Genomic DNA, 72,089 nt, shown 5'->3' with positions numbered 1-72,089 from the left:
CCTTAGGCTTTAAATGATCTAGGACAGGATAGGACAGAGCCATTGCAAGGACAGTTCACTGTAAAGTCCATAGGCTCCAATGCATTCTGTAAACTTCACTCTAAAGTCCATAGGCTCCAATGCATTCTGTAAACTTCACTCTAAAGTCCATAGACTCCAATGCATTCTGTAAACTTCACTCTAAAGTCCATAGACTCCAATGCATTCTGTAAACTTCACTCTAAAGTCCATAGACTCCAATGCATTCTGTAAACTTCCGGTTTAGTCCTTTGTCACTCTTGGCCAATAGAAGTCTATGTAGAAGAGCGTTGGAGGACAAAGATCATCAAACCACACAGCTATGTATGCCTTAGTCTTGAGTCCTAGCCTCAAGACATTATGCAAGCTGGCAGTTATTCAGTACAGTCTGGAGCAGTCTGGACTCCCACACAACATCAGATGGGAACTGGCAGCCCATAAAAAAGAAAGAAACAAGTTAAAAGGAGGGAAAACCAATAATACAGCAGATAGCAACACTGCTCTCGAAACCAGACACGCATCACACTAACAACAGAAGCAGATCCCGTGGCAGCCAAGCACCACCACTTTAGTCCACCAGGGGGCAGTACATGTGTGAAATCGCACTGATGGATGGAGGGACGGACGGATGGATGGATGGACAGACGGACGGACGGTTCCCAAACATTTCAGCTCGTGACCCCAAAGAGTAATTACTAATTAGACATTTACCCGGACCCCAAAATAGCAGATCTACAAGCTCACAACACGACTCTTCATGCTGCCTTGTGATCTTGTAGATCGGCTGTTTTCACTACTTCTAAGACATTTGTTATCAAATCATGAAAAAAATGTTTTTTTTTAGTGGTGCAACCACTCCTATAGACAGCTATGTGTGTGAGTCCTTGTGTCCGAGCACGGAAATAGCAGCCATGACAACCAACAGCCAATAGGGAAAAAGATAACAGCCCATAAAAAAAGAAAGAAACAAGTTAAAAGGAGGGAAAACCAATAATACAGCAGATAGCAACACTGCTCTCCACAGCCAGGAACTACATTTTTGATCTAAATTGAGTTTTTACAAAAAAATAACTTATTGGTATCCAATTTAACTCCTGTGAGTTTAAATTTGTCTTGTTTTAGAGGGAAAAAAGCGTTACTACAGAACCAAGGTAGAGTGTAGGAACTACATTTTGGGGGTCAAGGGTCAAATCAATAATAAATGAGGTCAAATCCCGATGGGAACCGCAAGGTTCGATCCCTGTGGGCTCCCCCAGAGTTAGTGTGGAAGTGTCCTTGAGCAAGACTCTGAACCCCTGATTGCTCCCGATGTGCAGATCAGTGCCTTGCATGGTTTCCTCCACCATCGGTGTGTGAATGTGTGAATTAATGGGTGAATGTAATGCACGTCTAAAGTGATTTGGATAAAAAGCGCAAGCGAGTTTCCGCCATATAAAATCCAACCGTCAGCTGCTTGTGACGGAATTCTCCGCCATTATAAGCTTTTATAAAGATATAAAACAGGATTGCTGTAATCTTTTTTTCTTCTTCTTTTTGTTTCCTGGCCTCTCCTTCTTCAGCACTCCTTGACCGCTTTGGCGCATGCACGCTGCCCGTTCACTTCCCGTTTACGTGGCGACTGAAGTGGCCCATGACTCTAAATCCACGAAGCTCTCCGTGGTTTTGACAAAGCCTTGATGTTTGGAGGTCTTTTCTGTTCGTCCGCCGATCGCCATTTGGAACATTGGGCGTTTTCTAGAGCAAGGATGGCCTCGTTTTAGCTCGTTAGCATTAGCGCTAATAATGTAGCATCTAAAATGGACCGCAAAACCGGATTACTAACAACAAGTGCAAACAAAACAAAGGGACTCATAAAATGTGCCGCGACCCACACATGGGTCCCGACTCCCGACCCACTGTTTGGGAAACGGTGCCTTATATAGTTAAGTCTGAGTCAGGGTGACATGAGCGTGACAACGCGGTCCTCCCATTTAAATCAGGGCTGCCCAAAAGGTAGATCGTGATCTACCAGTAGATCACAAAGGCTGTGCAGGTATAGATCACATGACATGCCCTTAAAGAATATTTCATTAAAAGAAAAATAAATATATATAGGCCTATATATATATAGCATACATTTTAGTTTTAAGATGTTGATATTGATTTTCTATTCATCTTTAGGGCCCCAAATCACACCTTAGAAATCATGAGTGTATTTCAAACAGAAAGTGTTTTTTGACAGCAGAAATTGCCCGTCATAATTTCACCCCCCTCCCTATCTAATTATTGGACAGTATTAGGATGTTGATATTAATTTTAGGATATTCATCTTTAGGTCCCCAAATCACACCTTAGAAAGTGTCTATTTAAGACGGGGTAGTTATATTTTGACAGCAGAAACTGCCTGCCATAATTTTCCATCTAAGTACTGTATGTATTGGACAGTATTAAAGAGTGTTGCTGTGCACAAAAACGTTGGTAGCATTACAAATTAAAAACAAAACCCCTACCCTATTCCATTTCTTCCCCCTCTATTTCCCATCCCAAGTGCATTTGTCTTATATGTAACGACAGCTCCGCTATATTCCAAAGCCTACATTAAATTACATTAAATTAAACAATTAAAACAATTTTCAGCAATGGTATTGTTGAGCTGGTCATTTTGAAAGTAGCTCTCACGTCAGAAATGTGTGGGCACCCCTGCCTTAGGGGTACCCGATAAATAAAAAAGAATACCAAAGATAAAAAAGAGGTGACAGACCATCAGCGGCTTACATATCGTTACCCCCTCACTAGAGAAACAATTGGCTAGAAATCAGACATGTTGTGGAGATGGGGACTTGAGCACCATCATGGATGGCAAAATTACTTTTATTGCCAACGCTGACTGTCTGCAAAAATAAGAACTAGAGAATGTTGAGACTGTTGACTACTTGAGAAAGTTGAGGGGTTTCAGTGTTGCCTTCTTATTATTGTATTGAGTCACTTTTAACTTTTGCAATCATGATTTGTTGGTTTGGCAACCTCAGCATGGTAAAATGGTTCTACTTAGCCAAAAGACCATTGGCACTACCTTGAACGATCATTTCAGAGCCACTCAGAGGGCAAAGGCCATTCTGGCGGACACTCAACACCCTCTTGCCATCAGGGAGGAGGTACACTTTTCCTACAAGAGCCAAACGATATTTGAGATCATTTTGTGCCCTCGGCTGTTGGGTTTTTGAACAGGCTTCGGAAATTGCACACCACATTGTTATGACGACATCTACCATGTATATGTTATATGTATTTTCTTTCGTGATGTGCATTGGTTTTGTTCACTGCTGTTGGAATCCAAATTGCCACACAGGGACAGTTGAGCCTTAAATATCCCTCTCCAGTCCAATCCCAGTTTGAACCTGGCTCCTCACAGCATCACAACGAAGTCTCAACGAGAAAGATACCGAAGCCCTAACTGCTCCCCGGGCGCCGTTCCATGGCCACCCCTGCTCTCAATAGTTGCGATGGGTTAAACAAGGACAGGGGATGTGTGCATATGGACATGGCCAATGAAACATTCCCCGACCCGAATATGCAAAGCTTAATTTAACAACTATCCCAAGAGGTCAAAATGTAAAGTCACAGCTGTTAACATTACCTAGCAATGACTCAAACGTGTCATAAGAGACCGTGCTCCAACTTGTCCAAACAGAAATAGTTCTTATTTCCAGTCTCGTGCTTTTTTTTCACTTTTAAGACACAAATAACATTATGAAATGGCTGTAGATGATATATTTCCCGCAGTTGTTGTCTGGATTTCAACTGGCATGTGGGAGTACAGCATTAACAAAGACACAATTCATTATCTTTATTGAAATGCTGTACATATTTATCTGAGAGAATCCATTGGCCCATAAAGACTCCCTGCCCTCTAGGCACAGACTGGCCATCAGGACGTTTGGGAATGTTCCCGGTGGGTCAGCCCTGTCTCGTTTTTTTTATTTTAGATTTTTCGTCAGCCAACATTTCCTTAAACATGTGGTGCATCTCTCACACACACACACACACACACACACACACACACACACACACACACACACACACACACACAGACACGCAATGTGGACTGTGAACCCCCTTCCTAATCGAACTTCCCTAGCACAATCACATGGTAGGACTGCATAACCTAATTAAAATGAGAAATGCAGTGTTGCTATAGTTGTAGTTACGTTACAACTGGTGACCAAGGTTCTGACTCCAGTGATCACGGTTTTTCAATTTCAGTGAGCTCAAGTTAGTTTCCTTGCATTGTGCATGTTACAGTATTTACAATTAATTTATTCTGCACTGCAAAATAATCAGCCAAAATGAATAATGGAAACATTATTCATTTTGGTTGATTCTTTTGCAGTGGTTGAAAAAGTACTCACATTATTTTCTTAAGTAAAAGTACCAAAACGGGCCCAGGCCGTAGCGTAACGGTCTGGGCACCGGACTGGTGATCCAGTCGCGGTGTGCCGCGGGTTCGACTCCCGGACCCGACACGGCCTTTACCGCATGTCATCCCCCCATCTCTCTCCCGTTTCCTGTCAGCCTACTTTCTATCCCTTAAAAAATCAATAAAGGCGTAAGCCGCAAAAAAATATCTTATAAAAATAAAAATAAAAAGTACCAAAACGGCAATGTAGATCTACTCCGTTACAAGTAAAAGTTCGGAATTGAAAATGTACTTGAGTGAAAGTATAAAAATATTGGCATCAAAATGTACTTAAAGTAGCTAAAGTAAAAGTACTCATATTGCAGAACGTCCCATTTCACAGGTCAAAATGTGCATGTACAAAATCATTTGAAAATAGCAGAATAGATCGTAAGCTATCAAATGGCCGAAATATATAGAGTTGAAGCGGTTAATGTATGTTTTCTAATCTAAATTAAAATTAAAGTATTGTCCCGAATATAAGACTTGATTGATGAATGGATTAATGTATTAACAGATTGGAGAATTACAGTACATTTCAAGCACAACTTAATACAAAACTGTTAACTGTGGACGACACCATAAAGTATTACACAGAGACGACTCTGATTATAAGACGATCCCCAGTTTTCAAGACTCATTTGTGGAAAAATAACATTGAAAGTTAAAAAAGGACTCAGATTATAATACGACGCTGTTTTTTTTAGGATATTTCCATTGGAAAAAAAACGTATATTCAGGCCAATAGGGTAATAACTAAAGTTTTAAAATAATTGTAGTGGAGTAAAAGTAAAAGTTTTGGCTCTCAGATGTAGTGGAGTAGAAGGAAAAGTATTGGAAAATTGGACTTTACTCAAGTAAAGTACATATACCTCAAAAGTGTCCTTTAGTATAGTACTTGAGTAAATGTACTTTACACCACTGTTATTTTGTCACTTTTTTTGTTTACAGAAGCCGTCATGTTCACAATCACCTGCTATCACATGACAATGGAATGTGAAACATGTACACTCAACATTGCAAGCAATGTTTCCAATAAAAACAATGACAGTGTATAAACATTGACAGTTAGAACTTAGAAGTGGGCTTTTTTTAAGATATTTTATTATTTATTTTTGTATAGAGGGATAAGGTATATAGTAGGCTGACAAGAAATGGGGAGATGGGGGCGGGGGGGATAGGGGTGACACACGGTAAAGGCTGTCGGGGCCTAGAAAAGTGGACTTGAACCTTGTGAGGTGTTCCCAAGGGAGCTCTGCCCCGTCGAGACTCGAGGTACAAACCGATAACAGTGGGAATCGGTTTTGATCACCGCAATGGAAACAAGCAGGATCCTTTTTTGAGTGGTGCAACCACTCCAAGGAACAGCAATGTGTACAAAATGGACTCCAAAATGAACCTTGTGTCCACCTTAGGTGGTGTTGGTTAATGAGCACCAGTATAATGAGTACCAGTAGGGGCGCTGTTGTGCAGAAACAGAGAGAGGGATAGTGCTGCACTGTTGCCTGCTAATGAGAGAGAGAGAGAGAGAGAGAGAGAGAGAGAGAGGGAGGGAGGTGGGGGGGGGGGGGGGGTTGCACCACTCAGTTCACACGGGTGTGATTTTTTTTAAAGGCGTCCAAAGCAGTGTTGTTTTTGTCGACTAAAACTAAGACAAAGAATGTTCGTCGACAACCTTTTTTCACTGAGGAAAACTAAATGGAAACTAAATAAAAACTATACTATGATGACTAAAACTAAGACTAAATAAACAATTTCGTCAATAAATAAAAACTAGACTAAAATGTTAGGAAGAGATTTTACAATTAGTTGCATGCTGAAAATAGCCTATCTACAAGCTTGTAGATCGACTATTTTCAGCAAGTGAAAAAAAACGGCATCAACGGCATCAAGGCCCGCCAAATATACATTTTGTTCGACTAAATCAACTGTAGATTTAGTCGACTAAAATCTTATGATATTTAGTCGACTAAAAGTAGACTAACACTAAAACATTCCAGGTGACTAAAATGTGACTAAAACTAAATGAAAACTATTCAAGAGACTATGACTAGGCCCAGGCGGTGGCTTAACCGTCTGGGCACCCGACTGGTAATCCAGTCGCAGTGTGCTGCGGGTTAGACTCCCGAGCCCGACACGGCCTTTACTGCATGTCTTCCCCCATCTCTCTCCCGTTTCCTCTCAGCCTACTGTCTGTCCCTTCAAAAAACCAATAAAAGGCGTAAGGCGCAAAGAAATATCTTTAAAAAATAAGAGACTATGACTAAAACTAAAATAGAAATTTGCTGTCAAAAACAACACCGGTCCAAAGGCGTCCATGGCACTCTAGGACATCAGGGATAGGGCGTCATAAGGCGCCCTGTGGCACCGAGTGAGTTTGTCCGACTGTGCCCTGTGCCGTTTGCATTACCGACTAACAAAGCCTTATTACACAATCAATAAAGATATCAATACATCCAATCGTTAATTCCGTCATCGGCAGCATGGTAAGCGACAGGCATCTGCCATCCTCTGCATCAGGAACGGATGCCAAAAGCACCAAACCAAAGCGTCAAAATATGACGAGTTGGACATGAGAATGCGTTGCCAGTACACTACTGTAGTTTGGTCCCAGATCAGATGGTATATACATGACTTATGACTCAAACGATGGGCAAGGTCTCTGCCCGACGAGGACCCCAGTTTACTGCCACAATAAAATTAATGTTAGATTTTTCACAAAAAAAAGTATGAAACGTGTGAACAAGTGTGCACAAGAAACTGGTGCCGATCGGAAACCAGCGGAAGACAAGCGAAGACGCACACTGGCCGACCTCGTATAGACGTCTAGCCTCCTGCATAGCCACGCTGTGAAACATGTACCGTACATGTATATTGAAGGCAGCTGTATTCTAAATGTCCAGACTGAAGGGAATAAGGGATACAAATGAAGACGGTGGTGGGACTGAGTTTTGTTTTCCGCAAAAAAAGATACCTCGTCGATGAACCCGATGAGTCCTAAACCCAGGTTCTGCATCTGAAACCAGAGGGCCATGCACAGTGGCAGGCTGGGCAGAACGACGGACATCCACATGAACACATTAATGGGACAAAAAAACGCTACTTAACATACATTCGTACAACGTAGGACCTGGGATCAATGAAGAAGTATTTGGCTCGTGTGACTGCTCAGTCAGCCAGCAACTATCCTTCTGTCCCCTTCCGGCGACCTACTGATCACCGCCATGTGTGCAGACTCTGGCCTGGAGTCTGACGAGGACCACTTTTCCACAGATGAGATGATTAATGTTCCCGCCCGAAGATCCTGAGTGAGATTGATGCTGCCCCACTATCCCATCCACGCCTAATCTTTCATCCTTACAGTAAATATGACACAATGTCCATATGCACGCAAAGCGCCGTGATTAGGAACAGCTTGCCTATACTCGTCCCTTATAATGATTACATCCAAACGCTACACACTCTCAGTCAAACGGACGCCGGCCCTTAATGAAATTAGCCCATCTCACTATCCAGACTCTCCAAGAGATCCGCGGGGGGGTCACTCGGCTAAGTAACCCTCGTTAGGCAAGTTCCATGCAAATGAGATGCAAATCCGGGTAGAACGGAACACTGGTTAATTTGGCCTCCTGACATTCCCAAACAGTCACATGAGGGTTTCTATGCAAATCATATGCAAATGACAGCTGACTGGTCTTTGTCTCTACTGGTTAAAGGGCTTGGACCGACGGACCGGGTTCACGCCTAGTTTTGACTATGCAAATATTTGATCATTCCAAGTGGAACCGATTCTGGAGAAAGCAAATATCCGTTGTGGAGGGTGATGGTTGGAGGGAAGAGTTCACAACAGGTCGCGAGGCCGCCGTCGTCATCACGACAGCCGACGCGTCGCACGCCCACACCGCGTATAGCACGGCCTGGGGCGAGGCAAAACAACAAACCTCAAAACCAAAGAACAAGCGGAAAGTAGCCATTACACTCCAACCATCCCCCTCGTCGCCTGCCCTGAGCCAGGGGCACAGCTGTGTGCGAGGAGAGGAGAGGGGAGCCGGGCCAATTCAATTCCTTGAATCTTCTGCTGAGGCAACCGGAAAATATAATAATGTATATAATTCACTTCTATAAAACCCTAGAGCCTACAGAGGACTGTACATTAATCCCAGAGTATATTAACATACTGTATCCGAAGCCAGAGCTCCCCCTGTATACTGCGAGGAGGTCAAGCCGTGGTGCAGACAGGCCTCTAAAGACAACATGACAGGGGAAAATCACTTTCTCTAATGCTCGATCCATACCGCGACCTGCCGTATGGATTCCTGCAGCCAGGGGCTGCGTATTGATCCTAAACAACCCCCCCCCAATCCCCATCTACAGAAAATAACTAGTTACGACGACTCTGATCATTTGACACAGCACCCTGGCAGAGTAATGCTCTTCATCTTTATTGTTTTTTTTACAAGCGTAGCTTTACTTGAGACATTCTTTTAAGGTAACTTGCTTGGATTTACATCAATGTGTCTTAATTGTAAGACACAAGATCTGTGTGTGTGTGTGTGTGTGTGTGTGTGTGTGTGTGTGTGTGTGTGCCTCTCAGCATCAACAGTAGAAAGAGTCAAGTGAGGACATCACATCCTTGATACTACAGCGAGCTTAATACAAAATAAATAGGAAAAGCAATTCCCGACGGCCATATCTACAACAGACCCTGCCAAAACAGGTCAACTGTTTGGAGTATACTTGGAGGAGTTATCTGCAGGAAATCTTAATAATCAGTGGTATGAAACCTGCTGCTTATGTTTAGTGCTCCACCTAACTACGGTGTGTACTTTTTATTAGGAGTAATTTTCCAGGTAAGTGTTTGTGTATGGTCAGACCAACCAGTCTTTCCAGTGACAGACGGTTTCAATCACAAGTCAGCATATCCATGTTATCCCAGAGAAATATCAGTCTCTGAATGGCTGGGATGTACAGCAACAGAAGAACTTATGTCAGACTTATGGTTTTGTCTTGGCAGGGGCCCTTAACCACTTTTAAATAGTTGTGCCCCAGCCAATGATTTGATGGCCGGGTGGCTGCTCGTGCTCAGTAAAGACTCAATTGAGTTTCAATTGAGACTAAATCGAGTCTCCTACCGGAGAGGCGGAGACTTCGCCGGTCATCTAATTAGTGGCTTAGAAAAAGGATCTGTGAATTTCAAGGCTTCGTGGGATGCGTGATTGATAGAAAATAAGTCGTTTTTTGGGGGGTGAACTACTCCTTTAACTACTTAAAACCCTGCCTATATTGAGTGGAGTTCCCCCAAGGGGTCCATACTAAGCCCCCCACAACAAATCCGTTTGCTTAAAATAGCCAATCTACAAGCACACATTGTGAGCTTGTAGAATAGTACTTTTGAGTAACACACTGACCTACATAACAAGTAGCAGTGCTTTATATGGGCTCTCAGTCTGGTATTCAGGTATCAGTCGGTGTGGTGTGACGATCAGCCTGCTGGTGTTTCCGTAATAAGAGTAAGGACAACAGGCTATCATCATAATCACCTCCATGCAGGTCCTTTTTGAAGGCCACTGCAACACTGAAGGACATTCCGTTCTGTGGTAGCCTACTACCGTCACATGCAACGACTGATGAAATCAAGCAACTACCGTCCCCACTCCCCCTCGCTGCCGTTCTTCATTCATAAACCCAAAAATATACCACAGGCAGCCCATTGGCTGCGGAGCCGCGCCGCGCAAACAGACGCCGCGTCCTCGCCAGCCAATGAGAAGCAAATAGTAAGTCTCTCCTCTGCGTTCCCTACTACTCCTCTCTCTTTAACCCGCACTCGTTTTTTCTCTCCCTGCTACTGGTTGCCGTCTCCCTCCCTGCTGCTTCAGCGTAGAACAGATGCTAAAATAACATTCTGGTCGCCGAGAGCGCATGCAGAGGACGAACCGGTTTTGCAGAGAAAGAAGGTTCTACCGCGAGGCAAACTAATCAGCCTTTACACATAGTTTGAGTAGCAACAGCCTCATTTTTTACACTGGCAGCCAATGTACAAGGACCTACTCTCCATCAATTCTTTCCACTTGAGGCTTTTATGTGTTTCCTAGTCCTAATCCAATCCCGGTTCAAGACGGCTATGTCATTAGGTGGTGGGTGACAAGGAAAAGCACTCTAAAAATGAAACTCCATCGATTGATTGATTAGCTGATTGACAGGTAGATTGACTGATCTTTTAACCCAAGTCCTCTTTGAGAAAGGCTTACGTCAGACCTCATTCGATATTGACCCGATTCAATATTCACTCGTTTTTTTGTTCATGCGCAAATCAGTCTTTCTGGCACGGAGGTGAAAAGGGGGAGCGGAGAACAACAACTGAAACAACATACAGTACATGAATCAATAATAGCATCAATCCAGTGACTTTCCATGAACTTAAGTGTGAGCCACTGTTTATGGGGAACTGGGTTAAATGGTCTAGAGTGGGCTTTTGAGGACCAACACTGCCATCTATGGACCGGTTTCGGACACAGCAGGCTTCTGGCAGATTACATCATCGTGTGGAAGGTGGCGATGAGGTCGTTGAGACACTTGTGACGGAGACAAAGAAAGGCAGCAAAGCGAGGCGTACAAAAAGTGCAACATTCACACTGATGGAATTCAAGGCTAATTTAAGTAAAAAGCCTGATTCCTAGACTTACAATTGAAATGCGTGAAGGACCGGAGACAAAATTCACCTCATCACGGTTACATTTGGTGCCATATAAACAAATTGTAGCGTGGACAAAGCCATTAATGACTAGTTAGTATGCATATGACATAACGAGTAACTTTGATTAGTTACCAATTGCTGAATTTATTTCGCCGTTGGTTTTGCGCCATACTGTACCGTTTGTGTTGGAGATAATGCTTTGGTGGCTTTCAGTGGCTCGGCTCGACTGCTAAACTATTACAGTAACAAAGCACCTAAAAACAAAACAGACACTTGATCACTGACAAAAGCACACAACGTTGCATGAAGGCAATTACACCCTGAAAGCTTCCCTAAGCTGCCAGCGGATTTTCTAAGTGAGATCACATACAGTAAACAGAAAGGATTTAAGTAATATTGTCATCATGAGCCTGGATCAGTCAAGGGGCCGCTAACTAAGTATGTTCTTATTGCTGCCTATTCATAACATCTAGTTTAGAATAGATCAGTCATAGCACTGAGGCTATATGCATCTTCCGAGCACAACAGTTTCTTGTTTTCAGTACAAAATAACCCCTATCCAATCCATGGACTAAAATGGAGTTTTGCACATTACAGCTTCCTAAACACACCAAGTTACTATGAATGCTGTTCTGCCTATCACAACTGAATGATTAATAACCAAGCCTCGAAAAGAGACTCATTTATTTAACTGTAACGTCATACTGTACTTGAAAAAACACTTGAACATAAAAAAAGAGACATGGAGCAGACCATTTATTTTACATCGTTTGTAAAACTCCAATACTTCGGAGCGACCCAATGATTCAACCAGTTTGTGTACCAATATTCACCATTGTTGAGTATGTGGTGCACACTGATGAACCCCAATTTATTATTAATAATTATGCTTGTGTATTGCTGACTGACTGTCTGTCTTATTTGTTCTTGCCATGCCCTGCCTTTCCACTGTACTGCTCAAGTAAGCAGAATGCCTTGGAATTTGTGTAAACAACCCTGTCACCACCACCGATTGTCTGGTGTTCTGTAGGATAACGGTGCCATCTAGTGGTGCATTATGGAACGCCACTGCAATACATTCTAGTCTTTTCATCATGTACAGATGCCACTCAATGTAATTGGAGCCAGTACACAGACTGCGTAAAACCTGTTGCCCTTGACCCGCAACGATTCTCGCAATTTACTTCTCAGCCAAGGAACATTACATGACCTGGCTGACACCAATACAGCGGGGGCTATAGAATAGTTAGAACTTTGTAACAAACTCTGTAAAGAATGTCAGACTGCCGATGTAAATACAAAGGACAACTTTATATATACTTCAATTCGTCAGGCTGTTCAAACGTTCTCACTCACAATTCAAACATAAGTCATAAAACTTCACACAACAGTGGCGTCGGTGTGCATAGCTGTAGTGTTATCTCGAGGCATAGAGGGACAGAGTTATTCCAAATAACACCTTGCTCTCATTGTTGGCCAGTTTAGAAACCATCTCAACAACAAGGAAGTCAGCATTTTATCGGCACGGGGATAAAGGTTACATGTTCAAATTAGGTATCGTATGCCTAAACAAGTAAACAGGCAGAGAAAACTGTTAGAAAACGCTGTAATATGAACTAAAACTACACAGATTAAAACTATTATTTATAGGTTTTTCGGCAAATCCATCTGTAGTCTAGCGGCTCTAGCCCATTTAGACCTGTTGCAACCTATAGGTTGTTATACCTTTCAATGGCTCCGTGTCGGATTAATTGTTGCTATACCTGTAGCAGCTTAATTATTATTATTATTTTCAATTTTGGAATAAGAATGTGAAGGTTAATTGGCCTCAGGTCTAAATAGGCTAGATCAGTGGTTCTCAAACTTTTCAGGCTGCAACCCCTCAAAATAATCCTATTTGAACTGGGGACCCCTCACCACCCTGACAAGGTCTTGAACTGGGGACCCCCCCCCACCACCCTGACAAGGTCTTGAACTGGGGGACCCCCCACCACCCTGACAAGGTCTTGAAACTGGGGACCCCCCCACCACCCTGACAAGTTCTTGGAATTGTAGGAGTTGAGGCATTACATTTTGTTTGACTCTGTTCCACAAATAAACATTCGTATTGTGAAAATAGCTGAACTACAACATGCAAATCAGCCATTTTCAAAATTATTAGAAGTGGCCCCTTACCCACAGTTTGAGAATCACTGGCCTAGATCATCACAGACGAATTTTAAATGGATACAAACAAAAAAAAGAGGGTTACAAAAGTAAAACTAAATTAGCTTTCATTGGTTGAGCTTTGTTTGAGTGACGTCTACCGTGTCACCATGTGTCTCTTGCAAGTGAAAAGGCATGCTTTATACCTAAAATAAAACCATACAAATCAAAAATGTGTCTTTTGCAAGTGAATTACAAATAATAAATATTGAAGTCTCAAAATAAACACGTAATCAACTGAGAGCTGGCCAATCCTGCACAACATGAGAAAAGGCACTTTAAAGGTGTAGAGATTAGTCCACTCGCACAGCATTGCAGTCTGAAGCGAAACAATCTCCCCTCCTGATGACTTGATCATGATAGTTCGTCTAGGTCACGACCTGGCTAAGATATGTATGCACTTCATTTAGGAGAGAATATCTCAATTCTCAACTGTTCTTGGCTATTATGACCCCTGCCAACAACTTAGGAACTGTGAGTAATTCTCTATCCGGGATGAAATACCCGGACATGACCACACCTATTTAAAACAACTGCCATTTAAAACATGGCTCCATCTCCTAAACCGTTGGGAGCTACAACGTTCTGAGGTGCTCAATGGCAGCCCATACATTCAAACAAAGTCCTATCTAATTGTATTAAATGACGTCAAACTCACCAACATTGCAGCTGTACAAAAAGCTTGAATTATCTGCCAAGTGTTTGTTTCATAAAAATCCACCGTAGACATGTTATGAGCTACTTTATGTCAAGAAATTCCTTGCAGGTGATTATTTTTGTTGTAGTGTTGGAGTTTGGAATCTTTCAGTAAAGCAACGTCCTGCTGCCTCCTGCATCATGTGCAAATTCAAAACAGGTGGTACGCAGGGCTGTTGAGTGATTTAATATCCAACGAACGCTTCCAAACTCCAACACTGAAATAAATCACCTGCAGGGAATTTCTTGACAAAAAGTAGCTCATAACATGTCTACGTTGGATTTTTATGAAACACACGAAGAGGATAATTCAAGCTTTTCGTACAGCTGCAATATTGGCGAGTTTGATGTAATTTACCGTAATATAATTAGATAGGACTAAACATAGCATTTTTTGATCGTCATGGAAAATAACAAGAGCCCAAATGTCTTGCAAAACAAGTACGGTATGATCCTGGAAAATAACAAGTAATGATGACACATTAGGTTTTTGGAAGATAATTATTTTCAGAAACTGTTCAGGGTTTTCAGTTGCACAATTATGAGAGCTACATTGTGAAATTATATAATTTTATATTTAGTCAGGGCTGCGCAAATGGTTTGTGCACCTGTTGGAACGACTCTGTTTCGATGTATGTCAATGGAAAGATTGCGGCTAATTTCCACCCTGCCAACAGTTTGACTGCTGATCACGACATTCCCGACCTTTTTGATAAAGACCTACAGGTACTTCCCTGCCGATCACGACATTACCGACTTTTGTTTTCATCATTTCATTTGCCAATTTTGATCACTTTTAAGAGATACGAGGTTTCCGTCGGACAATGTTGGTCACACGTTTGGATCACGTGACCGGAAAAAGAAACAACTGACTCTGGTTTCCTAGATGGGAAATTGAGGTTCCCATTCCTATTCCTATTGTAACGGTGGCGCGCTACGGGTCGCTCTGTGTCCCCTTCTTTGTTGTTGATCGGCACTTTAGAGTATTTCTCGACACGTCGACAAACGATTGGAATATATTCAGGCGGATTTTCGTGAAACGGACCTACATTACATTACATTAGCACCCGGGTGATTCTTCAAAGCTTTGTGAAATGCTCAGCAGTGAAGGTTATTTGACGATTGAAATTCTCTGCCGTGTAAGTATGTGTCAACTTATGGCAAGATGACCGCCATGCGTTTGGTCAGTATTTTGTATTTTGAACATTTTGAGCTGAAGATAGAGCCATGTTTTAAGTAGCGGTTATATTTAAAAGGGCGTGGTCATTTTCAGGTGTTTTGTCCCGGATGGAGAATTTCTCACAGTTCCTAAGTTGTTCGCGGGGGGTCATATTAGCCAAGAACAGTTGAGATATTCTCTCCTAAATGAAGTGCATACAAAACTTCAAAGCCCAGGTCCTCTACCATGATGCAAAAAGTCTCTTTCCAACCACCAGAGGGCACCCTGCCAGCTGGGATCAATACCATCAGGTCACGCATGAGCATGGTGTCAAAGCAGCTGACTCAGGAAGAGCACAGTTACTTACCCCTTTCAGAAGCACTTTCAGACATGCAACAGCTTGCGGCAGGCAGTCAAGTAGGGAAAGGGTTTGGGGGTTGACGGACAAGGCCTGTCAGTGCAAGTCCAAGAGACATGAGAAGACAGAGTCTCTCAATGTTTTCTTTTAGGAAAGAACAACAATGATGTTCTTTGGGTACCAATCCCAGCTCGCCACCGAGATCCTGCTTTGCAAAAGCAGGAACCATTTGGTTCCTTTTTGTACACTCAAAGAGTTATGGGGGTCCGTGGTCTAATATGTACCACACCGGGGATCCTTGAAATTCAAACGTTTGAGAACCAGCGAACCACCACCCTACAGAGGGAATCGCGGGATCTGACTGAACTGTAGCTCCAGGGCAGACAGTCAAAGCAAAACGGAGGAGAAAAGGTCAGTGATGCCCTCGTCCTTGCCCATGCTAAGGAGGTAATCGGAGCCTGCGTGAGGGGGCGTGAGGGTGACAAATGTCTGTTGGTCACTGGAGTGCGGCCGGATGTGCGTGAGGCAGGTAGGGGCCAGGGGGGAGGAAGAGGCGACGCTAAGCGACAGAGGCGAAGATTCCGTCCGTCCAGAGAACTGGCTGGAGAAACCGTCGCTACCGTTATTGCGATGAGAGCGGTTAGCGCCGTCTGGAAAGACAAAGGGAGACAATGAGAGGAGGAGAGGTTGATGAAGGACACCAGAAAAAGGGGAAAGGTGGGATTGAGAATTGTGTACGAGACAAATATTTCTAACCATTTAATCAAAATGAGCATGTGGGATTGTAAAATGTAATTGATTACGACTACCTAAAGCTGAAATAAATTATACTAGTATTACTAGTCCATACCCAGGGATGTGTACACTCAAAGTATTTGTAGACTTTGAATTATGTATGGGCAAGGTGCTTGTTCCTTCCTATGACTTGATCTCTGCCTACAGTGCCTAGCTCCGACAGCCCCCCCCCCCCCCCCCCCACACACACACACAGAGACAGAGTGTGTAGCCAGCGGCTAGAGATAGAGATGATTGATCATCCCATAGCTTGCAGGGCTGTAACCATGGCGACAAGAGATATCTCATAGGCTGAACTGCCAATATCTGGTTATTAGACAAAAACGCTAATAAACACTGAATGGAAAAAACCCTCAGCTCAATGTTTACTTGTTGATGGGCCCTCAAACAGCACAAGGGCTCAAACAGCACAAGGGCGACCTTGAAAGGCACCTTATAAAAAAATGTATTAGGGTGTTCAAGGGCCTAGGTACAAAAGTGAAACTATACAAGTTATGTGAGTGAGTTATAGAAAGGCTAGTTGATCAGTTTTGAATTCATATTTTTTTATACTTATATGTTGAAATAATATGTAGAAAACTTTCCATTTGACCAAAGGACACAGATTGTTACCATGGAAAGTTTGTCAACGCAGGAACGATTTGACCAATACAGAGGGATGCAGCTTTATTTACGAATTACACCACTACACCATAGCGTAATAGATAGCTAAATACTGGACAGGGAGTACATGCCAGAAATAATTTATTGCGTGCCAATTAAACTGAAATTATAGGTGTGCGGAAAAACTGGTATGTTCAATTTGACACTGAGCATTAGGGGCATGTTCTAACTTAACATTTTATAGTGGAGCAACCGTTGCAGAATATCTTCCAGGAATCCAGGACAAATACTGTTTTCTTTAAACTGGCAAATTACAATGCATTCCTCTCTAAGCTATAGATCTATTGATTATTAATGACCACACAGCCCACTGCCCAAAATATCTCCCGTTCCCATAGTGTTCATCACCTGAATGTAAATGTGCAAATCGACGGCTATGCGTAGATGGCCATTGACACTACTTTGTAATACAAGTACATAGGTGGAGTTTGTTGCTTCTCTTGCCTTGTAATGTAGACAAACGGCCAATTGTCCTGTACACCAATCGGTTAATAAAACATTTCATTAATAACAAATGAAAAACAGGAATCCCAACTAAACCCATGCAAATTAAGTGCAAATCACAGAAAATTCCGTGCAAGATATATCTATGCAAATAAAAACTCGAATCACAGCAAACTATCGCAAATTTGTTCTCGTCAGGGAGAGCAAGACCTCCATGCTCACAATGGTCGCATCCATGACAGACCATCACTGTTTATGTCTCGCTAGGGAGCACCTCACAGTCAACATGGAAGAGGAAGTTGAATGAACAGGAACCACCGCTCCCCCAAAACACCAGGTTTTGGGGAGCGGGTTCGGCACCCGTTTCGGCGACCCTGAGCCCACTTTGGACCGGGTCCTTGGAATTATTACACAGAGCAGTCTAATAGAAGAGTTACGATATAGAGGGGGCGGAAACAGAGCGCTCGAGCGCTGTTCATGCCGCCTGAACTGAGACAAGCTGAAGTTGGAAATACATCGTGTTCAACGAGGGCGGCGCAAATAAGAGCTAAGCGTGTGTGCAACACGACAACTGTTTTATTGTACAGTAACAACTAAAGTCTCTTTAACGTTTGTTGTAAGATTACTACAAAACCCATCTAAAATAAAGGGATTTAAGATCATTAAAGCTGGGCTGTTGCCCGAGTCCAATGCATTTCTGCCTACTTCCGGTCCAGGACTGGTCCCAGTTGGTTGTCCCCCATGCTCAATAGAAGTCTATGTAGGAGAGCCGCCATTGGACTGAAGCCCCATGAAGTGAACGCCGAGGCTCCAAGGCTCTGAGAAAACCCAGACAAACTGCTCACCTGGAGACGACACCTTGAAGGATGACGCCGTGTCTTTCGTATTTGGAGACGAATGAGAGAGGCCGTCGTGGAAGCCGCCAGTGTCTAAGGATGTGCAGTCGTCCGAGCAGAGGTACACCTGGATGGGGCCCTGGGTACTCCTCAGGTGGATCTGGAGGCACTGGAGAGAACAGAACAGATGGACAGAGGACACACGGCTGATGCCTTGTACACCTGAACAGGGCGTCTACTCTGCACGTACCAGGAGGTTAAAGTCTTAGTCTATTTTTTTTTAAAGGACAACTTCGCCCATGTTCAACCCATCTTCATCATTGGTCCTCACTAATGCGGATGATAAAAAGTTAAAATAAATCTACACGGTATGTTTCATAGCAGGGCTGTGGACATTTCACTTTTTTTTTGACCCGAGATCAGATTGTCAAAATGTCTTCTACATCCTGACAGTTCTTCGATTTTTTTTTAAATAGCAGACCTACAAGCTCGTAGCGTGCCACTCGGTGGCGCGCTATGAGCTTGTAGATCTGCTATTTTTCAATAGCTAAAGCATATGATAATGCTAACACCAAAAGGGGTTCCCAAGTCATTGTATACCATTAACCATAAACATTGGTCCAAATAAGGTCCGGGTTGCAGCTTTAAGCTTTTGAGCAAATGTAAAAGAAAGCAACCGACACTGATAAACAAAACATCATTATCATAAAATAGCAATGTACCTCGTCTGGAACAAACACCTCCAGTTTGGTCTCAGCAGGGGCTTTGATGACAATCATGGTCTGCTCTTTGAAACAGGGGATCTTTTTGAAGTCTTCGTGTGTCATATAGGCAAACGTGAGGGACACGGTCAAGGAATACCACCACACCAGAGCTTTTAACCACTTAACCCATTCAGGCCTGACCTCGAAATTAAAAAAAAAAAGTTTTCTAAATCATGACAATTTTCTGAAAGATTTGAGGCACATTTTAACGATTTTTCAAAAAAAGATTGCAGATCTACAAGCTCATAGCGTGCCACCGAGTGGCGCGCTATGAGCTTGTAGATCTGCTATTTTTCGATAGCTAAAGTTTAACGTAACATTTAAAACACTTCTTGGTTCCCGCTAAGAATGGGTTAAGCCCTGCTGAGGCCCATTCTACCAATTATTCTACCAGTCTTCTGATTTCAAAATCATTTTTCAAACGCTTTCAAGATTATTATTATTTTTTCCAAAAAAAGCAGATGTACAAGCTTGCAACACGAATAGACATGCTGTGAAGCTTGGATGTCTGCTATTAACTGCTGTGTATGTATGTATGTACGTGAGTACAGACAGTTGCAATACTGCCGGGTGACCTAAAGTGGCACTGTTGAGCAGTGTGTCTCCATGTATGTTTAGGACACACACACACACACACACACACACACACACACACACACTTGAACAGGGTAGCCCAAGGCTCTATACTTGGTCCATTCCTTCCTACACCAAATCTCTGGCAAAAATATCTACAAGCTTAAAAAGACAAGGAAGAGGAAAGGATATCTCTGAGTGGATCTGTCCTCGCGTTGCTCCTTGACCTCTCGTGTGCCGCTTTGAATCAGTTCATCAAGTCTCCTCTCCTCGTCGTGGAGCTGCTCGATCTCGCCGCGGAGCCGAGGGTCGACGGTCGAGTACGACACTTCCTGGTCACTGTCCATGTCTAATTGACAACCCCTGCAGAGTAACACACACACACACACACACAAACACACGCACACTAGAACATTGTAGTATACAACCAACAAGCCAAGACTTTTTGGTAGTTTGACGACACTACTGTGTACTATGTGATGTTGTTGGTAGCACCTGGATGGAACAGACTGAAAGTAGCCAAACTTTGTTCCTGTTGAACATGGGAAAAGGAGGTTGTGGCCCCAGACACGGGGCAATCAGTTTAAACACATTTTGGACTGAGGTCGATAAAAAAAAGGCTTCAAAATCCTAATTTTTTTTCTGAAAAACCCATGTTTCTATGTCAGTGGTGCTCAACCTTTTTCATGTCAAGGACCCCCAGAATTATCTCTATTGGGCACGGACCCCCATCTCAAAATATGTAGTTCCAGGGACCCCCAGAAGCAAATATTTTAGTTAAAAATGTTCTCTCTGAAATATATATTCAATGATTTGCACCACATTATAACGATTAAAAAAAAGCAGATCTACAAGCTCATAGCACGCCACCAAGTGGTGCACTATGAGCTTGTAGATCTGCTGTTTTTCAATAGCTAAATTATAACATGTTTAAAACCCCAAAAGGGGTTCCCGCCCAAAATGGGTTAAACACATTTTGACTCAAAAGGACCAAAATGGAAATGCGCTCATCTAGTCAGAGCTCATGTGTAACTTCATCCTTTTGACACAAATATGTCGTACAAATATATGTCAATGCATTTTAGTCAAAAACATAATATCGATATATCATTCAAGTGGACACACGCAATACAAAACAAACTCACAGCCATTGCATGTTATTCTTGGCCTGTTTCTTGAGCAGCTGGACCCCTTCCAGGACATTGGTGATGTCGTAGAGGCGTCGCTTGCTGACACTGAGCTCCCGTGACGCCACGTTGAGGTCCACGGTGCCATTGTGGGACCGGGCCAGCAGCTGCAGGAACCTGTGGGTCATCAGGCCCAAGGAGGTGTCATGCCGCGGTGTCGTAGGCCGACTGACGCCTTGAAACGGCCCGGTGTCGTTGCCTGTGTATACCGGACAAAAATGGTTTAGTGGAAAAACGGGGCATTCTGGTCCGTGTTCTTTTTATTTGTATGCATACATGTATGACCCCTACACACTGCACAATATTTGCTCCGATTATGATGTCGGGGGGGGGGGGACGGGACTTTTTTGGCGGTCGCCGACAAAACCCACAATCTGACGCAAGATCGGGGCTTTGATCACCGAAGTTTTGCTCACTGTGCGTGAAAAGATCTGCGAGGAGATCCGGCGGCGATTCTGCGTTTGATATTTGGCTTGGGACAGACAGACAAACAGGGATGACAGAAATAAAGCTAGCTTATAAACGTGAAATCGTGTTATTGGGGCTAACTTAACCCATTTAGACCCGAGGACGATTCTACAAATACCTTCTAAATCCTGTTTTTAGAAGAAAAAAACATGCATGTTTCTATGTCAGTCGTTCTCAAACATTTTCATGTCAAGGATCCCCAAAGTTATGTATGTAATTGGCCACCGAGCCCCATTTGAAATATGTAGTTCCAGGGACCCCCCCCCCCAGAAGCAAATACTTGAGTTAAAAAAGTTATATCAATATATTGCCCATCTCGTTACAAAAGACTTACTCTTGGCTTGTTTTCGGCGATGGGCTGTTGTTGTGGGGGACGTTGCAGGCATCTTGGAAATCCCGCCAACATCCAATGGCAAGTCAGCTGGATCATCGGCTTCCAACTCCAGCCTCCTCTTTGCCTGAGAAGGCAACAGAACAAAAGGTTAACTGGATTTTCCAGCAGGGAATATAATCATTTAAATGGTTAAAATATGTATTTGAACAAATATAGTTATTAGTAGTATTTAAGTCCCCACTCAATACTGTCATTACTCTTTTACGGGACTATTCCCTGGTCCCCGCCGGGAGGGTACATTGATTTTATAGCTTCACCCAGCTGGTGGCTGTTCAGAACAGATGGCTTTGATGAGTGCATGGCTGTCAGGCCCAAACCACACCAATAATTCGCCATGATGCAACTCCTTGCAACCAAACAGTTGCGAGTAGTTGATTGCAATCTCCAATGGCTGTTGCAAGGAGTTGTATTGGTGATGTTAAAACGGTTTTGTTGCAAGGAGTTGTGACTATTTGCATTGGTGTGGTTTGGGCCTTAGGGGTTAAGTTTCTTGCTCATGGACACTTCGATATGTAGATGGGCGAGCCAAGGCCAAAGGTCAAACCTGTGACCTTTGATTTCGAGACAGCCTCTCTAGTCTCTGCCCCATGAGCTATGGTATCAGGTACGGTCGCTCGCCCCTAAACCATCTCGCCCCTCCATTTTTTTCTGCCGACCACTCTGTGCAGCGGTTTTGTTTTACTGAGAATAAGGTTAGAAATAAGTTTAGGGTTAGGCATAGTTTTACTCAGGTTAAGGTTTGGAATAAGGTTATGTTTAACCGTTTAAGCATAATTTACTTTAGGAATACCAGGCCTTGCCGTTCCGCCGGGTGTACGCCTGGGGCAGGTTGGTAAAGGGGTGACTGGTATGCATCCAAAAACTTGCCATGAAAACTGGTTTGAGAACTTGAGTGTCAAGTGTGTACTAACTAGGCTTTGTTTTTAGGCCATTTCCATTATTTTAATGTTCAGGTCTGGAAGCTGGATGAGAAAAGGCTTAATAACTCTTCACATACAGAATGTGCATAACACGTTATATAATGTCAAATATTTCCTCAATATCAAACATGTGAAGGCTGTTGCGTTATTGATCCAATGCATGTTCAATGCATGTTTTGTTACACATGTACTGCAACTGCACCTACTTTGCCCAGTCAAGTGAGGATCAATTTCCTTGCATGGGCATCTTATTACTATGCAATCATTCAGTTAAAATGTCATTTAGTTTTGCATGATCTACCTATGTGTTATGATTGATAGGTAGCCATTTTGCTACACTGTACACATCCTCACTGTCTGTTAGTGTTGATGTATCTATTTGTAACTAGTGGGTACAAATGCAACCTTCCACTAGACTAGACACTAGAGTGGTGTCATTTGACATTGTACACACTTAACTGTACACAGTGCACTGGTGAGGATTAACGGACGCTGTAAACCTGGGATAGCAAAATAAGCTTGCCTTGCAGAGCTCCCAGTGTGCTTAATGGGAACAGCAAACCCCGTCCCCTCCCCCTCTTTGAGACGGTTAGCTTGACGTTAGCTTCTCTGGCAGCAAAATAAATGTGCATTATTATTGCGATCTAGGCATATTACCGTTTGTCCCGTGTATTAAAGCCCTTCTTACCACCGAGTTCTTCAGATGGCTCATCACCAACAGCTGGTTAGGTTATAATAACTAAAGTGAACGAAAGTTTAAGCTCCGAGTCCCGACCCCGAGTTGTACAAGATGATCTGAACTCAAGTGGGACTGCCGAACAGAACAGCCCGATCTGAAGACTAGCTTTAGCTACTTGCCCAGGCCAGGTAGCCAACTTGGCTACCCCGACAAATAGTCACAAGCTCGATTGTGACACTTTCATGCCCTGGCTGTCAAAATGACAACAATAAGCTCAAATCGATCAGAGACGCCGGGGCGGGTTGCTCTAGATTCTAGAAACTGAACAATACAGCAATTTAACCAGTTTTTGTCTATCTACCATTCTACCATCATTAGTTAGGTATAATAGATTGTAGATTAAGGTGACATTTTAAATATATAAAGTAACTACCGGAGTTTAGCTAGATCCATTATTAATAGTGCCAATTATTATTATTTCCTTCAGTATTTTAATCGTGCATTGCCATCGGTCACCGAGCATTCATATTTCGCTTAATCTGATTCATAATAAATTCATTACACAGTGCTGAAGTTGAATCTGTTACCTGGGTTTGTCCGAGCTCAGCTGTCTGCCCTGTTCTGTTTGTTGGCGCTCCGATGGGGGTCGCGCTCCGGTTGTCCATTGGCTCGGGTAACAAGACGAACAGGTTCGGATCTGGGCCTGGGGTCGATACATTGGTCACATATCCACCAGCGCCGGGGTGGTACTCGGAAAAAGCCGAGACAAATAATTTATTGGTAGTAAAGCCCTGAGCCCCCGCAGGGAGGACTCTCTCTGGGACCGTGGCAGCTCCCCTTCTCATCTTATCCGAATGTCCCGTTTAGCCCTCTGCAATTTAGCTTTTCCCGTAAATTCACCTTGGTTTGGAGCAAAAATAATTACTTTTATCAGGAGTTTAACATCTTACGAGTCGCTTCAGATGCTATTATCAACTGTAGATTATCCAAATAAGGAAGATGCAATGGATTTTGTTGGGCCGCGAGCTCCTTAGATCAGCCGAAAAATGGTTCCAGGAAGCTTACTGCTGGACGCGCGGGGCGCCCTCCCGCGAAACTCAGATTTCGCGGAATATTTTTTAAATCAGATTTGCATATCAGTTGGTATTGGTCAGCGACGCAGCCGGATAAAGGTTTACGTCAGACGTAACTGCTACCAGCCAATGACTGGACTCGCTCAGTAACACTCCTCTTTCCCACAATGCATGATGCTAGATTGGTTTTTATTACAATATTTTTGTTGTAGATAACTTACCTCGCATCACTAGGCCTTTCCACACTGTCTGTCACTGTACTGTCATGAAAGGTGCTATTCTACACAGTTATTAGTATCAGTACTACTAGACAAAAAAACATCAGTTCTTGTAAATTGAATTTATTATGGACACAGGACACCGCAAACATCTATCATCCATTAATTAACAAAAGTCCATAACTAGCGGTAACCCATTTGTTGTCCCATTGAATATATAATAAAAAGTTGCAAAAACAAACAAATGTGATCTGATGATCATCCATTTGGACTTTTTTGGAGCTACAAATTAACATAAGCCATAAAAAAAAGTATTCGTACATGTTCTCAAATTATACATATTTAGTATAAATAACATATTGATATCCATTTGTGTAGAGCTGGACCGAGTCCTTGAAAACTAGTGAATGTGCTAGCATCAACTATCATGTGATCAATTCTCATATACACGTGTGTACTATTTATTTTGGACTCCAAGGAATAATGACATTGAGGTAGTGAAACTCCACTATACAAAATACTGTATAATTCTACCGTTTAGTAATCACAGTGGGTCTTTGTGATGTTATTGATAATTTTGTTCATGCGCAATTTGTTATTTTTCCCCATCTTCTCAATCAAGCCAACAGATTGTGTCGCTATCGCCTGTGGGCAGAAATCTTGTATCAGCATATTAAATCTTTTACATTTTTTTAATAAAGTACTAATGCCCCATGGTCATATATCAGTTACACAAAGTTAGCAAAAAATAACTGATCTACATGCTGTCATGATGCACGGTGAGCTTGTAGATCTTGCATTATTTAAAAAATAAAATCTATGTTTTTTTTTCACCTATAAGGTTATGCCAAAATAGGGATGCCACATTAAGAGGTTGAAGGTGATGTAATATTTGTGGTGTTAAAGGTTAAAGCACTATGATAGTAATCATTGCTATATATATATATATATATATATATATATATATATATATATTCAGCAGCTCTTCAATAAACATAAAATACATTTTCAGGTGGGTTGCAATTTCAGCTAATCAGGATCAAGTACCTAATTATCAACGTTTTGATAATTTCCTTGTGTCATTACTTCCAATTTCACTTGTTTAATCTGTATCCTGCCTTTGGTCTTGATAAATGCCGTTTCTGATTAATAAAGAGCTGGAGAGACATGGAGACTCCCGTTACTGAACTAACTGAAGTGAACATACACTCTAGCATAGCCGCAATTTGCTAGATTAGATTTATTTTATAATGGGATGAATCTAGAGTTGCAATACCCTCCATTGACTCCCTACTTATCCAATTTTCATCTGCGATCTGCTTGTATTAAACGCCGTTAAACTCACCAACATTGCTGCTCTAGGCCAAGCTTGAATTATCCTCTTTCAATCTGCCGAGCTTTTGTGTCATACAAATCCACAGTAGACATGTTATGAGCTACTTTCTGTCAAGAATTTCTGTGCAGGTGATATTTCTTCTAAGTGCTGGAGTTTGGAAGCACTCGTCGTAAGTCACTGAACAGCCCTATGTACCACCTGTTTCGCATTTGCACATAATGCAGGAGGCAGCAGCACGACCCGTTAATAAAAACGAGTGCTTCCAAACTCCAACACTAAGAAGAATCACCTGCACAGAATTTCTTGACAGAAAGTAGCTCATAACATGTCTACGGTCGATTTTTATGAAACAAAAGCTCGGCAGATTGAAAGAGGATAATTCAAGCTTGGCCTAGAGCTGCAATATTGGTGAGTTTAAAGTTGTTAAATACAAGCAGATTGCAGATGAAAATTGGATGAGTAGGGAGTCAATGGAGGGTATTACAACTCTAGATTCATTCCATTATAAAAAAAGCTAGAGTTGCAAATTGCGGCTAACTCTAGCAATGACTACTATCATACATACAATGTTTCCACCTGACACCGACAATATACAATGTGGCCAGTTGGTCAGAATTTTCAATGTTGACTCAAAAGGTCAATAGAGAACCAATTCACATTAATCATCAAACTTAATCTTTTTCCCCTGAAAGGCCACGATCTGCCCCTGCTGTTCCTTCCTCTTCTTACTGGCTTCCCAGGACGGGTGCAGTGCCTGCTGTGGTGCCTGATGGGAAGATCCACCGGGTCCTCTGCGATCCTGTTGCCTGGATTCACCTCCTCTTCCCCGCCCCGTCCCTCGCACAGTGAAGGTCCTGTCCTTGTCTTCTGACTGGAATTGTTTGGCTACAGAGCCACGTTCGCTCTTCTTGAACTCTGGCTTCCCTCTGGCCCCTCCATCCTGCTTTTGGAACGTGGGGCCCCTGGAAAACCTGTCTGGACCCCCACCCCTGTGTCCCCCTCTTCCTCTGCCCCTGGATCTATCCCCACCTCGGCCTCGGCCTCTATCCCGGCTCAGTCCACCCCTGCCGGGCTTGGAACTCGACAGGCTACAGAAAACAGATGTTGCTTTATAGTTCAGCTCAGATTGAGGTTTATCAGTCTGGCCCTCGTCTGAGGTTTGACTTTTCTGATCCGGGGTGGCGTGGACTTTCTTCTTCTTCTTTTTGAATATGCTCACTTTTCCCACAAAGAAGTCATCTTCACTCTCGCCGCTCCCCTCCGACTGCTCACGGAAGCGCTCCTCTGTACTGTCATCAAAGTACTCTTTTTCTTCCTCAACACTTGACTCCAGATCACTCTCGTCCTCCTCTTCATCACCCACTTTGTCCTCTTTGTCATTTTTACTCTGTTTCTCCTCTACATCCTCCTCCTCCTCCTCCTCCTCCTTATCCTTTTTGCTCTGCTGCATTTTAGGAGCAGGCTTGGGATTTTGTTTCTGCTCAGGGGCTTTCGTCGCTGTGGGTTTACCTTGCAGTGTTTCTTTCAAAATGTCCTTTATGTCTGAGTTTTTCGTAGAGGCCGTTTTAACACTCTTTGTAAACGCAACAGTTTTAGGCAGAAATTCAGATCTTATCCGATCTGATGATTCTGTCGTTACCTTTACAGGAGCTGCTGTCTCTGCGCCCGTTTCAGACAACTCCCCAATGGATTCATTCTCATCGCCATCGTCCACTTCCTCCGTCTCTTCCTCATCGTCTGTCTCTTGCTCCTTTTGTTTCAATGCATTTTTCTCCTCTTCCTCCTGGAAAGGGGTCATCTTATGTTTTTGCTGGTCCCTCTTCCTCTCCATGTCGAAGGCTTTGACGGCAGCTTTGATGACATCAATCTTCTTGCTAAACTGAGGGTGAGTGGCGATACGCGCCAAGGCCCGTTGAGCCATGGTGGCATTTATGTCTTTACACACCTTTTCAAAGTTGAACTCACTCCCCAAGGCTTTTTTAGTCACCTGATGATGAGAAAAATCCTCAATTACACCCATCGAAATACAAATGAAATACAAATCAATTAAATATTAATTTAATTAGTGCAGCACACCCAGGGTCACGTCATTTTCCAGTTTGCTCATAAAGAACCCTAAACTTTGTCCCTAGTAGTGGATGTCGATGCAGTAAATATGCTATCCTGTACTATTCGGTCATGTGAAATGTGGCTCTTTCCTGCTTGTGTGACAGAAAAGTTGCAAATCAAGTCCAGTTCTCGAAGACCACAGGGGTTTAAATGGTCAAGATGCAGTCAAACCTACCTGATCTGGTCTGAGGCGTTTCATCTGACGGATCTCCTCCAGTAGCCGGTCAACTCTCCTCTTGTTCTTCTCCAGGTCGGTCTCATTGCCCTTCTTCTTCTTCAGGTCGGCCAAATGACGCAGCAGCTTCCTGATGAGCAGTGCTCTCACCCTCTTCACCTCCGTCCTCATCTTCACCACCTCATTGTTGATGTTCGTGAGTGCCTCCACCTTCTTCGCCTTCTCAATCTGCTTCTTCGACAGCACCGGTTTTGTCTCCATGTTATCACTGCCTTCAGATATCATTTTGGGAGATTCTGCCTCCTCCTCCGACAGCCTCTTTTCTCCCTTCTCATTCACCTCCTGCTCCACCTCCTCTACATGTTCTCCTCCCTCCTCTTGCTTCTCCAACAACTCCTCGTCATTTGTCTCTATAGCGTTGTCCTCTTTCGCCACCTGATTCATTCCATCTTCGTCGTCTTCTCCTCCTCCTCCTCCCTGCACTTCCTTCTCAAACAACCCCTCCTCTTCCTCCCCGTCTTTTTCCATTGAGTTGTCCTCTTTCTTAACCAGCTCCTCTTCATCCTGGGTGGATGGTCCCTCCTCTTCATCCTTGGTGGATGGTCCCGTTTTCTCTGTCATCTCTTCCTTGGCTGACGTCATCTGTAGAAAAACAAACCAGTTTAATGGAAATTAACAGACAACGTTTACTCTAACTTACTGGAGCTGGCCAGTACGGTTTGTCTGAACAATCATCTTGTAGGCCTGGGGTTGTCACCTCAAAATAATCATATTTTAACTGGAGCTCATGCTTTTTCAGGATGACTGAGCCAATAAGATCTATCCATATATGGGTTCTACCACATCGATCTGATATCAGCACTAGGTCAACCCGGACAAAATATAGGGATTGTCATACTAGACATGTCATATCCCAACGTGCTAGTCGGATATGTCATATAGCCCGACGTACTAGTCGAATATCCCCATGTATGGAGACTATTAGCCCCTCTCGGAACCCCCTGGGTCAGCCCAATCTATCGTGCCGAACCGGCTGACCCATGGGGTCCCTGTTCGGAAATGTGTTTTCCCTTGCAAATGATAGAACACAGACATGAATATCGTCGGAAACGTCATCTCTGCGGCGTTTGAGTGATTCTGTTCGTTTGAGTGATTCTGATTCTGAGAGCTATATATACAACGGATACCGCTGCGAATTCTCCTGTGCCGCGGAAGCCGGTAAGTATTTTTAACCGTATTTTGTTTGACTGATTTGGTCGCTTTGATTCTTCTCTTCCTTCCTTGTTTATTTACCGTTTATTGTACCGCCTCCCGCTTCGGGGTTGGCTTGTGCGTGGCTACGTTCCTGCCTCTGATCTGCTCTGTCATAGCCACTAGCTAGCCAGATAGACGGTACAATGAGGTGTCAATAAATAAGGAAGAAAGAGAAGAATCAAAGCGACCGGTCAAACAAAGATTAAAAATACTTAACGGCTTCCGCAGAGATATTTATAGGTACTTATAGCTCTCAGAATCAGTAGCCCTCAAATGAACAGAAGCCCTCAAACGGCGCAGAAACGACGTAACCGATGGTATTTATGTTTATTTATGTTCGCGTACCAGGTGGCAGGGTAGAAGTGGAATAGGACCCCATGGTAACTGGGTCTCAAAAATGTCAGAAACTTCAGTACCATTGGGTTCTGCTTGTGGGGCTAGGTACAATCATGAATCCACGTGTGTGTGTGGGGGGGTGTACTTGTAGCACCTTCAAAAGAACATAAATGCTATAATTACTGTACATGCTTGCTTATAGCCATTACATTAGTAGTACTTTAAGATTATTGTTGCTGTTCTGTAACTTCTGTTCTTAAGTCAAGACAATTCTGCATTGTGCATTATGTACACTGCATGTATGTACATTAGTGCATTAGTGTTGCTACAATGTTGAGTGTTGAGGAACCGTCGACCGAAAGCAAATACTTTTACTCTTGTGTGTGTGCGTACGTGTATGTATGTATGATGTATCGAATAAAACCTTGAATATTTGTGCCATCCATCATGCAAAACAAGCGTGGCTGAGTAGCAAGCATGCAGCAGCCAATATAAACACAATGTTATAACTTATCGGTACATAACATAACACTTTTTGATCTGGAGCTTGGTTAAAGAGCGTTGACAGCAACGGCAGATACCCACACACAACAAAGCGGCTTCATTACCTTTAATATATCCATATTAGAAACTCCAGAAGAGAGAAATAAAATACATTAAGCTACAGCTACGGGCACCGCCATGTTGTTTCCCCCCCTGTGACGACGCGCTCACGGCAGTGCGCGACGCGGTGGCGTCACACACGACGCCCCTAAAAGCCACGCACCGACGCACGGACGGTGTCGTGAAAAGGGGCGGGGCTCTCTCCTCTTGGACTGTGTTTTTATTTATTTCTTTGTTTCATGTATTCATAAAACAACAACAATGGAGGACCACTGAAGGGGGGGAGGGAGGGCCGTGCTCATCAAAAGGGTCGACTATATGACATTTCCCGAGACATTTACCGGCGTGGAATTCATTGTTGGATCAACAGGGGGAGGATGAAGCGGCGCAATGCGGACTGCAGCAAACTCCGACGGCCGTTAAAACGGAGCCGAATCACCGAGGGTATATATAGCAGGTAGGAAGGAACACAACGGTCCTAACGGACGGTTATGTGCTACAACAATGGCGTCGTTGTGTGTTTATGGATATGTATGATGTGGTTACGGTATATATGATGAGTGTATGTGTGTGTGTGTGTGTGTGTGTGTGTGTGTGTGTGTGTGTGTGATGTGTGCACGCATTCATCCACTTGATGGAAAAACATCTAGCGTCCCCATATGTTCTGGGAATATCATACATAATGGGCGTTTAATAAACAATAGACGTTTTGGCAGAAATTCATGGCGCACATTCGGCAAAAAAATAGCCTATCTTAAGTGAGCTTGTATTTGTTTGTATATCGGCTATTTTCGTTATTTGACATGCAACAAAGTAGCCAATGACGCGACGTGAACGAGACCTCTGAATGAACGAGAGAACAGGGGTTTTTAGGCCTCGTATAAGACATTATGTCCAGACTCCAGATGTGTCCTTTCTTCATCAGACAAGCAATTCATTGCTACTAAAACATGAAAATGAGATGTATTCTTTTTTTCCCGGTTAAATTATACACGATGCCACGTGGGAATATTAGCTAATATAGTTTTATTTTTTAATTAATAGGAGTGTGAGCCTCTAACCTGCGAACACCAATAACAATGACAACGGCGACATGGATGAGGCACGCACGTTTTAAAGCCGATGGCGGGGTTGTTGAGCACAGCGTGGGTCGTCCTATAGGTTCAGAATCATTATAAAAAAGCCACCAGACTCTTTATACTATTTTAGGTAAACCGAACCGGGCTGTGTGAAGTACAAAAAGAGAGGGGCAGTACTAGTAGGCTATAGGAATAGGTTACCGAGATTACAGACAGTTGTACATATCAATCAAATCCATTAACAGTGTGTGTGACCCGAATGCGACCCCAATCAGCGGCCGGACAGCAGACAGACATACACACTCAGTCACTCATATTGGAGCGGTTTGGCACTGCTAAAAAAAAAAACTCAGAATCGAACGTGCATTTGCCTGCTGTTTAATCAATGAAAAATCAAGATGTGCAAACAGCTGTGTCAAATTGAACATGTCCAGACATGAAGTTGCTTAAATTTCTGCCTGTGTGTTCATTCATATGCAAATAACATCTTCACTCCGGGTGGCTTCAAGGGTAGTAGTTTCTAAAGGTGAAAGGTTCTCTCACCTATAATAATACTCTTCAACAAACAAATGTAGCAATGGAAATACATACTGTATAATTGCCACAGAAAGGCTGGATTTATATGTGCCTCTTCATTAGTTTGCAGTCTAGTTATTTAATTCTGCCCCTTTAAAATCACCAGGTGTATAGGTGGTAAATACAGTATGATTAATTTTCCATTATTTAAATAATCAGAAAAATATATATTAAAAGAAATGTGCCATTCAATTCACTACATGAAGCATACACAAGCTGCCCTCTTCATGAAAGGCGTAACAGATTAAGCCGTATTAAAAAAATAGGTACAAGCTCACAAGACATCACATTGCAACTTGTGAGCTTTTTTTATTATTATCATTAAAATGACAACGTGCTCAAAATACCAGTTGAAAGTGGTTATTTGTAATAAAAGTAATTATACGGTCATCATAGAATAATGATTGTTCTTGTGTCCACAGTACATTCCTGTACCTGAAGTTTCTGGTGGTGTGGGTGTTGGTGCTGTTGGCTGACTTTGTGCTGGAGTTCAGATTCGAGTACCTGTGGCCCTTCTGGCTTTTCATCAGAAGTGTCTACGACTCCTTCAGATACCAGGGACTGGTATGTGTGTGCATGTGCATGTCTGAGACTGTTTTATATTTATATATATCCCACCACTGTCAATTTCAAACACACATGTGTTTCTTTCTCTTGAGATTGTTGCATGAAATTCATCTTTGTGAGAAGATAAAAGAAGATTCAGCATTATCAACTCAAGTCATCATAGTTGCCACTTTCCAGTATAAAACACATCATGCTGAAAATATAATAATAGTTGTTGGGGTATTTGTGTTCTGTACTTGCACATACGTGAAATGTGTCCTCTGCATTTTCATACCCATCCTAACTATTAGGAGCAGTGTGTGCTAGTTATACATATCTACTGAATGCAGTTTTGCTGCATATTGACTTCTCTGTCTGATTTCCTCTCTTCCACCCAGGCGTTCTCTGTGTTCTTTGTGTGTGTGGCGTTTACATCAGACATCATCTGCCTCCTCTTCATCCCCGTCCAATGGCTGTTCTTCGCTGCCAGTACTTACGTATGGGTCCAGTACGTCTGGCACACAGGTCAGTCCAATGTTTCTCTTATTGGATCCTCTATATAGCTGCCAGTGAAAAATGGCCAATTTCATCTCAAAGACTAATTAGAAATGCCAGAGCCGTTTCCTTATATGAACCGCACACTTGGCAGTCAAATGTTTCTGATTCAGTATCTAAAATGCATTTGTTGCCAGGTTCCAGCAGTGCCAAACCCAGACTGCTGACTTCTTGTTTTGTACTTCTCCACAGAAAGAGGAGTTTGTCTACCCACTGTATCGCTATGGATATTATTTGTATACATCGAAGCCGCCATCCGCTTCAAAGACCTGAAAAACTTTCACGTCGACCTGTGTCGGCCATTCGCAGCTCACTGGTATTGTAACCGTATTTTCCCATATAGTATCATGCAGTATGTATTATTATTATTATTATTTTAATGATACAGTACGTAGATTGCAGAGTTAGTTCAGTCAGATATACTCATGCCATGCTCAAGGGCACATACATGTACTTGAGGGGTTAATACGCTGCATTACTACAGTATGTGGGTGTATATAGTGTTTGCAAGACCCACATGTCATACGCTGATGTATAGATTAAATATGGCCTTCATTTAGCCATGGCACATTATTTATATTGATTAGATTTATTTTGTTGCCAAAGCCTAAATTTAGAAAAACAGAAACGTAGTTTTGAACCAAAGTAAAATGTCATGATCGTGATCTACTTTACTTACTTTATTTGTTTATTTGGACAGGACAATGCATATTAATGGACATCACATGGACGTAGATACACCGGATTTAGCAAAGATGCTAGTTTTCATCCGCAGTCCTCACAAAGAAACACAAAAACTGAAAACAGACAAACAGTGGAATACATTTACATAACATTACATAAGGAACACAGCATAAAAATAAACCTAAAACAAGATCACAAATGGTTGCAGCTTTGGTTTTCAAGCAACCATCTTTTCTACTTAAAGTAGTACCTTGTTTGTTTCATGTAGTGTCTGTCTGTATGCATTGTTTTGTACTTGCCATAATAGTTACTAGGAGATGAGATGGTTAATGCTATCTTGTAGTTAGAGTTGACATGATGTGGTCTGCGTTCCTTCAGTGTAAACATAGGATGCAATAGGTTATCCTCGGCATCAGCAAGGGCGCCAAAAGTACTTTAATAAGGATGAGAATGTGTTGCATAAACACCGGCACAGCTAGAAACAGCTAATCTGTCACAGAGGTGTTCCCGACTTGAAAGGTATAACAACGTGTTCATGTTCCAGGACTATGAAGTTCAGTCTGGTCAATATAGCTATCTAGCTGAACTAACAGCTGACAAACGAGGCTTATTTTTTCATATTTGGTATCCAAGAAACATAACAGAAGTTCACATGGGTTGGAACGTAGACTGTTGTTATTATATCGCTGTACAGTTTGAAGCCAGCTCTTAATACAGATGGCACATGATTCTAACCATGAAGCATGCCCGTCATGGTGCCAGGTTGAAACATTAGCATCTCTCTCTCTCTCTCTCTCTCTGTACCTCGCAGCATCGGCTACCCGGTGGTGACTCTGGGCTTCGGCTTCAAGAGCTACGTCAGCTACAAGATGCGTCTTAGGAAGCAGAAGGAGGTGCAGAAGGAGAACGAGTTCTACATGCAGCTCCTGCAGCAGGCTCTGCCTCCAGAGCAACAGATGCTTCAGAGACTGGAGAGAGAAGCAGAGGAGGGTGAGACACGCACACAGACGTCATGTATACTTGCATAGACACGTGCACACACTAGGGGCGGAAACAACTAGCTACCTGACGATTCGATTCCGATTCAGAGGGCTACAATTCGATTACCAATGCATCGCGATTCAATTCAATTCAATATATAATAATAGTTCACTTGACACGATCATTCTTCTCAAGGATACAAGTTTTGAGTATGGTATTGAGAAATGATCCATGTCTTCTCTGCTTTGAAGCTCGGCTCCATTAGATATATCATGATATACTGCCATCTGCTGGTGGAGAGTTATTTCCTCTCACGCAGATGTAGAAGACACCAAGTTGGTTTTCACTTGTAGTTTTTGCACTGTGTTCCAGCTCAACCTTTGTTTTTTACCTGAGGTTGCACAAAGCAAGCGTCCCTATTGTGGGCATATCATTATAAGCAAACATTCACAAAAATCTACAAGATTACAGCACATCGCATGTGATGTGTTGTTGACATTAGTAATTTAAGCCTTAAAAGAATCATGCTAAAAACGACAGCAGCATAAAAACATGACCGTCAAGCAACACAGCTCCAGCTAATAAAACTATTATAATATTTGTGGTAGATAGATTTGGGTGTGCCAATGTGCAAAGCATTGCCAAAATTGTTCTTGCGCATTGGCACACCCATGGCTCTGGAGTCTGGACACACCTAAATCTATGTTCACTCTTGTTATTAATACTCCACACCTATGTAAATTTAACCACATTCATTATTACTTGTATTAGCTGCAGCTGTGTTGCTTACTAGCCTGCCATGTTGTTTTACCCTTCTATAGGTTTTAACCTGTACGGGAAACCAATCTGCAAAATAAGCCTATGGTGTCTAGGCCTGTCACAGTTACTACATGATTGCATGATCACAATTATTTGAGATAATTGCAGAATCGTTTGTCTCAGATTATTTTCCCAGATTGTGTTTTTGGTCAAAACAAGCTTTATTCAACGGCCCGTAACTAAAGAACCGATTATCGTGGTTACAACATTTATTTTCCGGGGGAAAGAAAAGACGATTGTCCACCATTGTCCACCACCACTGGCAGTGTTAATGAATACATGGCAGTTAAAGTGGTAACCCTTCCTCCTTCTAACCATGCCTCTGCTCTGCCCTCTCCCCCCCCCGTAGCGGCATTAGCTAAAGGGGTCTCGGAGGTGGACGCCACGGCGCCAGCATCGTCCCAAAACGGAGGGCCTCCCGGAAAGAAAAACACAACGACCCCTGTCCCGCTGCCGGAGCTGGAGTACCGGGAGAAAGGCAGGGACAGTAACGGCAGGGAGGGCAAAAAGCAGCACACAGTGGGGATCAATAACAACAGCATTATACACACGCTGGACTCCAAACTGCAGGAGGTGGAGTACATGGAGAACCATGTGGCGGGGGGGAGGCTGAACAACGACCTGGCGGGAGACGCGGCGCACACGCACGCCGACGCCAACACGCACGCTCCCAGAGAGGAGAGCGGGGCGGGAGCGGGGGGGAAGAACTACAAAAATGCTGCCGCCGGCGGAGGAGGAGGAGGAGGGGGAGGGGCAGGTGGCGGCGGCGTCTCTAACTCCTCCCCCCGGAACCACAGCTCCACCAATGGGAGCGTGCCATCCGGCTCCTCGTCCAATAAGAACGAAGGCAAGAAGCAGAAAAACGCCGGGAAGGCTCAGAAAGACCCGGTGGAGAACTGCATCCCCAACAATCAGCTCTGCAAGCCGGACGCACTAGTGCGGTAAGGCGCGGGCAAGCATACACGCACACACACACACACACACGCACGCATGCATGCACACACACTGACGAAATATACATTTATAAGAATTGAAGCATACAATGTATGTAAAAATGTCCTTGGTTAATCATAATATCTTAATAAATCATGGGACATACTGTATAAACTAGAACATGCATGATTAAAAAAGAGGCTATTGTGACACCAATGAAATTGAGAATGAGTTTCTCTTTGTTTTTATTGTCCTTTACATCATTTGGTTTAAAATCATTTAATGGGTGTCTAAACTCAGACTTGAAAAAGAAGTGATAAAGAGTAAATAGAGAGCTAAAAGGACTTTGCACTCGGTTAAGCGCAAAAAACATTTGCTGTATTAGTGTATACATTCAGCTTTCAGTCGTTGTGAATTGATTGTGATGTTTTGTAGTTGTGCGTTAAATCTGGCTTTAGGGATGCATCTCATGGAAAAGACAAAGAAAGAGTACTGTAAAATGTTATTGTGATTTTAAATATATATATTTCCATCTTCCTGTCTCTTGCACACTCACTCCACGCTCTGTCCCTGCTGGCCTCCCCATATATGTTTCAAATTCTGACCCCGTGCCTTCATCTTAACATGCCCACCCACCCACCCTCACTGCATCCTCCTCTCTCCCTCCCTGCTACATCGTCGGTGGCGGTGAAGGCTGGAGCAGGATGTGAAGCGTCTAAAGGCAGACCTTCAGGCCAGCAGACAGCTGGAGTCGGAGCTGCGGAGCCACCTGTCCTCCCTGACCAGCCAGGACCGCAGCCTGCGCTCGGAGCTGGGCCAACTGAGCCAAGAGAACGAGCTCCTGCAGAACAAGTGAGAGGGGAGGGGGGGGGGGGGGGGGGGGGGGAACTATTCTCGAGTTACGTGGATTACAGACACGTACACATGACAGGACACCCACACACAGAGACGTGATGCATTTTCATTGGGATAAAATCAAATGGAACATTCCAATGCTTCCATTCGTACAGTCTAAATTAGTTTAATCTCACCTCCACCGTTTCCTTTCCCGACGCACCGTCTGCAAGGACCTAAATCCGAAAAATGCCACAGTACGAGTTAGAGAGACGATCACTGTTGTTATTGACCACTGCCTGTAATCACGGGCTAAAGCTTTCACCTGTGTAGCCTGGAACTCACCTATGCTTTTTATGGCATAGGCAGCTCCCGGCAGGATCCACCGGGAGAAACTATGTGCAGCTGCGCGACATGAGACTAATTACTTAGAGCGACAGAGAGAGAGAGGTGTACATGTGTGCGTGTGTATGTCAATTTTACAAAGGTGCAGACAATCAGAAATCAGCAGAGAGTGAGCAATGTTTGCGCTACTCTATGCCGAATTGAAGTGAACTCAGACCCAGACTTTTTTTCCCTCCCTGGAAATAAAAACGTCTGGGTTTCCGAGGCTATCACCTGTGTGACTAATACAGTATGTTGCCCCCACACCTCAGGCTCCATGGCGCGGTGCAGGCCAAGCAGAAGGACAAGCAGACCGTCTCCCAGCTGGAGAAGAGGCTCAAGGCCGAGCAGGAGGCTCGCACCCTGGCCGAGAAACAGCTGGCCGACGAGAGGAAGAGGAAGAAGATGGAGGACGCCACCGCCGCCAGGGCTGTGGCTTTGGCTGCCGCTACCAGGTTGGTGGGGGTGTGTGGGAGGGTCATTATTTGTTAACATAAAATGTATATCTCTGGATTTAGGAGTTCTTTTTTTTTTCTTTGGTTCAATATTCTTTTAACCAACACACGGACATAAATGGTGTTCAATAGCACTGATTTATATATATAAAAAAAAGATTGCTAAACAGGTGGATTTAGCTGTTTTGGCAGATGGTTTGCAGATCCAATGGAGTTTTCAATACTTTACATCGGTTCAATATTGTTTTAACCAACACACAGACGTTTAACCAACACAGGGTGTTCAATAGCATTGAGTTATGCAAAAACCTCAAAAATGGAGTTAGGTGGTTTCTTCCGGAAAGCAACAAGTTTACATAAAATCTAAATGTCTGCACTTGCCTCTTGCTTTTTTTCCGTTTCCTCTGTCACCCTCGACAACCTTGACTGTCAGGGGCGAGTGTACCGACTCTCTGCGTGAGCGAATCAGAGACCTGGAGACGGAGTGCAAGAAGCTCAGCATGGACGTGAAGCTGAAGGAGGAACAGATGAGAGATCTGGAGGGAAAGTGTCAGGTGAGATTAGAAACTGAACTGAATTATGTTTGAGGGGTGTAGTGAAGAGTTGGCACAGAATTATTCCTCGGGTCGCATTGGTGAGCTGACACTGATATCATAGTTCACAAGTGATAGTTAAAGGGCACTGGGACCCAGTCAAGGACACTGGGACGCACTGGTATAGCAGAATCTTTCCAGTGAGCTAACACGCACAATAACATCACCCTGCCCCTTCTTTAGTATCATCCTTGTGAAGGAAGTCAAGGAATTTATTTACATGCGAGGCAAATCTCGCACTGGAAGTTCCATGAATACATGGCAGTGAATGGAGTCGGCTGGACAAGCTCGTGAACAAACATTAATTCTGAAATCTTTGTCATATAAATAATCTGTTCAGGAATGTAAAAGAAAACATATCACAGGTTGTTTTCTGATCACTTGCTTTTCGATGTGCACAGCACATCATTTTATTTGAGGATCTAAAAAGCGGCAAGTATAGTTTCAGAGGTATCGCGAGATTTGGCTGCCAGACAGGAAACGGTACTTGGTATGCTCAGAAACGTACTTTTAGCTTTTTAGATACCTCTAAAAAAACATGCGTTCACATTGAAAATCAACACAGCAGACCATAATGTTCTGTTATTTTCCAGAAGCGATTACCTTACAGTGATTCAGAAATGTTGTTTGTTTATGAGTTGATCACCGGGCTCTCAATGACTCGAATGCATTCCACCAAACTTCCGGGTGTAGTTTGGCTCCCATGGTGCGATGAATCTGCCGTCTGGAATTGCATGATAGCAAATATTACATTGGTGTACCTTATTTTCGTATACCTTGAAGGAAGTAGGGAATTTGACCAAGTTCTTTCCAAAATGGCGTGTATGCATAGAGCCCATTGGCCGTGTTCAAAAGACAAGCTGGGAGGGCCTAGCCTGCTAATGCAGCAGCAGAGAACTCCTACAGGTGCGTCATGGCATCTGGTTATGTCTCCCTGGTGAAACTCCTCACTCTCAGGTGAAAACAACGCACATGTTTTGAGAGGAGACTCCCTGTACAAGGGTACGTGGGAATTAACAGAAGATAATTTGATTAGAAATGTAAAAATAATTGATAAGAAAAACTGATAATGAGAAAAGAAAACGTTGTCTAAGAAGAACATGTCTTTCATGGTAATCCTCCTTCCTTCCCTTCCTGCTCGACCTCCTGTCCTCCCTGTACAGGAGCTGCGGAAGTACAAAGAGAACGAGAAAGACACAGAGGTGTTGATGTCGGCGTTGTCGGCCATGCAGGAGAAGACCCAGCACCTAGAGAACAGCCTGAGTGCTGAGACCAGAATCAAGCTGGACCTGTTCTCTGCCCTGGGAGATGCCAAGAGGCAGCTGGAAATAGCACAAGGTACACCAAACCATTGGTTCCCAACCTTTTTATACTGAAGAAAATATTTGGCTCTCCGTGTACTGTCTACCATAATAAATAACATGTATTATTTATTTAGTTAAAATACAGGAGCTTATATACCTGACCTTTTTGTTCCATTCCTAAGCCAATAATGCTGCTGCTCTGACAAAACTCAGTCGAATCACTAATCAGTACAACTGATGTTATTGCTAATGTGATTATTCCGTTCTCAAATCTTCTATTAACGGCTAGGTGTGCTGTCATGCCCATTACAGCATGGCTGGGTACTGGGTAGCCTATTTCAACCAATGGCTTGGTCAGAAGAACTACCTGTAGTAATATAAATATTTCATTCCACTTTTGTCTTTTTATTACCAGCTGCTGTGTAAGCTGTAGCACAGCTGGTCAATGTTCTCTCTGCAGTGCTTTCACGCCCCCTTGCTGTAGTTGAGACCTATGTTTCTCATTGGCTGTACTGACAACCTATCGGCCTGATTGGCTGCCTTGTCTCTAGGCAACCACACACTTTTTGCATCTAGCCGACCTCTCAGCCATGGGTTATAGGGCTGCAGCTGGTGTGTACCACCAGAGAATATGTGACATATTATGTTGAATAATATGTCACATATATTTAATTTGTGCGTCAGCGAGGTCAGAAGGTAACCAGGGGGTGCACGGCCAAAAATGTTTAGGAACCGCTGCCTTAGCCCATGGATGTTAGTGTGTTTATTTAACTCTGCGAGTGTACAAATGTAATCAAATGGGCTTATGAAGGCTGATGTACATTAACGTCTCCCTCCCCCAGGCCAGATACACCAGCGGGAGCAGGAGATCGCCGACCTGAAGCAGAAGATAGCGGAGGTGATGGCCGTCATGCCCAGTCTGTCTTACTCCACAGACGGCGGCAGCCGGAGCCCCATCGTGGCCCCGCACTACTCGTCCAAGTTCATGGACAACAGTCCGTCCTCCTTGGACCCTAACGCTTCAGTCTACCAGCCCCTGAAGAAGTGACTCTGACATACACACGTTTTCTCAGACAGAAGGTTCTTTTTTTTTGGTCTTCTTTTTCGTGACGCTCTCCAGTCAAGTTCAGTTGTTTATTTCCCCCTGACAAATTTGTTGCACTGTAACAGACAACAGTGATAGACAAAAACACACGCAAAGTCCTCATGGCGAAGGTTAATTTGGCCCTGTTTCGCTTCTGTTTTGAGAACCGGGTCGGTTTGGAGTTATTGTTGTGAACAATCCGTACATGAGTCTTTTGTTTCTTCTTTTTTCTGCGTATTGAGATGTTTTTGTATTGTTTGTGTTTGAGGATGTAGCCATTTTAGATGATGTGATCTGTTTGGCGGTCGAATAAACAAAGCGGTGAAGATAAGATAAGGGACACGTTTGTCGGACGTGTGTCTGCAGAGGACCATCATACATCGCTTATGTCTCACTTATACTCCGTCATGACGGTGTCTTGTGAGCTGATCTTGTCAGCAAGCCACACCATCATACCACAGAGTATAAACTGAGCTTTAGTGTCTGTCATACTTTCTTAGTACTCCCCCCCCCCCCCCCCCCCCCCCCCTCTCTCTCTCTCTATCTCTCTATACATTACTACAAACAATTTTGAGTTCCAGACAGATTGGTTTTTCTTCCCTCGCAGCAGGTAAAGTCTTTCTTTAGTAAAGTTCTCTGTAGACGAATGTAATGTTTTTTCAGTTTTTTTAATTTTTCTCACCACTTACATCAATGATTGTTTTTGATGAAGTCGTTTCATCTGAGTGATGGCTGTACTTTGGTATTATGGACAGATCGACATTTCATTTGTTCCTCAGTTTTGTTTTGAACATCGATACGGTATGTCCACGGCTGCTGGAATCACAGACTCCAAACTTTATTTTTTTATAACTAACATTTCAAGGATAAATTACAATTATATAGTCAAAGTTACATAGATTTGACCTGGTACTGCCAAAATGTTAAGTGATCATCTGTTTGCTGCACCAATTTCCTATCCTTCTGGACCAAATTAGAACCTGTTAGGCCATCTTATTAGCCACTGGATTTAAACGATGTCAAGGTAACTGTTTGTTACCCATTTGCAGTTTCACAGTGCCTTGCAATTTCTCTTTTATAAGATGGAAGAGACCATTTACCCTCCGACACTGGGATCTAAAATGTCAACGCTGTGTCTCCAACTTTGATTTGTTCTCATATGGGAAAGGGCGAGCATTGAATCATGATACTATCGTCTCTATTGGATTCACAGTATGGAATTATAAACCCAATTCCATAGTATGTGATCAGTTACCTTGTACATCAGATACTTTGTCATCGATTTGGTCCTGTTATAGCTGATCTGTCACGCTCAAAGACTGTCATTTCAAAAGGGAAAACAACAGCAAATAGATAATGGTACAAGTCACTTATACAGGCTCAAAGAATGCCAAATGCCAACCAAACGGATTGATTGTCATCATGCCCAAGAGTTGGCATATTATTGTTTACAACTATGTACTTTTTTCTTGTCTGTTTTCGTCTGTCATTTCATTTCTTAAGTGCCAAGTGTTGATGTTTTGGTTCGTTCTCCATCCACTCGTACAGTACACAACGTAGTTTAGCATAACGTTTGCGAAAAGAGTATCGTTTTGTCATTAGAGCCTATTAAAATGGTATTTTTTATGTTTAACATGGTTCTGGGATTGGCATTCAGGTGGGTTGATTGTGCTATTTATTTGTTTTGCGCCTCCTTGATATTCCCCATGTTTGGTTGTTCTCCAGACTGTTTGTTTTTTCGTACCAGGGAAGATTTTGTGAATGTGTCGTGTTGGGATGACATTTTCTCCGGAACCATTTGACCATGTGCTCATGTTGCCTATCTGGACAAGTATTTACGTGGATTCGCTATGGCATTGTGATTTTTTTCTTCTGGAGTCGTTTTACAAGTTAGTGTGGAAGAGGATGGAGTAAAGGGTGCTTTCTTTTATCGTTTCATTGTTCCGCCATGTTTTTGTTTCTTTATTCAGAGCAGTGAGGTTGGATGTGTCCTCTCACTTTGAGCATCAAAATTAAAGAGTCTTGCTGGTGGCAGTGTGAGCTGTTTGAACAAGTTTGTTGCGTTATGTCTGGTGATAAGTTCTTTCGGATTTTAACGGGGCCAATTGTATATAATTATCTGTATCTTTTAGCTTTGTCCATTTGTTACGTCTGGTCCAATCTGTCAGGCAGTCAGAAATAACAGATTTTACATCACCCTCTACATGTCAATGACCATTAATGGTCACTAGAGGGCGACAGTAAATCAAATGTCTAAAACAAGGGCAGAGGACATTTGCTATTTAAGTTTCAATTTATTTAGATTTTAGACACATTGCCCCTCCTTGCTAAAATATTACTGCACATCTTTTGCTTAATTCTGAGTTTAAGAATCTGCGACACATTGTGGGCTTGTACATTTTCTGAGTGACAGTTTAAGAGTTACTATACCGTAGTTATACAAACTATGAAAAAAGGCAAACTCAATCTAACCGACAATTCAAAATGAGGGATAGACCTATAAAACAAACATGTAACATAAGCTACAGTAGCCTAAGTCCTTCATTAAACACCACATAAGACACGCAGCAGTTTCACAGATCAAATTAAGATATCAAAGAAGCACTTTAATGTTCATAATTATTTTAATTCGGCATAACATTTGTACATAAATACTGAATGTCGGGACTGGTCGAAAGTAGAATCCCTGACACTCAGTGGGCTTTATTCAAGAGTAAAAAAAAGTTACTGATTAGGAATGCACTTCACATGTATGTCACACGTCACCATTTCAAATGTACAGCATATTCATGAGTCATCGGTAGCCTACAAAGATTTTACTTAAAATAAATCACTTGCATTTCCACCCTAGCCCAATAACGATGTCAAAGGGGAGACTTGATTGTCCTGCTTCGTCCTATTATACAGGCCCAATTCATGAGTCGTCATAGAACACTGTCGAGCGTCACAAACAGCCGATCTAACAGATTGCTATGCAACGTAGATCCACCATTTCCGGTAGGTGACACCAGCGTATGATGAAGTATGAATTGAGCATAAGGCTTGGTGGTAGAGATTGTGTGAAAGCATTAGTTATGCTAGGTCTATCATGTCCACGGAAAGAAAGAAAAACTATAAATTATAACTAAACTTAACATACATATATAAAAAACACAAAAGAAAACACTGATTTAGACGCGGCAGTTACGTCACACATTTAAATGAATACAGTACACAAAAAGAGTAAACGAGACAATATTTTGACATGACAACTCAACAGATGGTAATAATGCTTATGGTATAATAATGCATGCAGATAAGATAAGAGCTTTACGGTCTGTTGTGCTTTGGTATGTGATCGGCAACACATTTTAGGGGAACTTAACCGGTATTTCGCGTGAACTGTATATCGTTCCATTGTCAGAACGACATGTGAAAAGTGTGCCAACGCATGCTCTCGAAACAGAAAACAATTGGAAGTGCCGTTTTTGTCCTCCACAAAACAAAGCGTTTAAATTTTTAATTCACATTAAATACCAGACAACTTCCCCTTTCAAGAGAAAGTCCCACAACAAGGTAGAGAGGCCAAATTCCAAACCAAAACTCAGTCCTACTGTCCTACACCCATTCCCTTATGGAGCTCCCCCGCCAGAAGTCGAAATATTGGGACAGTGAGGGCATTCAAGAGGCGCCAGGCCTTGTACTTCCATAGGGCGACATTGAGAGACCGTTATTAGTCCTGAAGAGTTTGGAACAGTGCCAAAGTCAACTGAGGCGCTGAAATTGGCCGATTACACTTTACCTAACCCCCCCACCATTCTCTTTTTTCCTTTCTCTGGTGCGTCGTTACGTTCAGAAACTGAAGATGGCGTTCCCAGCAGGGCTAACGCTGATGAGAGTATTTCCATTGGCTGCGTCCCAGCCCGTTTCCGACAACCAGTCGTGGGAGGTCACCCCAATGTCCAGGACCTGGGGGTTAGTACGTGACACGGCGAGTCTGAGGAAGAGGGAGAAATGTGATGGTTTTCTTTTCTATTAGCCGAGGACCAGAAGATGACAAATAACTAGGCACAAGTATGATTTCAAAACAAAGGATTAGTATTTACAGAAACAACAGTTCATTAGGTTATGCTATTTTCATTCATGGACGTTAGTGATGTTCTCTGCAGCTATGCAATGATTGCAATGACAACTAAAAATCTATAACTATAATCCAACTATAAATGCAGTCTGTGTGTACGTACATCTGAAATCCATGTAACTTGAGAACCGTTCGCCCCGCAGACTTCAAATTCGACACACGCATTCCACACCCCCAACAGGGAGTGCAGTGGCTGATGTAGAGTCGGTCTGACCCACGGTTGTCAAGAACCGCCCCTAAAAGCCTCTGTGTCCATATATGGAGCTCCGGAGCAACCGTGGCAATGCTAAAAGTAAAGGGACAGTCGCCGCTTTCATATAAGAGTATGGGGGGGGGGGGGGGGTCTTTCATATATGGAGTATACGGGGGTGGGGGGGGCTTTCAAATATGGAGTATACGGTACGAACATGTCCGTAGATGGCTGATGTGCCCCTCACTTCACATGGGTGTGATTCTTTCATTATATAAATTTAGAATACAAAATAAATATAAATGTGAGTGTACATTCCAGAGACTATTTAGCATCTGTATACCTTTGTAATCCCAAGGGGAAATTCAATTTTATTGGGTAGGGCCTAAAATTATGATCATGGGGAATTCTTTTGAGTAGTTTCCTGCCTGATGACTACAAATCAGTGACTACAACATGACGTAAGTTCACATGGCGATTTAGTAACACAGACCAGGCTTTCCTCCGAGGTGGAAAGCCTGGTGACGCGAGGTTACATAACTGGTTCTAGGTGAGGGGTCCAGGGACCCCCAGGACAGGACCGTTACCAAAGCAGTGGCCATAGCTTTTGTTAAGAAGCCATTCTTGCCGCTGTTCCTGCAACTACAGTACCTTGCAATTAACCCTTCGCTAAGTCCCTCCCCAACCCGTCCTTGTCCAATAGGCACGTTAGCAGCGAGCTAGGGCAAGCTGTCCTTCACCATTGAGATGCGTGTTAAATGACAGGATTTCTCCATATAAATAATTGATCATTTCAGTAGCAGGAGCATCAAAATCTAGTCAACAAGGCCTGCAGTAGGCTATGCGATGGACAAATGTGCATGACATTATTTATTTTAAATAAACTAGAAATACGAGGAAATTACGAGAGAAACTGTATCCAACGTCAACTTTAACGAGCACCAGACAGGAGTTTTCATGTTGCACGGTAAGACTACGGTCATTAGTATTATTGCCATCACCTGGGTGGGTCAGTCATGTAACTTTCCAGACGGTAAGCTGTGTATGTGTTCAACAACACAGCCACGCAAAATAACATCGACAGCTATGAGGTTACGAAAGCTTGTCTTGCATAGCAACAGTTGCTAAACTAGACTATTACAAGTCTATATTGGTAGATTCGGTACTAGGCGGAGAGATATCCAATCGTCTGGCAAAGCAAGACTATGTCTATAGTATGTTACTGGGAATCTAAAGAGATGGATTACTGTTGGTGGATTGAGGTTATGTTAGTATGACGGGCTTCTACAGTTAACAAGGCTTTTTATTTATTTATGGATAGCAGTGTACAATTTTACCTGGAGATGACCCATAGCTATTCAAAGCAAAGCTGGAGATACAAGCACAACAGATGGATTATAATTTAGAGCCTGGCTTTAGTTTCAACCATAGTTTCTTCTGGTTGATATCAAAATGCTTTTTTTTATTTAGTCATTCTCATACCATCATCAAGCCATTCATTGTGATCCATTTCATACAATGTTCTGTCTCTAAGCCCACCAGATGGGAACAACAGTGTCCTGCAGTACACAGGAAGCACCAGCATGAGGCCTGCTAAGATCATTTTAGGCAGTGCAATTTGATGAGAATGTTTTGGTGATTGGGAAAATGTGGTTTAAACCGAATCCAAGAGGACTCTGTTTTCAAACACAGTGGAAATCTTCTCTCACCTGGAGAAAGCTTCCTCCAAACCATCTTCTGTTTCCTAGAAGATAAAAAAGAAATGTTATTCTTCGATTGTGTCGAGCTGAACAGAGTTACATTTTTTAGATTGTCGTTATCTCTTGGTGCGTTCCATCTGTTTAGTAGTGGATAATGGAAGATTCAATAAAAAAAATAAAAATACGAAGGCACAAAGCAGGAATTTAACCTTAAAATCACCATCCGTGTAAATACTCATTTCCAACCAACAATCACATGGAAACGTTTATAGAGTGGTTGATGTTGAGTGTGCGTCTTACCGAGGCTGGCGGCTTGTTGTTGTTGTTATTGTTCTCAGAGGGCCTGTGGTTGTCTACTTGAACGTCTACAACATTGCCGTTGGTCTCCAGCATCACATCAACATTGCCGTTGGTCTCCATCACCACATCAACATGGTGAACATGCACGTCAAAGTCCAGCAGGTTCTCCGTGATGACATCTGGGAACCAGCAATGTTCCATCAACTCAAAACCAGCAATGTTCTCTTACATCTCCTTATTTAAAATCACTGGTTGCTAGAGCTGGCCGGTGTTAGCTTTTTCATACCGGTTATCCTCTCCATAATGTTGCCAAATTGCTGCAGTTTTTATTTTTATTTTTTCAGTCTCTACCTCTTGTCAGAACACACACTATGAAATGGATAAGTTATCAATGTACTGTGACCACTGGCTTTGCAGCAGTGTGCTTGTTGACCGAGACAAGCTTGTTCATTTAGAATGTCATTTATCAGCCATTTATCAGATAAATCTTGAGGATTCAAATGTCTTTGCTTTTTTAAACAACATTCCGTGTGAGCATTAGAAAATCTGATCGGTGACTTGTTAACGTTTGGTTCTGAGTGAGCCCGTTGATTTGTACAACCACAGGAGCCACAACCTGCTATAGTGCATCTGATCTGTGTTGTATTATAAAAACACACTACCACACCTAAGAACCCTCCACAGTGGAGGGATAAACGACATCAACAGCCTAACTAAGCTCTCTTTATAAACAAACATAATATTTCATATTGAATATTACTAAAGAAATATAAATGGACTAAGCACTGTCGGTAAGTAAACGAGACATCATCGGCTCCTGTTGTAGCCAATTGTTTTACTTGCCAGCACGTCTCATATTGACCTATGCAGATTCAGCTGATCCACATAAAATCCAACGTGTTTAAGCTTGCTTAACCTTGAAATAGATCCAACTCTACTGGTCGGCTCTGGATGATACATTTTCAGGTACTGTGTGTGTGTGTGTGTGTGTGTGTGTGTGTGTGTGTAAAGAGCAAAGCCAACGAGCAAAGCCAAACAAAATACTGTTCTGTTTCGGTTGCTATAGGCAGTTTGTGTGGAGGAGGAGGTGCCATGTGTATCCTTAAGTGAACATGAACTGTCAACCCCGTTATATTTGTTTCCTTGTAAAAATTAATTGTAATTTGTGGATTCAAATAAAGAACTAAAGTGTGTGTGTGTGTGTGTGTGTGTGTGTGTGTGTGTGTGTGTGTGTGTGTCTCTCTTCACCTGTCCCTTTCAAACTGCCCACGCTGTTGGATCTGGAACTGCTGCTAGCCTCTCCAGCTGAGCCAGACTTCACTCTCTTCTCTTTTTCTGAGAAAAAAACAAAAGGGACATTTATCTCCGTCATCAGAAGAAGATACCACAAGCAGCTGATGTTGTGTCCTGGAGATGTCCTTGGTGTTTGAAACTTGAGTTGGATCGGATGAATCCAGACACAAGCTGGATAGTGGATAGGGGATAGTGTGTGTGTGCGTGCGTGTGGGGGGGAATGGTCGGTGACGTGCATTTACCTACCCTCTTTGGCCCCCTGCCAAAACTCGAACGCCACCCTGAAGGCCTGGGCCACTGTTAAAGTCACTGCCTGAGCCTGGAGAACAGGAGAAACATCATCAGCGAGCGTAAAACAATGTTTGTTACGGGTTCGTGACATTTATCTCCCGGTTTTGCAAATTTTAAGTTGCGCTGGATAAGAGCGTCTAAATGCCTAAATTGTAAATGTATATAGTTCTACCATATACTCATCATCTTTCTTTTATTGTGATCTTAACTTATCTCGCTTTCTCTGCACCTGGAACTGCTGCTGACCCCAGTGACTAATAAATGGCATTCTCATCGTATCTGTAATGTAATCGCTGTTGACAATGTTTGTAGACAATTTGTTTAGGTATTGTAAAGTGACACTGGACATAAACAGATCAGTGGTTCTCAACTGGCTTTGCACAAGGGACCCACGTTTTGCCTTCAATACATAATCGTGCCCCCGCTTATCATCTACTGTGACAAGGTACTATACAGTGTACACAAAGCTATACCATCTACAGTAGAGAATGACGTGATGTTGTCGTGCTGCGTAACACGACATACGCATGCTGTGTAAAGTCTAACTCAAAGAAGAAAAAAAAACAGATACACGAGATAGGAGGGGGGGGGGGGGGGGGATTTTGAAGGCTATGACAGGGTCATAAAATAGTGGCAGTCACACGTGACATCAACATCCACTAAGCAGGTCATGGTCAATGCCATCTCTAATCGCCATTTAGGAAGCCATGGGTGGTGGAGCAAGCCCAATTCATACTTATACTTACACGATTAGGATGTGGAAAATAGCCACTATACAAGTTGTGAACTTGGGCTATTTCATAGTCTATGTTCGGCACACGACAGATAGCACACGACAGAGACAGATAACACAGATTAGGCATGGGGGAGATGGGGAGGAGGGGGTCTTGGAATGTAATCCATGAAGACGGACAGGAGGACGACGAAGGGAAGATGAGAGGAAAAGTTCCCTTCTTCTTGTCTTCTTCAGAAACACAGGGAGTTGACGGATGGGGCTTAGAAGAGTAGCCGCCGTCTAGGGTTTCCAGGGTGGGGGGGGGCCGGGATTTAAAAATCACACCTGTGTAAACTGAGTGGTGCCACTATACATTTTTTTTGTTATAGTTAATGTACTGTGCGCTGTACTGCAACAGTCGAGAAATGACAAAGTTACCGTATGGGGGTCCCGGGAACATCCAAACCCCCAGGAACGTGCCCAGCCCGGGCCCGGCGACCCGCACCGCATGCGGAACGGTTGCGAAATGACCACCCAAAAATAACTGCACTACACACTGCACAGAAGAAATGCAAAGACTTTTGGGGTCCTCCACGTTAGGACAATATGATTTATTGTCGGAGCAATGTGCACGGGTTTGTCTGAGACCATTTTTCTTCACTAGTCTACCGCTAAATTGAATCTAGATGTCACTCGACATATCAGGTAGGTGGATATTTCCCATCGTCTGTATAGGATCAGTAGAATAATTATTGATTCCACTCAATTTATCACACAACGCCAACACCTAATTCCAACAAGCATAATTTGGTGTTCAACAGACACTCTTATACAATATACAGAGCCATGATGTGCAAGAGCAAGCAGAATTGATGGAAGAATCAAGTTGTGTCATTTTCCATTCGGTCAACTCACCACTTTCCTTTTGGAGCACAGGTAGGCGTGGCACTCCAGTGTTCCATTCGAGGTGTTTTGGGCGATGTAGGCAAACACCTTGTCGTGCAGCTTGTCGGCCGTACAGTAGGATATTCTGCAGACAGTCAAACTGAGTTTTAACCATGTATGTCTGAACTACCCATGATCTACTAGTAGAGTGCATTCGCAAATACAATCTGCTCAGAATTACACTTTTCTTTTAAAAGTAAAATATCCTTGAAATTGTAGTGTTTCAGAGAATCACTGATCTAGACCTGTGGTTCTCAACCTTTTCAGGCCGTGACAGCCCCCGCCCCCCAGGAGACCACCCACCACCCTGACAAGCACTTGGAATTGAAGGAGTTGAGGCATTAAATTTCGTTTGACTCAGTTCCACAGAAAAATACTGAGAAAATAGCAGATCTACAAGCTCACACAACACCTACTATTTTAAAAAAAAGGTACAGGCTGATTTGAAGTTTTTTGATTATGTACTGTCCTTTGTGTGTGTATAATTTCACGGTAATCACATGTGTTCACGATTTGTGGCATCTTGTTAGAAACGGACTTTGGAAAGCAATCTTAGCCTATCTCGGGATGGCACAGATCCGTGTTGATCACATGACTATAGAGATAGTGTATACCGATTTGCGTGATGTATGGATAGAATGTGTAAGAGTAATGAAATGTGTTTAGCAAAAATCTGCCTCATGGTGGTGCTATAACAGGCTGTTCTGAAGAATTTGGGGCAGAGGTTTGTCATTGGCATCCATTCCAGGGAGTGTGTGCGCACAGAGTTTGGCATCGGCCGCGCCAACTGTGCCGGAGATTAGCTGTACACAGACAGACTGAGTGCAAAATATACTCTCCCCGTGCCTTCTGCCTGGTGGAGACAATTATTAAGCATAGGCGTGTGTAGGGGTGGGTCCCGAATCTCGGGACCAAGTATGTACCGAACCGAACGTCCCTGGGTACCGGGTACCCATTACAATAATTCAATTTCGGTTCTCTCTATCGGTTCCCACAGACACACGATATTTATTTATTTTCTTCCCTTAATAGATGCGCAGGGAACAGAGCTGATCTACAAGCCTACATTGCGTTGCATTAGCGACGAGTTGTGGGCTTGTGGCTTGCAGAGGCGGAGCCATCTCTCTGCATGGAGTTAGTTGTCGAGGAGTCTAGAGACAGTGACACGCGCTGTGCCTGGCACTGAGGCAACATCTTTATTAAAGTTTCTTAAACGTAATTTTCAAGTGAAGTTTATGGGAGAAAACTTTTAAGAGGGGACAGGAATCTTGCGCCTTGTCTGAGTCTTCACTGCATACGTGCGCAGCACGCTGGCTGCGCAGCATTGAATCAACATGAGACAAGGAGAGAAAGCGTTGGTGCACTCACTTCGAGTGCGCACCCGTGTGTGTGTGTGTGTGTGATCACGGCATAGGGTCCAGATACCCAGTCTAACTTCGAGAGGTGGCGAAAAAACAACAAAAGATAGCCTACTTTGGACAGCCCGTGTGCATGCACATTTCTGTTAGTAGCAAACCACAGCATGCAAGCCGCCTTTGTTATCAATTATCCCCCATTGATGCGCTGCCCCCTCCCCTTCATTAGCGATGCTAATTTACACAGTCAATCGTGTGTGTGTTGCTCTCAGATCTCAGACATGCTTTTATTTGTTATTGGTAATAAGAGAAGTAGCCTACAACACTATTGCCCTGGGTAAATACAGAATCGATATTATATAGATACATTTAAAAGAATCACTATATTATCCACAAATGGCTCAATAAAGGAGAAGATGTTATACTATTCATTATACATGTCTTTAGTATACAGTATACACTCTGCTCTGACATGCCATGCAGACTGTGCACCACATGACTCTCTTTTTATTTTTTTCTAGATTTCTGACTTTGTGTTGCAGTGATGTGTTGCAGTGATGTTTATGTTGTGTAGTCTCTCAGGCATATTTGTTGTCATTGTCAGTAGTAGTAAGAGGTAACTGTAGTATCCACAAATGGCTCAACTGTTAAAGGAAAGGATGTTGGTCTATACTCTATTCATTTGTCTTAAATATAAAAGCTTTGTGGAAAAACAATTGACCTTAAGTTTATACCATTTATTTTTTTACTATATTATCCACAAATGGCTCAACTAAATGAGGAGGAAGAGGATGTTACACTATTTATTCATGTCTTAAATTGACATTGAGCTTTTTTGTTAAACATTTGACCTCTTTTATATCATTTTGGAACCGAAATAGGGAACCGTTAAGAACCAGAATCGATAAGCAGAACCCGAATCGGTACCAGACTCGAAAAAAATCAGATTAGATGATTGACACAGGGGTGAAAAATGGGTTACAAAATCGTGGGATAAAAATTAAAAAAAGCATAGGCTATTTTTGTTTTGCAAATGTTTTGCCTGTAATGACATAGGGAAGACGGATACTGACACAATCACTTTGCCAAAATGCTCCCTCTCTCTCTCACACACCTGTATATGGAGATGTTTTCTATCAGCTTGTTGGTGAGTCTGTCGTGTAGCATTATTCCCTGAGGAGACACCTGGAGGGAAATCTTCTGGGGTTTCTTGCCACTTGCTTTGGCCTACATTGGAATCAGACAGAAGACAAGTCAGCACAACAAACCAGCCATATTCACAAGGGGAGGGAGGAAGGGGGGGTATTTTGCTCTGCAGAATCGATTATTTTCTTAATTATTCTATCGATTACTTAAGAATTATTTTATTGAATATTCAATATTCGTCTAGACGTCTACTTTTTAATACGAAATAGTGAAAACTGCCGAACGAAAAGCTCACAACACATCACATGAGACGTGCTTTGAGCTGGTAGATCGGCTAAATTCACCATTAAAAAACAAGAAAGGAACCTATAGTGACATTTTAATTAATACATTACTAATACATAGATTATAGACATAGTGTGTGTGTGTGTGTGTGTGTGTGTGTGTGTGTGTGTGTGTGTCAAACTATAATTTACTCAATGTCTATCCGTCTGTCTGAAACACTGTCATAGCTCCTCACTGGCTGCACCAGGCAAATAGAGTGGCAAAGTGAGTGACAAAGTGAATTTAACGTTGTTTAAAGTCATTTAATGCAATCAAATAGGACTTTTCTATGAAAAATATATATACTTTTCTGTAGTTTTTGCCACTCAGTAGGCAGTCCTGCATAACTTCCAGGTATGATGATGTCAAACGCATACCCTCTATCGCTCCGACTTTTCACACAGACATTGACCATAATATTATATGGAGGACTTAACAAAGCTCTTTTTTCCCCCCATTTAACAAATGAATAATTACTTTAGTGAATTAAAATTTCCCCATCTACTCACATGGGAAAACAGCGCGCAACCTCACACCACCGCCCCCCTAGCGACACCTGCATCACTGTAGGCCACTGTTCTCAAACATATACTGTATATCTGCTTTGAACGCACCTTCAGTCCCCAAGCCTCTAGCCTGGCTTTAGCCACACTGATAAGTAACATGGATTCACTCTCGCTTCCTCCCCGATATCATAGCGACACGTAACTCGACATCACTTCAAACGCGGGTGAAACAGCACAGGCATTGTGGTGGGGAGGGGGGGGGGTGTGCGTTACAGATGGCCATGACCTGTGACTCCTGTAGTCACTTGCGCGTCAAAGCCAAGGACAATGTCACAATAGCGGCTAGCCTACTGCACCGCATGTCATAAAAAACAAAAACATCGCCTCGATTAACTGTCTGATTAAAAATCCCTATAGGGCTGCGTAAACACCCGCAAACGCCTGCCAGTGTTGTCTGTACTGTGCACACACGGTCCAGGGCGCTGCTGCCATGTGTGTGTGCCATGTGTGTGTGCCACGTGCGTGTGCCACGTGCGTGTGCCACGTGCGTACGTGCATGTCCAAGCCACAGAGACGTATTTATGCCGAGTCCCAGGAATACACAGACGCCCCCCCCCCCCCCCCCCAATTCTCTGCACACCACTTGCCTAATAATATTAACTTTGTGCCCTTCCCAAGCTCACCCCTCCCAAACGGATTCTATACATCGCATTACCCACATTGTACCCAATATTCATATATTCTAACGGGTATATAAAATTGATTACCAGCCCCCCCCCCCCCCCCCCAACCTCACCGTGGCCACAATCCTCTTGACTGCGGCTGCCGATAGCTCCTCCCCCTTTGGCTGGTCCACCAGGGTCATGCCGAGGTGACGCAGGTTGAAGGTCATGCCCCCGAGGATGCTCTCCCTGGTGTCCGTCCAGTTCTCCGGAAGCTCTGGAGAGAAAAACGTACCGGGCTTGTTTGTTTGGTTCTTTTCCAGGAACAGCGTGTTTATTTCCATCCCCGCCGAGAGAGATACACAGGAAGGCAACTACAGTGTAAACAAGTGTACATTAAGCTTTTAGTGGGGTTCTGCTGCTGTTCGTGCTGACGCATGGCTTGGCAACAACAGCGTATCTAGGCCAGAGGTGGACGTAAAGTCAATATTTTCGCTCCGAGTAAAACTTGTAGCTTGCCAATGAAACAAGAAAAATAAAAGGGGGGGAGCTGGGTTGTGTGGACTCTGGCATGATAGTGTCTTGTGAAGAAGTGTTTAGGACAACAGTATGAACTGCTCAAGTCTCTGCCATTCAGAACAGATTTTACACATTTTCCATTCTTTTTTACTTTCTTCAACCGTGTGTATGTGTAATATATATATTACATATATATTATATTCCTATATTATAGGCAAACACATCGGTATCGGCCGAGTCTAGTTATTTTTTAGATTAATCAGATCGATTGATCAGTCTGTCTTTACAGGTAAACAAGCCCAAGTAACAGCTTGAACAGATCTACAAGCTCAAAATATTAAAAGGTATTTAGGTTATACAGAACAGAAGGGGGGGGGGGGGCTTTACAGAGTAGAAGCAGCCATATCTTCAAAATCGGGAATGAACCCATAAATGTGCCAACGGTCAGGTTCTAGATAAGAACAAGTACTTGAGGGAACAGTTGCTGCCTGAGCCTGCATGGTGTCTTATCAAAGAGTGTGTGTGTGTGTGTGTGTGTGTGTGTGTGTGTGTGTGTGTGTGTGTGTGTGTGTGTGTGTGTGTGTGTGTGTGTGTGTGTGTGTGTCAGACTGAAGTGACCAATGTTTGCTGTGAATAAGTTCATGTGTTGCCTATATTCTGTACATTTAGGGCTTGTTTGGACTCAAGCACTGAGACACGTGATGTTTCGAGTGCGTAGTATATCAGAAGCAACTGAAAATATTTGTGCCCTTGATAATGTATTTTATAAATAAAGACTCAAATAAAGAAATCGAAATGTGTGTGTGTGTGTGTGTGTGTGTGTGTGTGTGTGTGTGATCAAAGTGTGCATGGAGAGAGGGCCTGGCCCTGACCCCCAGTGTGTTTACACAGAAGATTCCCACAGCAATGTGGAGGAGGGCCGCCAACTCACAACCAGCATTGCCAAGTCTGCTTATTATACGAGACTTTGGGCTCGTTTTTCTGGCTTATTTTTAAGTTTATAGTTGTTATTTTGGGCTTGCTTCCAAAATGCAGTTTAAACCAGTGGTTCTCAAACATTCATGTCAAGGACCCCCCCCAAATTAATATGTCCCCGAGCTAAAAGTATTTTTGTGACCGCTAAATCAGGATTTGTATTAAATGGGGGTTGTTTTCAATCAAAATATTTCACTCTATTCAAAATAGTAGCAGAACTACAAGCTCAATATGCATCGCATGCTATCAAATAGCTGATTGTGTAGGTTTAAAGTGCTCATATAGCCTGGTTGATCTTTTGGGCTAATTTTCATATGCCTAGATGCTCATTTCTTTCTCTTTCTGAATCTGGCAACACTGCTCAGAACCTCAGTTTCCTAGAAATGCTCCTAGTTGAACTCTTCTGGGAGGAAGGCGCTGCATACCACATATAATGTTAGCCATCTCATCTCACGTGCACACATGCCCAGTAAACCTCTGAAGCACTTGAACCCTATAGCATCCCATCTTGTCCCGTTAGTCCGAACATGCAAAATGGCCAATGTGAGCATGTAGATCAGCTATATTTTTGGCCAATATATTAGGGCGGCCTAGCCCTAGACTGTAGTAATAGACAACTGGGGGACTGGGACTCTGGTCAAACCTGATTTACACTTTGTTGTACGACGTCGACGGTGGTGCGTGGCGAAAACAGCCGACCTACAAGCTCACGACACATCTCGTGAGATTGTAGATCTGCAACTTTCACCTATGGAGACATGCCCAAAATAGGGACGGGCAGAATAATTATTCATTATACAATATTGTTATTATGGTTGCTTATCCAACCATTATATTTTACCATCACTTACAGGCCAATAAATTATGATCATTGATATTTGGCAGCTTGAAAGAGCCTAGATGTCTCCACTAGGAGATATTGTTTTGGTACACAGCCCATCTTGTTATGGTTCGGCTTGTCCTTGTAGCAGCTAGTAGAACTATGAGAGCTGCGCTCTTTGGCTCAACTGCCGTACCAGTATGTACACTCACTGACCCGAGTGCTATTGTATTTCTCCCCCATGATGTCATGTACATTAAAGCGTAAGCATCACCACCTAGAATAAAGTCTCGACTCGTAGGACCTCATCAGTTAAGAGTTTCACGACAGACGCCAGCTTTGAAAGCGTTTACTGCAACGCAGGGTCCAGGGACAGCCGTACTGGAACATGTGGCCTTGTTTTGGCCTGGTTGTGAAACACAGGCATGCAGATGCAGGTACGTACCATGCAGCCAGGTACCATGCACTGCTGACCCAGTTAAATACAAAGGGCCGGAGGTTCAAAGGTCGGCTCTCCTGACACGTGAGGGAGACAGCTGTGTGCATGCAAGTGACCTGAGAGACCAAGTGCAATCCAGATGAACTGGTTGGAACAGGTCCATCAGCTCCTGTACTTCCAAGAGAAGATTAATTATAGTAATAAAAATATCGATAAGTTCTAAGAGCAAGAGAATAGTGATATAGACAGTTAACCCAATATATGCCTTATTGGTGCTTTATTGTATAATGGTGCCACTGCCAATCTTCCAAAAAAAGATATCATCAATGATCAGGAGCAAGAAAAGTGATCGGGACACCCTTATTAAAAATTATAAATTAATCAAGATATAATTTAGACCACAAGTACAAGATCACAAATCAATCTAAAAGAAAGCACAGGACGGAGCAAATTCTCCTGGTCCGAGTTCCAAAAGTAATTAAATTTTACTAATTTCAGACATTGATAGACCACTCCACACACATACATACACACAGGAGTGTGAAATCCCTTCCTCCAACACGCTGGGACAACACTGGGCAAACATGCTGATCAAAAGGACCCACTGACAGGCAGTTCACGTCCTCCAGGCGTTTGTGTGTGTCCACAGCAAACACTAAATCACTGTGGAAACCCAACTGTTGGCTTGTGACACAGGACCACACTGGGACTGGATGCCAAATCCTGCTTCTTAAACTAATCTTTGCCTCTACCCGACTGTAAGGATACACAGAACTAATCCAATAGGGCTTGCAAACCTCAGGAAAAGAAAAGCACCCTTCGGGCATTTGGCCTCGTCCTAAACTGAAAGGGAGATCCCATTTTGACCTGAGATCAGATTCTAAACATATCTTCTACATCCTGACATTTTTCTGAAAAAGCTATGTTTCTATGTCAGTCGTTCTTCGATTTAAAAAAAATAGCACACCTACAAGCTCGTAGCGCGCCACTCGGTGGCGCGCTATGAGCTTGTAGATCTGCTATTTTTCAATTGCTAAAGCATAACATAATGCCAACACCAAAAGGGGTTCCCAACCAAAATAACCTGAAAAATGTTTGAAAATGAAATTCAATAAGTGGGTAAAATCAATATTTCCTATCATTCTGTATGTCTATCATGTATAGAACATGATTGAAATTACAAAGAAGCTTTCTGGTTTTAATGGGTTAAAATACCATATCGATTAGTCAAAATAACATTTGATTAAATAAAGAAAGTTACATAATGGAGCTTTAATGCAGAACTATTTTTGGATATAAAAATAGCTGGGTATGCAACATGGTACCAACTAAATAAAGACTTTTGAATGATTTTAAATATTTACTGACAACCAACCAACCATGCATTCTTTTAAATTTTATTTTGTATTATTTTGATGTGCTGTTCAGTTTAAAAAGATTGTGAAAAAAAGTGAACCCCAAGTTGTCTAGGACCTGACTGAGGTGCTATTTACACGAGGATGGTGTTCATAAAAAACGGCAAAATAAAGTATTGTTTGCTGCTGTCATTTAGACGAGAACCGTGTTCACAGGAGGTGAAAACGCAATGAAGTGAAACCACCTCCCAGAGTGGAAATCTTTTAGAACGCCGTTTCCTATGGTCTCCATATAAACAGGCAAAACTTGTGACATCATGGCTTACGTCAGCTCTGGTCGGCTCGCCCCGTGTCCTACGTTTTTACATGGTGTCATAGGCATGCGTCAGTTGCTAGGGGAAACGAACAACAACAACCATGTTGGATAGTCCGGTTTGCTGGAGGTGTGATGAGGACGCGACGTTTGTTTACTTTCTGTGTAGAAGAAGAACGGAAGTAGTTCTACGCATGCGTGACTTATGTCTATGGTTTATATAAGCGCTGCGTCACACGGACCCCACAAGGACACGCGCCACCTAGCGACCTGGCATATATATGCATGCACTTTGTAGCGTGTTCATTCAAGTGTGCGTTCTCATGTAAATGGTCCAAAAAAATTAGAACACAACAGGACTTTGACGTGTTATATGGAGATGGTCGCCGTCTAAAAGAGGCCTAAGATATGTATGCACTTCATTTAGGAGAGAATATCGCAACTGTTCTTGACTAATATGACCCCCGCGAACAACTTGGGAACTGTGAACAATTCTCTATCCGGGGCGAAATACCCGAAAATGACTACGCCCTTTTAAAAATGACTACGCCCTTTTAAAAATGGCCGCTACTTCAAACATGGCTCTATCTTCTAAAGCGTTGGAGCTACAGATTTTCTGGGGTGCTCAAAATTTTCAGAATGCTCATGTTTGTTGATTCCGTGCCTGAGCTAGCAACCCTCCGGGTCATCATAGTGGCCAATTCCAAAGAGAGAAATCTCGAGTTCATGCAAGGATTCTAGATCAAATATACTGCAGAGCTTGTACACAGTGAGAGTATATGTACACAGGTGATAAAACGGGTCTGCAGGGTTAAGTCTCTGCGGATGCAGCGCTAAAAACAAACATTCGAGAGCCACTTGGCAGTGATTGTAGGGCTGAATGGGCCCCTAAACTGAGAAATAATTCAAGGCATCAATGAGCCAGAAAGGAGCCAGAAAAAACTAACAATTCTTGATAGACAACACAAACATTTGCATTTAAATAGATCAGTTGACAATAACTGCAGGAGATATAACAAGGCATAACACTAAATACAGTGGTATTGTCATTGTGTGTTCTTATGCATAACTAAAATGCACATGCAGTCCTCATATTAAATAAATCATAGTATGTGATGATGTGAACAAGGCTGTCTGTCTGAGGTTTGACAGATAATGAGATGGCTCAGATCCCCTAAGCCTAAAGTATCCCAACCACTCGTCTAATTTGGTTTGATCAAATTTAACGTATACTCCATTATACGACAAAGTATAAATCAGGCTTTAGGCTAAAAAGGGAAATGGAGTTACTAGGTATTGAAGAAAACGGGGGTATAAATCTCAACACTATAACGAAGTGCCCCGTCTTCATTACAATGCATCACAGACAGACAAGACTCGTATATCGTACTGCATGGCGCCCTGAGTGCTTCACAATGAACAAGCAACACTTGTTCAGTTTATCCTTCTTTAGAAATAAATACAAGACATATTGTAGAGGGTCCACATTCCTAGTCCAGTAGGTCAAATGTAGGACACAAATCCTTGGTCCCCGGGGATTAAAGCAAAAACAAGGCCCAATATGCGATTTGAGAGACTGTGTGGAAGATTGAGGATTTAGGCTTTGCTTTTATGAAATGTCCGATTCTATGGAATCCAAAATTACTGAAATCAGTCATGACTCATGGCGACTGAGAACTTTAATCCATGGGTCTTGTGGGCCAGCAGCAGGTGACTGGGTGTGGAGGTCACCGTCTGAGGGATGTGGGTCAGTTGGGTAAGGAGTGTTAGCGTTTGCCTGATAACTGGGAATAACTTAAGTAAGGTCTTTCACACACATTCATACACCGATGGCAGAGGAAATTATGCAAGGCAGAAGGCGCCAACCTGATCATCGGGAGCAATTCAGATGCTCAAGGACACTAACTAACGACACTAACTCTGATGGAGCCCCGGCATCGAACTGGGAACCTTTGCGATTCCCATGCGGCCACTCTACCCCTGATCCACTGCCACCCCTGGAGCACAAATACATTACAGTCCAGATTGGAGCTCAGTAACTGGGTCCTAGCTAGCCCATTAAGACCGATTCTACGAATGACTTCTAAAATATGCATTTCTGACACATTTAAAAAAAAAAAATGTTCAGATGTACAAGCTCACGGCACGGCACAGCACAAAGTGATGTGCTGTCAGCTTGCATCTCTGATATTTATGAACAGCCATCGCAAAAATCTAGACTCACACAGATGCTTTCCCAGTTTAAATGGGCTATCAGCATGCCTTCTACCACCCCTCCCCCCCTAGTGAGAACAGAGCGATTGACGCTGGTAAAAAGGTTGGTTTATCATAAAATGTGTCTACAAATGTCTTAATAACCTGGCTTTTGCTAAGGGATAATGAGGCTTGGGGGCTACTAAGGTCATCATTTGTATTGCTCCTTCCTCTACACTGTAGATAACATGTTCAATGATGACCCTGTAGACTAAGTCTACACTACAGGGTCATCATTGAGAATGTTCATACACCTGGTTGGTGGAACAGCGTTAGCCTGGTTAATAAACCAGACCGAATCAGCCGTTGGCAAAAAAAAAATGCCTACCGGCGGATTTCGGTCTGGAGAGGCTCAATTGTACGCCCATTTTCTACACACGAAAACGTGTGCGCCCAATAGGGACACGGTATGCAATATGGGCGGGCTTTGGTACAGTGACGTTCAATGCTTGAGACCTTTGACTGACAGTAGCTCTGACCAATTGCGTCAAAGAGAAAATGTTTCCCTGGAAATGAAATCCAAGCTGAGCCTCCCCAGACTAATATCCCGCGGATCCGTGCGATATTAGTCTGGTTTATTAACCAGGCTAGAACAGCGTTGCTAGGGAACAGCTTGGGTCTGACCTACTGATATTTGATGATAAAAACAGTGCAACAGTATTAGAAACTTTTAACTTTGGAGTTGGACCCCCTTTAGTTGAATGTTTATGTTGTGAAAAGGTTGTTACAGTATAATGGCTAATTGGCGATCATGGATGGTGGAACACAGTCAAATGGTGTGTAAATTTATCAATTTGTAACTCAGAGAGTGCAATAAGGAAACAAAATGGACCATTGCTTACATTTGAACACAAAAAAGGGGGGGAAAATGAACTAAATAAAAAGTTAAAGTTCATAGAAACCTATGACATGGCCAAAATAGCAATGCCAGGGACCCCAGGGTTAAAGTGGTTGAATTAACTGCAGCCAACAACTTGAGGCCAACTTGAACTTGAACGCACAGTAGCATGCAGTGCACTGGCTGACCTGCAGCATTCCTGCTGGTTGTTATGGTTCTACAGACAAGTAAAGACTCATGCCGCTTATAGAGACAGAGACCTCCCCAACCAGAGATCAAGTGAGATTTAAAGTGTTACGGGGCTGAGCAAAGTCACAATGGACTCTCGGTGTGAGCAACAATGCTCAAAACATTTACAAGACAAAAGGCAGAGGGAAAAGCACTAATCATTTGACACCCCCCCCCCCTCCCCGCCGCCAACCACCTTGTCAATAAATAGAGTAGGCCTAATGTACAGGGCGGTGAGGTGATGATGTTGACGGTGATCCTCCACCCGATAAACAAAAAACACATGTGAAGTGAACTGGGGAACCCCCCAGCCTGACATTAAGCACTTGGGAGTGTAGTTGAACTTGAGGCATTACATTTTGTTTGACAGAAATATCGTCACTTCACCTTCATCTGGGGACCCCTCAAAAATCATGTGAGTGACTTAACTTCAATGCTTTTGTGAATCCTTGTTGAAATAACAAATAAACTTGCCTTGCCTAATGAATCATACGGATAGGTATGTACACGTTTAAACGTTGGCAAATGGACACGTTTAAACTTTGGCAAGTCAAGTGGATGCACTTGCCACATCAACAGTTAAGGAAAATATTAAAAATAGAAATGCATGTTTGCTACGTTTTGCGAAACTGTCTACAAACGATGAAAATCGGTCTTTACTTCTTAAAATCAGTACGTTAAGCAACTTTAACAAATAAGCCAAACTGTTAGCTTCACTGGAAAACGATTTGAATCATAAATTAACCTTTTCTTAAAAAGTAGCCTTACTTTTGTGCCGGCCGTAACTCCAGGACTGTTTGGCGATACTTGGACTTCGGATAATGGCTCTTCCAGCCGACTTCAAGGCGTCCATCGCAGTGTTGTGTTTTCTTTTCTAAAAGTTTGGTGCCAAACAAGCCGTGTGCTCTCGCAGCTGAAGCTGGAATGTTGTTGTCTGGAGAGTGGACTGAATGCTGCCTGCAGTGCTGATGGCGATCAACCCTCTGATTTGAAATTGAACCTCTGGCAGTGGGCGGGGACAACAACGTGCCACTCAAACGTATTCTTCGCCGTACGCCGGTGTCGCTTGTAATAGCATGATTCCAGTGGTGGATGCATGAATTAGAAGTAGTTGGAGTTTTTGTTATTGTTTTTGCTTAACTAAATACTCTGTTGCAACGTACTAAAAGCCTGTATTCAAAGTTTGAGTTGAGTAAAAGTCCCAACTTAAGTGTCCTATAGCTATAGGCCTAGGGCCCCAGCTAAAGTAGATATAGGTACTGTACTTAAGTACAATTTTGAGGCATTTGTACTTTACTTGAGTATTTCCAATACTTTTACTTATACTCCACTACATTTCAGGTCCAACATTTTTACTTTCTCTCCACTGTATACCGGTACATTTGAAAACTTGGTCTGTTTGTCAGACGTATTCACAAGTCACAAGTCAATATCACTCAGAGAGAGAGAGAGAGAGAGAGAGAGAGAGAGAGAGAGAGAGAGATCGCATCCCTTTAATCTAGTGGTTAAGATGTTGAAGGCCTAATTGAAGACTGCTTTAATCAGACATCACCCACACCCCATAATTGTGTGCATATGTTTGTGCAAATTGTATGAAATTGTATATGTTTTTCCATACCCGAGTACTCTTGCGAGGGAGGGGAGAGTGGGAGGGGGAGTGTGTTTTGGTACACTTGGATTTCACTCCAGACAATGGTATCCACACACTATCATCTGCATGGCAAGTGGACACAGGTCTGGATCCCAGTCCCTCGGGCAGACAGGTGGTAGGCCTATATAGGGTCAATCCTTCGTAAACATGTTCAAAGTTTATGTAAGCCTGCCTTGCATCACGCAGGCCCGGCTCTTGTAAGCGAAAACACGACCGCAGACCTATGCTTTAGGAGTTTGCATACATTTTGAATATGAAATAGAGAACTGACCGTAATGGGTTACATATTATATGTACCTGGACTATTACAAGGAAAGGCTCTGATGAGGTCATCTGGTCAGTCATATATATTTTGACATCCAACGGTGCTGCGCAGCTAAAATAAACCGACCTACAAGCTCACAGTGTGTTGCATTGACATTGTACATCAGCTATTTTCAAATAGCCAAAGTGTGCTTAGGTGGTTCCTACCTGTCATTCTAGACAGAGTCTAGAATAGATTAATAACTTGGTGTTATTTGTATTTTCCAGTATCTGAATGAACTTGCCTGTTCAACAAAGTATACATTTCAACAGCAGAGGGCAGCATGCTACTGCCTATAGTGTAGAGTCAATGCCATGATAAAGAAGCTACTGCTTTAAAGAACAGCTGTTTCCTGACAGCAACAAGGTCCTGGGTCTGAATCACACTGTGGGCTGACTAGGCCTTTCTTTATGCAGTCCCAAAGAGACATCCTACGTCAAAAGGCATGGCAACCCACTGCGCTTAATGGTTAGGAGTAGGACGGGTTAAATGCAGAGGACATTACCCCAGGTGAAGGAGTTTAAGTATCTCGGGCTCTTGTTCACGAATCACGAGTGAGGGGAGGACGGAGTAGGAGATCAGCCGGAGAATCGGAGCAGCAGGGACTGTATTGCAGTCGCTGTACCTCACCGTTGTGACGAAAAGAGAGCTGAGCCAGATGGCAAATTAAGCTCTCTGTCTACCAAGCAATCTTTGTTCCTACTCTCACCTATATGGTCATGAAGTGTGGGTCATGATCCTCGAGCCATGTCCCACTGGGAGGAGACCCCAGGGCAGACCAAAGCGCAGTTGGAGGGATTACATCGACTCACTGGCCTTGGAACGCCTCGGGATCCCCAGGAGGAAGTTACTAAATGTTGCTCTGGAGAAGAAAGTCTGCAGCTCTCTGGTGGAGCTGTTGCCCCCGCAACCTGACTGCGGATAAGCATATGATTATGAAGATGGATGGATGGATGGATGGATGGATGGATGGATTGATTAATTATGGGTATATGTCTAAAAGGTCCTGGGTAACAAAACATAACAAGCTCTCTGAACGGAGTTCCATTACAATTCTATATTATAGTGAATATCTCTCTCAATGTTGACAAGACCAAGGATCGTGGACTACAGGAAGAGAGAGGCTGCATAGAGGCTGGATCCCATTGCCAGCAATGAGTGTGTTGTCAGCAGCTTTGATTGATTGACATGCAGTACGACGAGTGTAAAAACATGGCAAGTGGATGACATTAAAAAAAAGCCAATGGCTTGTTTCCATTGTGGTCCATTAAACATTCAACGATAAATTAAACACATTTCCAGTGTTCCTGTGGAAATATATTGTCCATCCATTAGCATTCCAGAGCGAACACATTCGCGGTTCTGAGGCTCTTTATGTTATGTTAATGCCTCGGGCATTCTAACAGCATGGTAATGATGATGAACACCAATAGCTATGGAAGGGGGTGTGTGTACACATACACTAATATATCCCTCAGGCAGCATCAGAGGCACTGCTGAGAGCATCCTGATTGATACATCACTGCCCGGTATGGAACTATATACTATACCCTCAACCGCAAAGCACTGAACAGCGTTGTACAGACAGCCCAGAGCAGGGCTGGACAACTTTGACGACGGAGAGGGCCACTATATTTCCACACTCACTCCAGAGGGCCACTATATTTCCACACTCACTCCAGAGGGCCACTATATTTCCACACTCACTCCAGAGGGCCACTATATTTCCATGCGTTTTGTCCAACATACCACTGGTCCGATAACGACCTATCTCAAACCCTCACCTTAACCCTAACCTCCCACGGCAGGCACGTGCGTTGCCTGCCATGCACGTTCTATCAACCGCTGTGGTGTGTGAGAAGAAAACGGGACGCAGGAGAGTCACATGGCTCTTTTGACCTCTCGGCCTCTCCAAACACATGCCAGCTGAGTTAATTTGGACATGCATGCTTGTTTAACAAGCTGAGTGTAATTATGAAAGCAAGCGTGCATGCACAGACATACACACACACACACACACACACACACACACACACACACACACACACACACACACACACACACACACACACACACACACACACACACACACACACACACACACACCTACACAGAAGTGCGCTACAAAGCTATAGCAGTGTGGGCTAAATACTTCAAGCGAGTTTCAACTATAACCAAGGTCAAATGAGCCTTGAATGGATCAAAGGGAAATATGCAGTACATGACGTTACATCAGTGCCCAGAGTTGAGAGTTGCCAGTTTCTGTAGAATGTGTCAGATCTAAAGCTTAATAATGAGGCTTACTGACATTGCAAGTGGTCGGGCATTCCTTTGAATGCACTCTTCGATCAACCAAGACTACAATCAAGACAAAAGTGTCAATTAATTAAACGCTTGCGTCTTGCGTGTCAATTCAACACTTACAGCTTTGTATATCTCAAGGCTAAAATAGCCAATATACAACCTCACAACGTGCAACACGCTTGTAAATCTGCTATTTTCAGGGGAGAAAAATGATATAGCCTAGTACTTTTGTTTATTCTGTTTGATTTTGACCACTCTCCAGCAATGTCACATGGGTAAATATTAAACCGTTGATGGCAGTATACTGTATGTTACACACTATACACAGTATTTGCATTGCATGCACACTTGCACACTGTTGGCTTTGCTATATTTGTGAGGACATTTATTTAGGACCTACATTATTCAAATGCCATTTCCAACCTTTTATAAAGCTTTTTAATAGCTATTTATAGCTATTGTTGCGCACTGAAAATAGTGAATACAAGTTCACAGCGCACAGCTTGTGAGCTAACCCATATGCATGGTGGTTTCAAGCAATGGGCTATACCATATAAGTGGCTCCCCATGCGAATGCACAAACTAATCCACATCACTTCATTTTTGAACAAAATAGTTCCTCAGTAGTTCCGGTCAATTCATTCATATCTAATAAGGTTATGCTTAATGCTACCCATCATCCATAATGGAATGGAGCAGCCCAATGGAGGAAATGGAGTGACATTGATTTTGTATTGTCCACAGTCTGGAAACGTCCGACCGATCTATTGAATGAGCTTTCAGAGACGCAGGCGACATGCCAGGCCTCATTTGTACTTCATCGTACAACTGTGTTGCACGCCGATAAAAACCAATTTGCAGCTGAACGTAATTTTCTCAAGAGGGGACAAAAGGATTTGAAGGACAGAGTGAGTGGACACAGGACTCACACGCTCACGGCCCTATTAGCGCAAAAGGTCACGTCAGTGCTGTGTGTGTGTGTGTGTGTGTGTGTGTGTGTGTGTGTGTGTGTGTGTGTGTGTGTGTGTGTGTGTGTGTGCGTGTGTGTGTGTGCGTGTGTGTGTGTGTGTGTGTGTGTGTGTGTGTGAGAGAGAGAGGGAGAGAGATAAAATAAAATGAATGAATGACACACCAAAAAACAAATGAGCATCGTGCCTGTCACAGACGTGCGCAGAGCCAATTCAGTCAGGAAACTCAGTGCAGTTGCTGCCGGCCGCTCATTGGGCCGCCTCAGCATCACGTTATCATTCACATGATTCACTTCATCCAATCACACACACTCATTCCATCATCACAACGGCTATTTAAACTGGAAGTTTGCACTGCTCAATCTGCTTGCTTGTTTGCTGCTGCACACACTGCTACTGATGCGCTGCTGTCTGCTTTAACCTCCACCCTAGCCCTGGAACATGACTGCCATGATGATTATCATGACAGTCATGCAGTAACTTTGCCCTGTTTTTTGCGCTCGCTGCATTTACAAGATTTCCGTATATATAAACATTCAGATTTCAAATATAAAGTACTCACAAAGTGTCCCACGGGTGTTAGTTAGTAGCAGCGCCAGCTGCAAACGGGGTTCGTTTGGGAAATCCACAGTTGCACACCGGGAGCGCACTCGCCTATTAGTCTGTATTGGCAGGGCGGTCAGCCTACCTATATCGAACACACCGAGTGCCACCCTCCTCCCGACCGATAGGGACACGTAGTTGAAAGCCAATGGCAAAATAACACCTTGGATAAAAATGCTTTTTATTAAACAACGCGGGATGCAGAAATTCTAATCGCTGGCGCTGCTACTAACTGACACCCGTGGGACACTTTGTGAGTACTTTATATTTGAAATGCGAATGTTTATATATTTTAATTCTTTGTAAATGTAGCGTTCGCAAAAACCAGGGTGAAGTTGCGTTAGTTAGTTAGTTGCGACTCTCGTATGAATACGAGCAGGGGCGGCCTTAGGAATCTGGAGGCCCGTTTCAAGACCAAATATGAGGCCCCCATATACATATGACATCATTATTTTGTTGATACATCCGTATATATTGATACGAATAGTTTGACTGTTCAATATCACACGCAGATATTGTTTTACTCGTTTCTCCGACATATTGTAAGCCACATTTTTCACATGTGATTAAATAAACACAGTTCCTGGTGCTGGCTGTTATCTGTTGTTTAATCTCCAACATGCGTTTGTAGTTCTATTTTTAACTATTTGTTTGGGTTTGAAGTATTCTGGTCTCTGGCGTGCTGGTGTGTTGATTCCTTTTAGCTTGCTGTGTACCAGATAAAATGGTAAATGGTGCATTTATATAGCGCCTTTATCCAAAGCGCTTTACATAGATTGTGCATTACATTCAGCCATTCACACACATTCATACACCGATTGCGGCGGAAGCCATGCAAGGTACCAACCAGCACATCGGGAGCAATTTGGGTTTTAGTGTCTTGCCCAAGGACACTTCGACATGTAGACAGGAGGAGCCGGGATTCGAACCGCCGACCCATGGATCATTGGACGACCTGCTCTACCTCTTTTTAATTTTTTTATATTCTGTTTTTTATTTTCAATTTTTCACAAAATACACAGAACACCCGTCCACAGGCCTCCCCCCTCCCCACATACAAACCCACATACATAGAATACAACACAGTTAAAGCATAATAACAATAATAATATTATACAAAAAACGTGAAAAACAAACAAAAAACTAAACTAAACAAAACAAAACAAGAGACAAATCTACTATACACTAGAAATTTGTTTCCGGTAGCAATCGATCCAGACTGAGATAGCTATAACAATACTGATACAGGTAAGGACAAAGTCTCCATGTAATTCAAATAGGGCTGCCAAATCTTCAAAAAAATCTCAAAACCCCTTGAACTTCTCAAAGTATATGTAATCTTCTCAAGAGGGACACAACTGTTCAATTCTGAGAACCATCTTGCGATAGGTGGGGGGGAGTCAGACTTCCACGTTATTGCAATACATTTTCTAGCAACACCGAGTGCCACCTCTATACAATTACTTGCGCAAGCAGAGCGCGCAAGTAATGTGATCGGCCTGGTCCATTTGTCGTGACAGCCGTTCCGCCTTTTCTGGACCCCCCCAGAAAAACATCAAATCTGTGTCCGTATTGCTGGACCAATGATGACGAAATGACCATATTTCTTACGTCATCATTTAGAGCTAGTCATACACGTATTTCTTACGTCATCATTTAGAGCTAGTCATACACATACGTGTATGACTAGCTCTAAATGATGACGTAAGAAATATGGTCATTTCGTCATCATTGGTCCAGCAATACGGGCACAGATTTGATGTTTTTCTGGGGGGGTCCTGAAATGGCGGAACGGCTGTCACGGTTTTTGGACCAAAGTGACCACAGAATACCGCTAATCAACTTACAACTACACACTTTATACAGTATAGAGTATAGAGTATATATGTATACATATATAGTATATGCCTATATACTATATATATACTATATATATTTCTTACGTCATCATTTAGAGCTAGTCATACGTATACTATATACATAATCAATAAAAAATAATTTACCAAATTGTGCCTGATCTGCTGGGACCAGAGTACGTGGTGTGTATGTAAGAAATATGGTCATTTCGTCATCATTGGTCCAGCAATACGGGCACAGATTTGATGTATGACTAGCTCTAAATGATGACGTAAGAAATACGTGTATGACTAGCTCTAAATGATGACGTAAGAAATATGGTCATTTCGTCATCATTGATCCAGCAATACGGACACAGATTTGATGTTTTTCTGCGTAAGCCTCAAATGTGTGTGTATGTGTATGACTAGCTCTAAATGATGACGTAAGAAATACGTGTATGACTAGCTCTAAATGATGACGTAAGAAATATGGTCATTTCGTCATCATTGGTCCAGCAATACGGGCACAGATTTGATGTTTTTCTGGGGGGGTCCTGAAATGGCGGAACGGCTGTCACGGTTTTTGGACCAAAGTGACCACAGAATACCGCTAATCAACTTACAACTACACACTTTATACAGTATACTATATATATACTATATATATTTCTTACGTCATCATAAACTAGAATCATACTTAATACTAAATGTTTACATGTATAGTAGGTAGCAAATAATTACATCTAAACATTAATCATTTCAAACATTCCTTCACAGAGATACTGAGATTTGGCAGTTTACAGCGGGCGAAAACATTACATGCGCGCTCTGCTTGCGCACTAGTTGGCCATTTATGGCCTACTAGTGTGCAACAAGCAAGTATGCACTCGACAGAGTGCAGTTCTAGTTTATTTTGTGTCTACCTAAATTTGCACTGATTGCACTGAAGTTTCCTAAAAGGCAAAGTTCAGGATCCAACGGGAAGGGAGAATCTATAATTTTAGCCAGTGTATCACAAATATCATGCCAGAATGTTTTCACTTTTATACATTGCCATGTACAGTGCAAAAATGAGCCTTCTTCCGTACCGCACCTAAAACATAAATCTGAGATCTCAGGTTTGTATCTATGTAACTTTTGAGGTGTATAATAAAGTTGGTGGAGAAAATTATAATGAGACAGTCTATACCTAGAATTGACAGTAGCAGAGAGGCTGTCACGACACAAATCAGACCATAGATCTTCATCAATAATAATATTTAAATCTGACTCCCACCTTTCTCTAGATTTGTGTATGCCCTCCCTTGGGCATTGGCCACGCAATAGAGAGTACATAATAGAAATGAATCCGTATGAACCTTGATCATTATGTAATAAATTCTCCACATCACTAAACACAGGTAAGGTCATTTCTGGCCCTAACATCCTTCTAAGGTAATCCCTTAGTTGTAAAAAACAGAAAAAATCCCTGTTTAACAAGTCATATTTCCCCTTCAGTTGTTCAAAAGACATGAGCTGTCTATCTTTATAACAATGTTCCAAGAGTTTAACCCCTTTGACATGCCAGTTCTCCAGGATTCTATTGTCTACAAACATGGGTAGAAGCCCATTTTTCTTTAATGGTGTTTTAGGAGATAAATCCGTTTTGTACTTAAGAATCTTACGAACCTCATGCCAAGTTTTAATTGAATGAATTGAGAAATAGAAAAATTGGACTTGGCAACAATGGTTTTAGGGTTCCATTTATATATAAATTCACTCGCCAATGTGTTTTTAAAAGCATGCATTTCAATTTGAACCCAGGAGGGGGCATCATTACCCTTAAAAAGAGAGGAAACAAATCTCATTTGAGATGACAAGTAATATATTTTGAAATTGGGCAATTTAAGACCCCCCTCACAATAATCCCATGTAA

At 42.8% G+C, this 72,089-nt stretch overlaps 4 protein-coding genes across 4 annotated transcripts; 1 reads left to right on the top strand and 3 right to left on the bottom strand.

Moving 5' to 3' along the window:
* Nucleotides 1-15,885: 15,885 nt before the first annotated feature.
* Nucleotides 15,886-24,307, bottom strand: e2f3 (E2F transcription factor 3). The gene is made up of 7 exons (XM_083770843.1): nucleotides 23,876-24,307; nucleotides 21,630-21,753; nucleotides 20,786-21,026; nucleotides 19,833-20,003; nucleotides 19,026-19,140; nucleotides 18,313-18,472; nucleotides 15,886-16,215 (listed from the first exon to the last, which is right to left on the bottom strand). Exons 1-7 carry the CDS (start codon nucleotides 24,131-24,133, stop codon nucleotides 15,953-15,955), a joined length of 1,332 nt encoding a protein of 443 aa, XP_083626969.1. The 5' UTR covers nucleotides 24,134-24,307; the 3' UTR covers nucleotides 15,886-15,952.
* A 1,911-nt stretch (nucleotides 24,308-26,218) lies between these two features.
* srfbp1 (serum response factor binding protein 1) lies at nucleotides 26,219-30,486 on the bottom strand. The gene is made up of 3 exons (XM_083773659.1): nucleotides 30,398-30,486; nucleotides 28,200-28,841; nucleotides 26,219-27,902 (listed from the first exon to the last, which is right to left on the bottom strand). The coding sequence occupies exons 1-3, from the start codon at nucleotides 30,410-30,412 to the stop codon at nucleotides 26,574-26,576; spliced, it is 1,986 nt and encodes a 661-aa protein (XP_083629785.1). The 5' UTR covers nucleotides 30,413-30,486; the 3' UTR covers nucleotides 26,219-26,573.
* A 214-nt stretch (nucleotides 30,487-30,700) lies between these two features.
* Nucleotides 30,701-43,250, top strand: maco1a (macoilin 1a). Its single transcript, XM_083768080.1, has 11 exons — nucleotides 30,701-30,849; nucleotides 32,470-32,611; nucleotides 32,992-33,118; nucleotides 33,341-33,464; nucleotides 34,644-34,822; nucleotides 35,982-36,573; nucleotides 37,259-37,417; nucleotides 38,056-38,238; nucleotides 38,672-38,792; nucleotides 39,995-40,169; nucleotides 40,978-43,250. The coding sequence occupies exons 1-11, from the start codon at nucleotides 30,770-30,772 to the stop codon at nucleotides 41,181-41,183; spliced, it is 2,088 nt and encodes a 695-aa protein (XP_083624206.1). The 5' UTR covers nucleotides 30,701-30,769; the 3' UTR covers nucleotides 41,184-43,250.
* Nucleotides 43,251-43,824: 574 nt separating this feature from the next.
* On the bottom strand, nucleotides 43,825-63,474 carry ldlrap1a (low density lipoprotein receptor adaptor protein 1a). Its single transcript, XM_083768091.1, has 9 exons — nucleotides 63,275-63,474; nucleotides 54,901-55,043; nucleotides 53,243-53,355; nucleotides 50,744-50,858; nucleotides 49,069-49,141; nucleotides 48,778-48,864; nucleotides 47,530-47,708; nucleotides 47,239-47,273; nucleotides 43,825-45,195 (listed from the first exon to the last, which is right to left on the bottom strand). The coding sequence occupies exons 1-9, from the start codon at nucleotides 63,357-63,359 to the stop codon at nucleotides 45,051-45,053; spliced, it is 975 nt and encodes a 324-aa protein (XP_083624217.1). The 5' UTR covers nucleotides 63,360-63,474; the 3' UTR covers nucleotides 43,825-45,050.
* Nucleotides 63,475-72,089: the final 8,615 nt, after the last annotated feature.

Source organism: Protomyctophum parallelum, assembly GCF_964188405.1.
Source record: "Protomyctophum parallelum genome assembly, chromosome: 1".
Lineage (NCBI taxonomy): Eukaryota > Metazoa > Chordata > Actinopteri > Myctophiformes > Myctophidae > Protomyctophum > Protomyctophum parallelum.
Note: the sequence above shows the minus strand (reverse complement) of the source record. Positions and strands in the feature narration are given on the sequence as shown.

Excerpts from the sequence above, each read along its gene's own strand:
- e2f3 (XM_083770843.1), bottom strand. The coding sequence starts at position 24,133 with ATGAGAAGGGGAGCTGCCACGGTCCCAGAGAGAGTCCTCCCTGCGGGG. Across the intron at positions 20,004-20,785 it reads AAGAATAACATGCAATGGCT|GGGTTGTCAATTAGACATGG; the intron begins GTGAGTTTGTTT and ends GTTACTCTGCAG. Across the intron at positions 18,473-19,025 it reads AGGTGTTTGTTCCAGACGAG|TGCCTCCAGATCCACCTGAG; the intron begins GTACATTGCTAT and ends TGTTCTCTCCAG.
- srfbp1 (XM_083773659.1), bottom strand. Across the intron at positions 27,903-28,199 it reads AACGCCTCAGACCAGATCAG|GTGACTAAAAAAGCCTTGGG; the intron begins GTAGGTTTGACT and ends TCTCATCATCAG.
- maco1a (XM_083768080.1), top strand. The coding sequence starts at position 30,770 with ATGAAGCGGCGCAATGCGGACTGCAGCAAACTCCGACGGCCGTTAAAA. Across the intron at positions 36,574-37,258 it reads AAGCCGGACGCACTAGTGCG|GCTGGAGCAGGATGTGAAGC; the intron begins GTAAGGCGCGGG and ends GTGGCGGTGAAG. Across the intron at positions 38,793-39,994 it reads ATCTGGAGGGAAAGTGTCAG|GAGCTGCGGAAGTACAAAGA; the intron begins GTGAGATTAGAA and ends CTCCCTGTACAG.
- ldlrap1a (XM_083768091.1), bottom strand. The coding sequence starts at position 63,359 with ATGGACGCCTTGAAGTCGGCTGGAAGAGCCATTATCCGAAGTCCAAGT. Across the intron at positions 55,044-63,274 it reads GAGTTACGGCCGGCACAAAA|AGCTTCCGGAGAACTGGACG; the intron begins GTAAGGCTACTT and ends TTTTCTCTCCAG. Across the intron at positions 49,142-50,743 it reads TGTGCTCCAAAAGGAAAGTG|GCTCAGGCAGTGACTTTAAC; the intron begins GTGAGTTGACCG and ends CCTGTTCTCCAG.